Genomic DNA, 72,089 nt, shown 5'->3' on the forward strand with positions numbered 1-72,089 from the left:
CAGGCTGCCTTCTACCTCAGAGGGTGATTCTGCTTCCGATTTATAGAGACGTTGATGCTTTTAATATTAATTTCCTCAACTTTTTTTCCTGTTGGTGGTCATTAGTGCTGTTTACCAAATAGCTCCATTTTTTCTTCTCCTTTCAAACACATGGCAGGGTTATTCAGCACTTCCTGGCCCTTTTGTGGTGGGGTGGGTGATGTGACTAATTGTGGACAGTGAGTTGTAAGTAGAAACAATGTGTGTCACTTCCAGGTGAAAGCATTTAATTGCTGATGTGAGACTCTCCAGGGCTGGATTTCCCTTTGGCAGGGTGGAAACATTTGAGATGGTGGCATTTCTATCAGCCTGGGTTCCTGAGTGAATTCCTCTGAATTCTGTTGCAAGATGGAAATAGGATGAGCAATAAATAAACGTTTTTGTGTGTGTGTGTGTGTTAAAAGCCAATACAACTTTGGTTTTGCTTGTTAACGCAGCATAACTTCGCCTGCCTTGATTAATAGTCTGTCCCTTTTGCTCAACAATATCGCTGCATCCATACCGACCCTTTTTTTTTTTTTTTTTTTCGGTACGCAGGCCTCTCACTGTTGTGGCCTCTCCCGTTGCGGAGCACAGGCTCCGGACGCGCAGGCTCAGCGGCCGTGGCTCACGGGCCCAGCCGCTCCGCGGCATGTGGGATCCTCCCGGACCGGGGCACGAACCCGCGTCCCCTGCATCGGCAGGCGGACTCTCAACCACTGCGCCACCAGGGAAGCCCCGTACCCACCCTTTTTGCTTTTCAGCCTTTCTCAGAGGCTTTCTATCCTGAGAAAACCACCCCTGATTAAATTCCTCTGATGGCTTCCTATTGTTCCTTAAAAAAGAACAAAAACAAAATCCTTCAGCATGGTCTACAAGCCTCTGGTTCCTGGGTGCCTCTGTAGACTCATCCCACACCCCACTCTTCCTCATGCCTTCTGACTCTGCCACGTTCACATTCTTTCAGTTCCTCTTATAGGCTGTATTTCTTCTCACCACAGGGCCTTTGTACAGCTTTGAACATGTTTTTTCCTGCCAGAAATGCCCTCCCCACCTCTGGCTAACTTTTCTCAGAGCAAGCATTGAGTTCTTCCGAGAAGCCTTTATTGACCTCTCCAGTTAGGTCATATCTGCCTTTAGAAGTTGTAATACCATGTTTTTCTGCTTCATAACACTGACTTCAGTTGGAACATTACAATTTATTGGTGTGATGTTCTGATTAATATCCATCTTCCCCACCATGGTTCATATCACGTCATTTTTATTCACTACCACATCCCCAGTGATTAGCACAGCACACTTTGTAGTCACTCAGAGAAAGCTTGTTAAATGCATGAATGAGGATATATAGTCAACTGTCCAGTTTAGTAACCACTGGCCACATGTGCCTATTGAAATTTTAATTAATTAAAAAATTAAGAATTCAGATTCATAATTACATTAACTGCATTTCAAGTGCTAATTAACCATATGAGGCTAGTGGCTACCATATTAGACGGTAGAAAACAGAACATTTCCATCATCATAGAAAATTCTATAGGATAGTGCTGGCAGGATAAAGTCCAAGTTCCTTGTGCGTGGCATATGATACCCTCAAGGATCTGCTGCTGACAAACTCTCCAGTTTGTTTCTTTCCCACAGTAGCACAGCCTCAGCCACATCCCCCTCTAAACATGTTCCTTTCATAAACGTGCCACTCTTCCTAAGATATCTGTGGCTTTTTAACTTTAACCTCTCTCTACCTAAATTGCCATCCCTTCCAGAACCTCTCATCCTTTAAGACCTACCTCAAGCATTTCCACTTCTGGGAAACATTTCCTGAGGTCTAGACTGAGCTGGTCAGTGCTTCCTCTGACCCCCGTGCTGCCCCCTTCCCTTTCCTGTTTGCCTTGCTCAGACAGGATTGTGACCCTTTGTTCACACATCTCTCTCCAGTGCTACGTGAACCCCCCTCAAGGACAAGGCCTGGGTCTTCTCAGTCTCTCCAGTGCTGAACACAGAGCTGGTGATGTAGTAGACATCAGTGAATGTTAGTTAAATGATGAGTCAGCCAGTGAATGAAAATCACAGGGGATATTATTTCCTGAGTACAGCAGTGTGAAGAAAAAGGGAACTGTGTTACTAAGTAGGGCTAGTGAGGGTTCCGCCTGCATCCTTCCCCCTCCCATGGTCTTGTCCCAGGTCTTTATTTCATGTGATACTAGCTTTCTGGTCCAGGAATCACCCAGGAGCTTGGCAGAGTCAGGAAAGGGCACCTCTGAAATTCTGGGATCTGGAAGGCTCTGCTGAGTGGTGCTGCTTCTTGAGGAGAGTGGGTGGGTCTCATCAGCTGGAAGGAAAGATAGCTGGTACCATAATTGCATCCTCCAAATCAAGCCACATGTCAAGACGCTAGAACTGGGGGCCACCTGGAGTCTGAAAGAGGCAACTGCTATGAACTCTGCTTTGCGCAGCTAGCAACGTGCAGAGGCTGTTGCCGCTGTGGTCAGAGGCTGTCTGTCTGCACCTTACCCACCACACTGATGGCTCTCTGAGGGCAAGACTGTGTCTTACTTTCCTCAGGATCCCCTGCAGGCTGATCAGTGACTGGACTGTAGGGCTTACAGGCCATGGCTAAAACAACTTGTCAGATTAAACTAACCACCCTTGTTGGTGACATTGCCTAATAATAGACATGCTTTCTGCAATGACAGTGATATAATTTGGACAAAATATTCATGTGTTCGCATGTTTTTTGGTAGCAGACCTTGGCTTAATTATGTCCAGAGGGGCCTCCATCTCCTCTACAGGTGGAGTTAAGGCTTCTATTGTAGAAAATAGGACCTTCCAGGTCTCCTGTCTCACTCTCCTTTGGCGCTGTGAACCTGGAGGACACACGCCGACAAAGTTCTTTCAGTGAATGGAGATGCACCTAATCCCCATTAAGGCCGACCTGAAGTCAGGAAGGAGGAAGAGATGACATAGGGGAGAGAAAGGAAAATAGCCTCACTGTAAGCCTAGAAATGAAGAAGCGATAAAGAGGAGAGAGAGGAAGGGATGAGAGTGAAGGGCTCCGATGTGAGCCTTCAGTTAGACAAGTTGGAAAGGGCATGAAGCATCTTGTCTCTGTAACCAGTCAGTCAGCAATGACCATGTGCCAGACACTGCACTGATCTTCCTTTATGGGTGCAGACTGGGCCAGCTGAACCTGAATGGATCACAGACTGGTTAGGTCTTCCCAGTTGGTGTGACTCAGAGTCTCCAAGCATTTATTTAGAGTTGCTATGCAGGGGGAGGGGAGCGTCTTTAAGAAGGATATTTATGCATGTTCCCTGGAGACAGAGCTAGAAATGGAGGAGTCTGCAAGACGTCTGTCACTCAGGTTGGCCCTGGGGGAGAAGACCAAGGCCTGTATATATACTGGGGCTGTAGGCCAAAGCTGGAGGGATTGTTTTCTTTATCTGTGAAGCATAGGTAGAGTTGCTTCTGGGCTTAGCTGTGACTCAGTATGGGGAAGAAGCATCCTTGCTTCTTCATGAGGCATGCTTGGCTTCTGAAGGGACTGTGGCCTGTAAAGGCTTAGGGGGACTGAGGTGGGTAACAGAAATGTCTTAAGTAATGTGAACACTGTCTCTCAGCCAGTGCAAGAGACATTTATACCCACAGGCTGGGGAGGCCTGGGGCTATTTGAGGCACACATGCTTTATTCCATTTGATTCTTACAACAATTCAATACAGTAGGCATTATTAACCAAGCTTTATAGATGAAGGAAGTGAGACACAGAGAGGCTAAGTGACTTGCTTAAGTGACCCCATTAATAAGTGGTTGGACCGTGATTAACTTTTAAGGGTACCTTCTTAGCCACTTCTCCAACACTGCCTTCCAAACACAGTGGGAAGGCTGAGTCACCCTCTTAATTAAGGCAGAAGTCACGGAGAACAGCCATATCCTCACAAGGCCTTTTGGTCTTTGGGGGAGGAGTTTTAGGCTATAGGGATGATGTCCTTACCCAGGGGGACATTTCTAGCATTCTCTGGGAAGATAACAAAGGACAAGCTAGGGAATATCTCTGGGGATAAAAGGACCCGTCTAGTCCCAAGGAAGGGGGAGCATAGCATTACTGAATGACAGTGATGATGCTTTCCTATGGAGCTGTAGAGACCTTTTCAGTTTCCAAAGCATTTACCCTCATATCAGTTCATTTGAAAGTTCACAGAAACCCTCTGAAGCAAAAGCATATATGCCTATCTTTCAGAAGGGGAATGAGGCCCATAGAGCTTCAAAGACTTATCCAAGACCACGTGGTCATTAAATGTAAGAATCATGCTAGAAATCTCCTGACATCCCCTTCATCATTCCTTCCTCTTTACCAGATGGTCCCTTGTGCCATGGTGGGGTAATTGTCTTTATGTAACAGAGGCTGACATTATGGCTGAGGCAGCCAGAGGACCAGACATGAGGGTGATGCCCGAAGAGAGGCAAACATTCAAATGAAGGACATGAGCTTGGGTGCAGTACCAGCCACAGAGTGGCACCCATTTCACTCAGATCTATGCATTTCATAAATATAAAGGCTGATTCTGTATTAGAGTTTCCCAAATACTGTTACATGGAAAACTAGTTTTACCAGATGCTCCATGAGAAAGGGAGTTCTGTGGTCAAGTAATACACATTGTACCCTTCTTCTTTTAGAGTAGCAATGCATGATCAAGGTTCTATAATGTTTTTAAGCAAAGAAATCTTTTTGACTCTGCTTAACTCAAGGTCTCTAAATTTATTTGAACTCAAAAACTTTTTTTAAGGTCACCTATTAGCAGCTCATGGAACTACCAAGAACAACTAGTTTGTTTTAATCACTGAATTAATGGTTTCATTTGATATGTGGCAGAGACTGAGGAATTTTTTTATGGTTTTATATTCCAGCCTTATGACACATATATATGTCAGGTGTAAATAAGCCTTGGTGCTAGCTGTTTCATAATTAAAAGACCCAGGTTTAGATTGTGCCCATGCAAGCATTCTAAGGTTCATAAATTAAAAATGAAATCTCATTATAATATCAATAAGATTTTAAAATATTATGTATTTTCTCTGGTAATTCACGATAGAATAAATGTCAAGGAAAACTGTGAGTCTGCTCTCTATGATGGCATATGTGGTTTGAGAGAATTACCTATTGGAGAGTTTTGAAATGAGCAAGGCTGACATTTTATGCAGGTCATTTATCATCTTCCTACCTAGGGATTGCAGCAGACACTTGACATTCATGATGAGTGTTTCTTGAGACCTTTATGATTCTCCTAATTAGCAAATACCACTAGAGTAAATAATTTCCCTCACAAAACCTCTTTATTCTGGCCAAAACTGTCATGTTCATAGAGTGTTTTCACTTTTTCTTCTCATCCATCACCAGGGCTATTTTGTACTTGGTAGTTGACAATGAGAAGGAACATATAGGCTCTGAAGTGGTAGCCAGACTCTGGACTTGCTCAGTGATTTACCCTCAGTGACTGTGTTGCTCAGTTGGATTTATGTTTCAGAAAAATGGTGAATGCTTGCATTTTCATGGGCTGTTGGAATTGCTTGTGAATAGCCAAAACTGTGAACGTAAATCTGCAAATGCCAAACATCGTCTTTTCTTTGGGGTGTCAAATACATCTTCACCTTTCACCCTGTGTTGGGAAGCAGGAGAATACTGTGGCTTGGGGAAGGAAGGAAATGGTAGAAACTCAGGCTTGTTACCATTCATTACCAAGCAGTCTCTTCCGCAGGGTTTCTTTGAACCCCAAGATCATGGATATCTCAGCACCTTTAGGAAGGGATTGCTGTGCTTTGCTGAAGCGCCTCAGTGAGCCCTTGAGATAAGCTAAAAAGTGAGTTTCCCTACACTAAGTAAATAGGATTGTACATACTTGAAACTGCAGCCTGACTCCTCCCCTCCTGTAATTCTATGCTTCTGAAGATTAATCTAAGGCCACATTTCCCATGATTTATCAATTTTATCTTCAGGACTCAGAGTCTTTGAAAAAAGCTCTTTTTCCTAGAATTTTTGATTATTATTAAAAGTAAAAGGACAGGAAGATTTTTATCAAACTTGGAAGCTCTCTCTAGATGAATACCACAGATATACATGGTTTCTTGAAGGATGGTTCATCCTACACAAATTAAGATAATCAGACAAGAGGGGAAATGCCAAGAGGCCAATTTGGGGGCATTGGAAATCCCCCCCAGTAGTCACCCTGTAAAAGAGCTGGAAAAAAAAAACCAAGCCCTTGAAGACTGATCAGCCATCTTGCTTATGTGGAAAGCACATTGGTATTTAAGCATATGGCTCTTTGGAGCTCTGCAGTTTTCATCAGGATGAATGATGTCATCTAACATAAGAGCAGATTCTAAAGAATCCAGAGTATATCCAAAGTGGAACCCTAATTGAATTTTGCTCCTTAGGGACTCAGTCTGACCAGCCACTGTGGGTGTGAGGGCTACTGGGTGCTGGTGGCCATTAAAGACACCTTGAGGTTGATTGAGGAGCTGGGACTTACTCTTTTGAAAGTCTAGTCATGCTTCCTATTAAAGCTTTTCATAAGCCTTGAGAGTGAAATTCCTCTGAGCCTCCCAGAACCGTGGATCCCACAAATCCTCTACACTAAGACATTTTCTACACAAGTCCCCAGGCACACAGGGAAAGCTCAATAAATGCTGTTCACAGAGCTGAGTGATATGTTTTTCATGAAAGCTTGGGAATCGGCCTGCTAGCTGATGGGAGCGTTCACTGTAATCTTGTCCTTGCTAGTGGCTTGGAGGTTGAGAATCTGCTCTTTTGTTCTCCAGGCTTGAAGCCTGTTCACGGAGTAACTGTCATGATTCATTTCTCTCTCCTGGTGGGCTGGGGGTGAAGGAAGGAGCTCTGAGCAGTCCTGCAAGTCTGGAAGTTCTGGAAGTTCCCTGTCTAGAGGCAAGTCGGGTACTCAGCGTTGTTACCATCCCCTTGTGGGAACAGAAAACAAGCATGAACACAAAGGTAGGCCAGCAGCCCTGGAGCTGGGAAGGCCGGGGGCGGTGGGGAAGCTTACCTTCTTGACTTCGTATTTAATGGCGAGTTTGATCCGGCTCAGACTTGGACGGTGGTGGTCGGACCAGACTTGGAAGTTCACATCACCATTTAAAATCGCTTCCACCTCTTCTGTGTCTCGGCACAGGTCCAGCACGCCCACCACAAAATCCTTGCATTGCATAGATAACTTCCTGTAATCGTTCTAACAGAATAAAGAGAAATCAGGGGTGTGTCACACTGAGCCCCACAGGTGGGCTTGCCTAGCATAGCAGTGTCGCTCAGCAAAGCTGTGCGCCAAGCGCGAGCTTAGAGTGCGTTGGAACCAGAGGGTGTGCTGGATCCAGAAGGCAGGGCACAACAATCTAGAGGGCATCTTCTCTAAGCCAAGAGTCGTCAAGGTGTGCTCCTCAGCCACCTCTATCAGAGTTACCTTGGGTGCATGCTATAACTATGATTTCCAGGCCCTGTTGCAGACTCACTGACTTAGAATTCCTGGAGATGAGGCCCAGGAATCTTTTAACCTCGTTCTCTAAGTAATTCTGAAGCCTGCCAAAGCCCACCCTGAGCTCTTTGAAAGCAGCAGTTCTCCTTGCCTAATTCTGAGCCAAATCTGAGGGAGGAGTGATAAGGAAATGCACTTTTAAGGCTGATGGAAATATCACTTAAATCATTTACTACCGATCTGTAATGGCAGCTGCTCTACGCAGGAAGTTTACTGGAAAGATACGGCTGATAGGCTAAATTTGGGGGGAAAATGTACACAGGTGTGCTTTCTTTTAACGTGCTGGAAAATCTGCTTGTAAATTATAAATTTAAAAATCAAATGTAATTTAAATCTAACAGAATCCTTTCCTACCACAGATCCTTTTGTACAGCAAATCATGACACCTTAAATTACTTGCCTGTTGAATAATCATTTTCAGACCTTGACCTCCTTTTTGTTTTGTTTTGTTTTTTTTAATGAGTTGCCTCTGGGTTTCTCTCATCTCCTCCCTAGGCATACGTTTCTAAATTATCTTTCAGAGGCTGACTGCCTTTCCTAGTGACATGCCAACTTCTCTCTCCCCTAAAACACACTGCTTCAATTCTAGATAATGATCCGAAATGTTGGACAAAAGAATGTTTCATGTCACCTTCAAACCACTACGCCCCCAAAATATTTTCCCCTAAAGGCTTCCTGATTGGTTTCTTAGTTGAAACAAGTCTATTCAGAAGCAACACAAGAACCAAATGTCACTTTCAGAGTTAATCAATGTCGTAAGCCCTGAGAGTGGTAAATAGTAGTTGGTAGATAGGAGTTCAGTTTTGCTTTTCCAGAACCTGGATTCCTCAGCACATAGATGGGAGACTGAAAAACTGCAGAAGCTCAACAATTTTTCTAAATTAATGATTCGTTTCTCCTTGCAGCACTGCTGCTTCAAAATGTCCCTTTACGTTAGAGAAAGAAGTAAGTGTTGATAAATGTTTGTTTGCTAAAAGGAAAAGGGTCAAGAAAATGTTTTCAGACAAGAGTGGCTACCCTTCATTTCTATATATCATTTAGGGATAAGCAGGGTGTTTTGGAAATGCTGGGTAGAAAAATGACGCTCAGCTCAGGCAGACTGTCATGGGCAAGTCAGACTGTGCCGTCCCAGAGCTTCTGCGCATTTCTGGGTTCAGTGCAGTTCAGAACAGAAGGTACCACTTCGTTAGAGACTTTCACTTCCCTGGGCTCTTTCAGCTAGCCGGGCCATAAAAAAGGGAGACACACCAGAGCAACCCAAACGGCTGGTTTGGTTTTGCCTTCTGTATCAGTCTGCAAGGCAACATGCCTGGTGTCTGCAGATGGCTGGAGGAGGCAGGCCTGGGCCTGCCAGGAAGACAGGGGTGACATGGACATGGGTAGATAGGACATGGAATAGATGCAGACGGGAGGGTCATGCCAGGCCCAGGCCTCCCAGAGAGAGCCATGGGCGCACATCTCTGCAGAGTTGTGATGATTAGGAGAAATGGGTCAACCCTGAGCTCAGCGAGCCTTTGAGCCACACTCCTCAACTTGAGTTGGAAAGATGAGACATATACCTAAGACTTCACAGGTGCCCTTTTACAAATAATTCCATATTCCTGCACACTGAAGTCTGCCAGGCCCAGTGGGCGACAGCTGTTCTACCTCCATCATCTTACTTAATCCTTATAAAAACCTCATGTTAGAAGGACTGTCAGCATTTCCAGCTCACAAGCAAGAAAACTGAGACTCAGAGAGAGAAACTAACAGGCTGAATCCACTTTTCCTTATATTGGTCACTTACTCATCTCTGGTTACTCTGTCACCTTCCTTGAAGATTTTAGCTTCTGTCTTACTGTCGCTCTCCCAACATTAACTGCTGTTGTTATTGGTGGTTTCAGTACCCAAGAAGATGTCCCTTCCATTACCCTGCCCTCTCATTTCCTTGACACCATCTTTTCCAGTGACCTTATCCTCAACTCCACCTCAACCATTCATTCTCTTAGTTATTCCCAGTAACTGCAGCTCCTCCACGACCCTAACTTTAGGTCTCCCTCTCTCTGACCACTACCTCCTATATGTCCAGCTTTCTTCATCTGGGATCCTAATTCTAGCAGTCCTTTGATTCCATGAAACCTACAAGCCATTGACCACACCACCTTTTCACTGGTTTTCATCCCCCTCAGGTCCCTGTCTCCCTCCTTGCAGAGCTTCTCTTTTATGGGTAGTCTTTATCATCATCCTTGCACACAGCAACTCTCTTACCCTCCTATTTTGTCCTCCTCATTGGATGAAAGCCTGACCTTGGTTGCGTCTAGCTCTCCACTACTCTGCTCCCGCCTCTGCACAGTTAACGCGGCTGGAGAGCACACACCTGCACCGAGCAGGCGTGCTGTAAACTCACTACCTCCAACCTCAAGCAGTCCACGGCGCTCCTGGGCAACTTACCCTCCCCCCTGTCCCAAACAAGCGTTTCATACCTCTCTAGTCTCAGTTTTCTAACACTTCATCCCCCTCCTAGTTTCCTATTTTACTTGGAAAATAGAGCTCATTGGAAGAGAAGCTTCACATGTTCGCACCATCCACATAGTCTACTTTCATCTGTGCTCATGGACTCTCTTCCCTCTTCTTACTCTTGCTGCTCCTATCTAAGGCCAGCTCCTCCACTTGTGTGTTGGATATCAGTCCCCTACGCCACTCAAGGACATGGCTCCTGCGCTCTTCCTTTCTCTCCCCTGCACTGTTAATTTCTCCCTTTCTCTGTTGGCTTAGTATACGACCGTGTTGCTATTGTCTTGTCTTAAGAAGGAACTCCTCTTGACTCCACTTACCTCTCCAATTACTACTCTAGTTTTCTGTTCCACTTTATAGAAAAACTCCTCATTAGACTCGTTTACACTCATAGTTGACAGTTGTCCTCCTTACACTCTTTCTTATTCCATTCAGTAAGGCTTTCACCCTCTACCCATTGCCTCCACTGAGACTGTCCTTCCAAGGTCACAAGTGACTTTCATATGCTAAATCCAGTGGTTGGTTCTCAGTCCTCATCTTACATGACCTGTTAGGTGCTTTGACATAGCTGATCACTTCCTCCTCCTTGACACACATTCTTCACTTGGCTTCTAGCATAACATACTTTTCTGTGGTTTTTCTTCCTGAATGAGTACTTTTGCATCTTTGTTGATTAATTCTCATGTCCCTGATGTCTTAGTTTTAGAATGCCCCAAAGATGTGCCCAGTCCTTTGAATTCTCCTGTCTGTTTACACTCATTGCCTTAGTGATCCTGTCTAAGATCATTAGATACCATCCATATGCTGAGGACTTCAAATTTTATGTCTTTAGCTCGGCCTTCTCTCCTGAACTTGAGTCAAATATATCCAATTACCATCTTGGTATTTCCACTTGGATGCCAAATAGGCATTTCAAACTTAATGAAACTAACTCTGGACCTGGTCTTCTCCACCTTGTTAGTATTCCCCAACTTCTCAGTTGTCCAGGACAAAAAATCTTGGATTTATCCTTGATTCCTCTCTTCTTCTCAAAACAGACATATAATTTAGTAGCAGATCCTACCAGCTCTACCTTCTAAAAAAATATATCTATATCTATCTATCTATATATATATATATATAAAAGATCTGACCTCTTTTCACCAATTCTACTATTTCTACCTTGGTCTAAGCCATCATCATTTCTTGCTTGGACTAACCAAGAGACTCTTAACTGGCCTCCCTGATTCTATGATTCTGTCCTGGTCTTCTATAGTCTATTCTCCATACATCAGTCAGACATTTAGGAAAAGTAGTCAGGTCATGGCACTGGTCTGCTCAAACCCTCCAGTGGCTCCCCATCCACTCAGAGTAAAAGTGGATTCATTATACTGTCCTATAAGGACATACATTATCTAGCCTCTCCATTCTCTCACTGATTTCATTTCCTGCGGTTTTCTCCCTCCCTCAGTCCACTCCAGCCACTCTGACCCCCCTGCTATTCTTCAAACACACTTGGCATGGACTAGACCTTTGTACTAGTTAATCTCTTTACTTGGAATGCTCTTTCGCCAGGTATCTACATGAACAACTTTTTTAACTCCTTCAAGTCTTTGCTCAAATGTCACTTTCTCAGAAGACTTCCTTGACTGTCTTTAAAAAATTGTAACCCTTCTCCATTTGCAATCACCCTTTCCTGCTTTTTTTCTTCATAGTACTTATGACTATATGACGTCCATACATGTTATTTATTATAATTATTGTCCATATCTTTCACTAGAATGTAAGCTTCTCGAGGGCAGGAATCATTGCTGTTTTGTTCCCAAATATATCATTAGAGCCTAGAATATTTCCTGGAACATGATAGGCACTCAGTAAATGCTTGTTGAATCTGTTGGAGCAGTGTACTTGTCTAAGATGACATAGCGACTGAGTGGTAGAGCCAAGATTCAAGACAGGTCGGTGTGACCCAAATCCTGTGCTCTTCCCTCTCACCATGTTTCCTCCTCTTGGTGAGCAGCGTGTTCCCTTCTACTCAGCACACTTAAAACTAGAGACTTAATTGGGGCTGACTCTCAACTAACTTGGAGAAATAAAGAGTGGGCTGGGATATGGGTATTTGAATACCCAGCAGATTCCGTAGTGTAGTAGATGAGTGCACAGGTTTTGAAGTCAGAAAGACCTGGAGTTTGAACTTCTTTTTTACTACTTGTCAGTTGTGGGAAATAGAACAAGCCATGTAACTCTTCTGCATCTCAGTTTTTAATCTGTAATACTGTACAAACCATATAATGATTGGGAGAATCAATACCAAAACAATGTAAAATGCTTAGTGTAGTTAACAGGAAATAACACAAATAAATAAAAACCTAAATAAATATGGATAATAAAAATAAAGCCTGTAAATGGTAATTTTAATTAGTTACCACCTTATTTTGACCACTGATTTCAAACTCTAGACCTCTTGCTTTCTGTGGTTTTTAGTTACTAGACTGGGAGCAAGACTGGCCCTTGGAGAGGAGAACACAAAATGCTGGAGAAACCCTTGATTCTTCTCTCTCTCTCACTCATGTCTAATCCATATATTAAAAATATACTCTGAATTTGTTCACTTCTCTTCATCTCTGGTGATCACATCAGTCCTTCCCAGGGTAGCACCTCCAGTTACCACACGCAGGTTATCAGTATTGAACTTGACTAAATATGTAATCTTGCCTGTCCCCAAATCAGTCTGAATGATGTTCACCTTGATGAGATCAGAGTAGTGGGTAGTGTCAGCATCACGGCTTACCAAATGAGAGATCTCTTTTTGTACCCACAAAGATCTTTCTCATTTTGCACAACTTACACTTGGCCTCTTTAGGAGTAATACAGTGAACAACAAAGTGACCCTTGGTGTGATAGTCAGATGGAAATTTTCTCTAGTCTTGTCAATACTGATGATATCCAACAAACCAGCAGAGTAGGTTATATCAGTGTGGACCTTGCCATCCATCTCAGTGAACTGCTCTATGCACATCTTCTTTACTTAATCTCCTGTTAGGGCATACTCAAGTCTCCTCTTAAAGAAAGTGACAAGGGACCACCATTCTTAGCTTGTGGGGACTGCTGGATGGACACAGAGTTAGCAGACAAGTTAGTTTGTCCATATTAAGGGCTTTGAAGCTGCTACATGCTGCAGTGCTTCTTGGGACCGTGAGCTGTAGCTGTGCTGGGCATGGAACAAAGAGGCCCTAGAGTTTTGCCTTTTCCAGAATGCCATATAAGGGGAGTCATATAGTATATAGTCTTTTGAGACTCGCTTCTTTCACTCAGTATAATTCCTTTGAGATTCATCCACATTGTTGTGTGTGTTAATAGTTCATTTCTTTTTATTTCACATCTACTGCATGCACGTATCAGTTTGTTTATACGTTCACTCATTGAAGGATTTGGTTATTCCCAGTTTTTGACAATTATGACTAAAGTTTCTATAAACATTCATGTACAGGTTCTTGTGTGAAGATAAGTTTTTGGTTCTCCAGGGTAAATATCTAAGTGTGGGATTGCTGAGTATATAGCAAGTGTATGTTTAATTTTAGAAGAGCTGCCAATTACCACCAACCAGTTATGAGAGTTCTGGCTGCTCCATGTTCTCTCCACGGTCAATTTATTTTCTGTGTTGTGGTATCTCATTGTGGTTTTGATTTGCATCCCCTAATGGCTAATGATATTGAGCATCTTTTTATGTGCTTATTTGCCATCTTTGTATCTTTTTGATGAAGTGTCTGTTCAAATCCTTTGTTAGTTTTTTTTAAAAAACTCAGTTTCTTATTATTGAGTTTTGAGAGTTCTTATATATATTCTGGATATAATTCCTTTGTAAGAGATAGGGTTTGTAAATATTTTCTCTCAGTCTGTGGCTTATCTTTTCATTCTCTTAACAGTATCATTCAAAAAACAGAAGTTTTAAATTTTGGTGATGTCCAGATTTATCACTTTTTATTTTATGATTATGCTTTTGGTGTCATAAGCTAAGAAATCTTTTTTAACACAGGGTCTCAGATGTGTCCTCCTGTGTTTTTGTTTTCTGTTTTTGACATTTAGGCTGAGTTTTTAAGAAATGATTACAATAAAAGTTTTCTAAGCATTGTAGTATTTCATTAAATGGTTACAGTTACCTTATAAAGCTGATAGTATAATATTATTCCCAAATAAGAGGAGGACAGAGAATTGATCATTGGATATAGCAACTTGGAGGTCATTGGTCACCTTGATGGGAGCAGTTTTGAGTGGAGGGTGTGACTGGTGAGGATTAAAGAATGGGAAGAGAGAGAAGAATTGAAGCCAGTAATACAGACAGAGAGGAGTTTTGAGGAGTTTTATTAAACAGGAAGGCAGAGAAATGGATAAGTAGCTGGTGTGAGAAGTGGAGTCAAGAGAAGCTTTCTCTTTTCTTCTCTCTCACTCTTCCTCCCTTCCTTCTTTCCCTCCTTCTCCTTATGGGAGAAACCATAATATTTTTTATGTTGATGGGAATTTTCCAGTAGATAATTATGCTGGTCATTGTATATGATATCAGTATATCATTGTATGAATCCAGTAATTCAACAGTGTATATGACAGAAGATTAGGTATAGTGTATAAATAGAGGAATGAATTTGGATAGAATCACATACGGTTTATCTGTGGTGGGAGGGAAGGTCAAGTATGTGAGTGAGGATGCTAGTAGATGGATGCATTGGTGGTAGGAATCTGTAGACATTTTCTTTCTATTGTTTCAATATTTTTTCTAGTGAAATAGGAAGAAAAATTATCAGCTGAGAGTAAGAATTGGGGAGAAAGTGATGGAAGTTTGAAGAGAGGAGGTCTGAAATAGATTTTAGGGAGATTTAAGAGTGAATTGATTAAGGAGACAGGACATTATTGCTGAAGAACAGTAAGAGCCCATTTGAAATTCATGGTTAGAAATTTAAAATGAGACCAGCTAATGTGGTTGATTCTCTGTAACCACATTCACCTCCCTGGGTGCCAGCAGACAATTAGATTTTACCAGGATTGTATTTTTTTTGCCAAAAGATAGAAGAAATCAAGAGAGAGGCAGTGGAACTGAGCTGTATGTGGGGAAGATTGTAATGATAGTCCATGGAATTGAGGCTGGTATGGAGGGAGACAGGACTTCCAGGGGAGAAGGAATGTAGAAAGACCCAACTCTATGTTGTCTACAAGAAACCCACTTTAAACATAAAGTTGGTGGTTTCCTACAAAATGAAATATACTTTTGCCATATGATCCAACAGTCGTGCTCCTTGGTATTTACCCAAAGGAGCTGAAAACTATGTCTACACAAAAACTTGCATACGGATGTTTACAGCAGCTTTATTTGTAATTGCCAAAATTTGGAAGCAAGCAAGATGTCCTTCAGTAGGTGAATGGATAAATAAACTGTGGTACATCCAGACAGTGGAATATTACTCAGTGCTGAAAAGAAGTGAACTATCAAGCCATTAAAAGACATGGGGGAGGCTTAAATGCATATAACTAAGTGAAAGAAGCCAATTTAAAAGGCTAAAAAATGCTGTGTGATTCCAACTATATGACATTCTGGAAAAGGCCAAACTATGGAGATAGTAAAAAGATCACAGTGGCCAGGGGTTGGGGAGTGAGAAGGATGAATAGGTGGAACATAGAGGGTTTTTAGGGCAGTGAAACTACTCTGCATGATACCACAATGGTACATATATGTCATTATACATTTGCCCACATTCACAGAATGTATAAAACCTGGAATGAACCTTAATATAAAGTATGGACTTTGGCTGCTAATGATGTGTCAGTATAGGTTCATCAGTTGTAACAAGTGTTCCACTCTGATGGGGGATGCTGATGATGGGGGAGGCTATGCGTGTGTGAGGGCAGGGAGTATATAGTAACACTCTGTACCTTCTGCTCGATATTGCTGTGAACCTAAAACGGCTCTAAAATATAAGGTCTATCGAAAAAAAGATGGTTAGATTAGTGAGTTGGAAGTCTTGGGGGTAGGCAAAAGATTGACAGAGTTGGGATATTAGAGGGAGATATAAAAATTTGAGCTAGTAGTCAGAGATCATGGAGAGTTTGCATTGATTGATCATGACAGGTATAGGCTCAGGTAGGCTCATCGTGACTAAAGTAAGACCACTGGAGGAGATGAGCTCATAAAACTGAGTCAGGGCGTTAAAAGGTTGGTCTACGTATATATTAGAGTATCAAGAATTTAAGTAGCAGTAACTAAAACCATGGAGAAATGACAGGGATTGACCCATTGTTGCAGATTCCAATGATATGGAATTATGGGTGACATAGTCTGATGAAATATGGTTCAGAACTCAGTGTTCTTAGGGAGGAGAGAAGGAGAAAGGTCTGGAAGTCATAAGGAACAGCAAGAGAGATATGTGCTCCCTCCCCCGCTTCTCTAGGCCCAGTGGTATGAGGACTGTGAGAGGAAAGCCAGCCCCCCGCCTGGGAGGACTGCAGGGGAAGTGTGTCCTTAGGGGAGCCTGTCTGCAGAAAGAGCAAGAAGGTGACGCATCTCAAAGAGCAGGGGGCAATGACACGGGGGGTTTTGCTGAGGGGAGACTATGCTTTTTGGAGGGTGAAGTAGGAGCGTGTCTGGAGATGAAGAAGCGGGGTGTGAGGACAGAGCAGGGCATACGAGGAGCCTTGTGGAGAATCAGGTGCAGGTTCTGAGGGGTTACCTGGGAGGCAGCAATGACATAAGAGAGTTTAAAACAATTACTGAAATTATATTGTGAGGATTTAGTGAGGTAAAGCAGGTGAAGTGCATGGCATGTGTTGGGCACATAGGTCTGGATCAGTACAGTTTAGCCAAGAAAGGACTTCAGAGCCTCATCCTGCCCTCCAGCCCTCCCTTCTGCACATCTCCCACTCAGCTGATGGATGAGAAAACTGAATGTTAAGATTTAACACACATGGCTGAATCCTTATTAATTGTAACTGGAGTCACTGAAATAATTAATGGATGTGAAATGCAGGGTAAGAACCTGAGCCTAGTGCTCATTATTGCAGATGAAAATTGAAGAGTTTCAATCCGTGTTTTAGCTTTCATGCATACACTTGATTGTTTCATTAACCTTCACCATATAAATAAGCCCGGGCTCCGGAGGATCATAAAAGGCAAATATCCTTCAGCATTTAATTCCATTTAGGAGCTCAGATCCAAGAAAGGTGGTTCAAGTCCAGCACATGAATCAGCTAGCCAGCATTTCCTGCCTTGGCTTTCCCAGGGGGATTTACACAGCCCCTAGGTCCTCAGAATACAGGGTTCTGACCCCAGGGTGGGGTGGGTAGGGCTGGCTCCCTGCTCCAGTGACCCTCTCAAAGGCGTGACTCTCAAACTCTGACACTGGTTACTGCCTCCCTCCTTGACTTTATTATCTGTTCTCTGCAGGAGCCCTCCCCTTATTCTTCCTAGACTTACTCCCTGCATTTCCTAATGGGTTCTCTGTGTCCTAAGTGTTTCGGAATTTGGGAAGGGTGATTGTGTATGAGCCATTGGTGATCTTAGACTTTCTCGGGACGGGGCTGATCAGTCTTTGCATGAGGGAGATGACTGGGTGATTAGTGTTTGGTTGGGCTCTAGAATCAGAGTGTCCAAGTTCAAATCCCAGCTCTGCTGCATACTGTCTTTGTGTTTGCGTGTATAACTTAAGCTTCCTCTGTGTTCTAGCTTAATCTGTATAATGGGGATTATACTGTTTTCTGCCTCATGGAGTTGTCGTAAACTAAATAAGATAATCCATATAAGTTGCTTAACACAATATGTGACAAGTATCAGGCAATATTAAGATGCATGTGGCTTGTAGGTTAGCAGAGAGTGTAAACATGGAAAATTTGTCTTTCAGGGTGTTGGTCTTCAAGTGCCTTTTCTAACAAAGCAGACACACCCATTGTTGGATTTAATTTCGCAGCTTCACCTGTGTCAGTCCTCAGGTGGAAGGTGCAGGTAGCAGGACGGAAGCTCGGAGCAGGGCACTGGAGCAGAGTCCTTGATAATTCACAGTGAAGGTGCAGGCCCCTGGGTGCTGAGCTGAATCTGCAGGTGACTGCACCACCTTTCTTAGCCAGGCAGTGTTGACAGTGTCTCTGTTGACACTTTGGCTTCCATCCTGATTTTTGGTTTACTTAACTGGCAGCTACTGACACCGTTAAGGGGCTCCTTAAGCCATCACCATGACGCTGTGAAGTCCCAGAAGTCATGGATTGCTCTGCTTGTTGGTTTTATAACAAGTCCCCTCTGATGGATTCAGAGGCTTGCCTAAGGAGAATAGAGGCTGTCTTTCAAGGAAACAGAGGAGCAACTCGAGTATTTTATTCTAATTCAGCAGGTATATTTGAGCACCCACTGTGTGCCAGGCACTGGGGATAGAGACCTAAATAAAATACAATCCTTGCCTCTGAGGAACTCAGGGTCTTGCTAGAGAGAATGACAAGTGACTAGGTAAGGACCACAGGGTGACGTAAGTGTCTTGGGATATGCCACCCAACTACAAATATGGGGGACTTCTAAGAGGAGGCAGAGTGTGGGCCCTGAGGATGGGTAGAAGCTAACAGGGGTGAGGCAGGTGTGGGGAGGAGAGTGACAGGGAATGGACGTTCCAGGAAGAGGGGCTGGCAAGTGCAAAGGCCCCGAGGCCAGAGAACGTTCACCAACGGGTGGACTGTGATGGGTATCAGCTACTTTACCCACAGATGGTTACGCATAGGTTATGCACCTTATTCAGCGTTTTACATAACTTCTCATAATTAAATAAACACGAACACGCTCATGTATCCAGAGAGGAATTCACATACACTCTGCACATCCTTATCCAGATTAAAGATGCTGCTTGGTTCTCATTTGCTGAGCTCCCAGAAGAGCCCTTCCTCAGCTTTCTGCTTTTTCAGCTGGAACCACAGGGAACAGACACAGGAAGGCAGGTCTGCCTGTGTGAACCTTGCCCCACCCCAGCGCTTCACAGCTCCAGGCCTCCCTGGAGGCTCCAGGGCTCTCTTCCCTCGCTCTGCACACTCTCTGTCTTTGTCTTCTATCTCCTTCTCCTTTCCCTTTCTCTCTCTTTCTCACACATCACTCTGTCAACCACAGGTCAGTGCTCCATGGTAGAGGGATTGCTCAAAGCTGTGACTCAGGAAATTAGCCAGGAGGTGTGAGTTGAAAGAGAAGGAGGGACCCTCAGGAAGCTCCATGGTTCGCTTACATAGAAGCAGCCCCACCTTTCCCCTGCCTTCCTGTCCTACCCCCGCATGGGGTCGACCTAAGCATGATCGGTTGGTCTCTGTGCCCATTAGAATGGGAGGCAGTATTAAAGCATATGACTCTTAGAGTTTTTGCTCCTGCGGTGTTACTTATTGAATGTTTACTATGTGCCAGACCCTGGGCCGAATGCTTTACATACTTAGCTCATTGCATTCTCATGACAAACTAGGAAGTAGATACAGTTATCATTCCTCTTTATAGAAAGGGGAACTGAGGCCCAGAGACTTCAGTGCAGCTGGGATTTGAACTTGAGTGTGGCTGACTCCAAATTCCATAATACTAACACTGGGAAGTGCTCATCTGATAAAAATACCAGCTGCTCTGGCACGTGCTCTAAAACCCTGAGCACGACCCTGAAGGGGCAGGTTCAGGGTCCTTCCTGGTGAAGAGGAAGAGAGAGATGAGGGCCTGTTGCTAAGAGTCAAAGGTGCTGAAACCGTGTGAGGCAATACCCTGTGTATCCACACCCAGGGGCAGGCCGGGAGTAAGACTGGCTGAGCCCAGAGAGCTGAGTTTGCCCCGCGCTCTAAGTTACCAGCAGGTGCGTTGGCATCAGAATGTTGGGGGAAGCCATCCCTAATGGGATGTGCCATTCCTGTTGCTCCCAAGGCCCTAAGCCTCTTATTTAAGTGCCAGTCTGTCCACTCCCCCCACATCCTTTTCAGTTTTAATGACTTTCACCAAGGGGCCATCCACCTCTATTCTGTAACAGGTCCCCCTCCCCCATGCAGGACCACTGTCTTCATGGTGAGAAGTTATGGGAATGGGTGGGAAGCAGAGGGTCTGCAGAATTTCCCCCTGCGGTGGCTGGGACACCTTGCAGCTCACTCCTCAGATACACAGAGAAACTGAGAGTGGCGGGATGAGGCTGCATTGCTTTTGCCATCTGAATTCCAAAGTGGGCAGCACGGTGACTGCTGTCCATGGTGCACTGGCTTTTAGCAAGCATGATGTTCGGGTCTGTTTGCTGTGTTGGAGCTGAGGCATACTGTATAGCTGCAGAGTGATGCTGAGTTAACAACTCTCTGTTCCTCGATCCTTCCAAAGCTTTCGTCCACAAGCACACCTAAGCCACTTTGGTCCGTGGATTGGTTCATAAAAGAACTCATGTATTCATTTATTTATTCATTTAATCAACAGAAATGAATAGCGCATTTACCCCATGCCGAGCACTGTGCTAGCACCCTGGAGATAAATGAGGAGCAAGGCAGGCATGGTCTCTGCCCATTAGACCTGCGTTTCTTTACATTCAGCCTCATAGTAATTCCTGGAAAAACATTACCTTCCAAATAAACCCCGTTGGCAAGCAGTAGAAACAGTAAGAGTCTGTTAGATGGAAAGCTTGAGTGCTTTCCAGTAATCCATCCTTACAAAATGTTCCAGCCAGTTCAGCCTGTGCTTACTGTGCTTTCTGTGTCCTAGAAGCTGTGCCCAGCTCTGGAGATGCAAGGAGAAGTGAGATGTGGTCACTGCCTACCCATGGTGAGACTAGACGTAACTCAGTTGTTCTAATATTATATGGCAGTGCTGGCCGCTCATTCAACAAATAGTCATTGAGTTCCCACCCTGTTCCAGGCACTGTTCTCAGTCTTTGAATACAGCCATAAGCAAAACAGACTCCCTGCCCTCGTGGAGCTTATGTTTTACTGGGGGCCTGGGGACTTCAGGTTTCTGTTTTACATTGGTGGTTAGGCAGGAACTCCCTGAAGAGGTGATTTTGTACAGAGGGTTGGTGAAGGAGGGAGCTATCTATGTAGATATATATGAGGAAGGAGCAGTCCAGACAGAGGGTCACCGGTACAAAGAGGGAGAAGAGTGCAAAGCAGAAGAGGGAGAGCATCTGGTGTTTCTGAGGACCAGCGAGGAGGCCAACTACTGGGGCAGAGTGGGTGAAGAGGAGAACGAGGGAAGAGGTGAGGCCAGAGCAACTGCAGGAGACAGATGGCCAAAGCCCCAAGAGGCACTTGTAGCACTGTGGCTTTTTCTCTGGTGAGATAGGGAGTCACTGGAGGGTTTCAAGAAGTGGCGTTAGCAGGATCTTCTGGTGTATGCTTGAAGGGAATCACCCTGGCTGTTGGGATGGGATGAATTGTAAGGGGCAAGAGCAGAAGCCTGAAGACCCAGTAAGAGGTTGTTGCAATTATCCAAGGGAGAGATGAAGGTGGCCTGGACCAGAAAAGTAAGTGCTCAAGGGGGAGAGAAGTATACAATTCTAGATGTCTTCGAAGGATAGAGCCGAGAGGATTTATTGATGGATTGGACATCAAGAAAAAGGAAGAGAAGAGTTAAGGATGAATGAGGTTTTTGGACCAAGCAGCTGGAAAGATAGTTACCATTTATGACATGAGCACTGTGTTAGATGAGCTCTTTGTTTAGCAGATGTTTCCTTCCTCCTTCCCCATCTCATTGAGACGAGCACACTTCCTTCCCCATTGGTAGGGAACTTGGTCATGGACTTGCTTTAGTTCATGAAATTACAGTGTGTGACCCTTAAACTTAGGGCTTAAGAGGCATCATGTATTTTCCGTTGTCTCTGTGGGAGTTCTGACCTCTGCCCTTGGAGTGCCCTTGGTTTCCACTGTCCATGCAGCCTGGATCCCAGAATAAGATCCTCCTCTGACCCAAAGACTTGTGAACCTGACAATAAATGTTGACATGTAGACTGCTGCGTTTTGGGGTGGTTTGTTACACAACATCATTGTGGCAATAACTGACTGATAAAGGGACAGAAGTAGGCTGAGTGCTTCGGGACATCATCATCAAAGATGGGCTCTTAGCCCTGCCTGGGTATTCAGGGAAGTTGCCCTGGAGAAAATAAGTTGTGACTGGATCTTGAAGGATAAATCAGAGTTACTGAGTTCAAGAAGTGGAGGAAGTATATTCCAAGTTGAGGACATAGCATAAACAAAAGCACAAAAAACATGCTATATGAATATACAGGAAACTATGCAAGTAGAGGCACAGGGCAGCAGAAGATGAGTCTGGGGAAGTAGACAGGACCATGGAGGGCCATGGAAGGTTTTGTCCTCCATGATAATAAGCTTGAACTTCATTCCACAGGCAGTGGGGAGGCACCAAAGCTTTTTAAGTGGGAGAAAGACACGGTCTGATTTGCACTTCAGTGGGATCCTTCTGGCCCTATGTGGAGGACAGCTTCACCTATGTGGTGGAAGCTCTTGTGATCATCTGATCAAGAAGAGTGGTGGTAAGGATGTAGGGATGAAAATGGATTGGGGATATATTTTAAGTTTTAGTACCAGCAGGATTTAAGGTACAGAAGGAAAGCAAGAACTCAGTATGTGGTGTGCTTTGGATGTCAAACGCTGGAAGGAAATTAGTATCTGATGGGATTATAACATGGTAGTATCTGATGGGATTATAGGTGAATTTTCTTTTTTTTATAAACAGTTTCATTTTCTACATTAATTGCACATTTACCAACGTAAGCAAAAAAATTTGAGTGAGTTATAATGTTTAAACCTGCCTGTTTTCCTTTGGGTGAATTTGCTAAACCCTTAAATCTCAGTGCTGGAGAGGAGTATTCACCTTTGGTGCTGTCTTGGCCAGGACTGCAGTCTTGTCTATTTGATATCTAATAACTTTGTTGTTTTTAAATATCAAATTAAAAGGAGATCCAAAATGAGATTCAGAGCAAATATGACCTATGCATCTTATTTGTACTTACCGTATATTGTGAAAACATTTCAGAGAAACACTAATTTAGAATTGGCATTAGCAGATAACATACCCTTCCAGAGGATTATGTCATGATTCACCTGATTATAGATTCAGAATAGTAAATGTTCAGGAAACTTTTTTTAAAGAGTAATTATAGCACAGCATATGTATAGAAGTAATTTTTTAAAAATTTACTTGTGATTGCTGAAAAATGCTATTGATTAAGAGGGTCTAATGACTAGATGGCAAGGTAGGAATTAAAAAAACGTAGAGACCTGCTAATTATAAAACAAAACCCCAAAACCAAATTAGGCACATCAGTACTTATGATTTCTCTGATCAAAAGAGCATACACCGTTCTTTTCACCTCAGTGCCTTTGTCCGTTGTGTTCCCAAGTCTGGACTGATGCTCCTCTTTACTTCCTCTAAGAACCCTACTCTTCTTAAGACCAGGCGGAAGGTAACTCCAGGATGGCTTTCCTGATATCCCTGGGGAAATCCACTGTTTCATGCTTGGGCACCCACTGCATTTTATTCTTGGGGTCCAGTAGACCTGTCAAAGTGCTCTCTTTGACAGGTATGACATGTTCATAGTTGACTAATTAACTTCATTCATTTGTATATCTCAGCCCAGGGCATGCCACATTATAGGACTTGATAAATGTTGCATAAAATGACCATACATATACTCTGATTCAAGAATTTTATTTATGGGAAGCTGAGGCACAAGTAAGTGCTGGTGTGTGGCTACCAGGGAACAGATCTAGGAGGTGCGAATGGGGGTCTATTCTTGGCTCTCAGAGATGGTCTTGGAGCCAGACTTGCCTGTTCAAGGCTCATTATCTTGTGCATAGCAAACTGCACTGACTTTCTAAAAGTCCCAGAAGACACGGGTAAAAGATGAGTAAGTGATTGCATTTAAATAAGTTCAAATCTAATCAGGAAAATAAGATTCTAGTTTTTTGACTGATTTCTCCAAAGAATGACTTAATAACACTTGGAAGTAGGACTTAAAGCTGTTTTGTAAAAATATAAAAAGAGAGAGACCAAGGCTTTGATATGCTTTCATTTCTCTCTACAGCTTCCATTGTTACCTATGTGCTGATGAGTCCCAGGTTTTTACCTCCAACCCCAACCTGTATTCTAAGGAGCAGATTTCAATATCCAACTGCCAAGTGGTCGTCTACACTGGTAAGTCCCGCACACACTTCAAACTCCGCATGCCCCAAGCTGAACACATGGGTCTTCCAAACATCCAGACCCGATGTTCTGCTTTCTGCTTCAGGAAATAGAGTCCCCATCCACTCAGCCTCCTGAGGTAGAAGTCCTGGGTTCATCTTTGTCTTTGCCAATTAGTTACCAAGATCTGTGGATTCTGATCTAAACAATCTCTACTGTCTGAGCCCTACTGCCCACACTCACAGTCGTGATCTTAATTCAAGTCCTTAGAATTTGGTCTCTAGGCTTTTGAATTAGCCTCCTGATTGGACTGTTTACCGACAACAGTTCCTTCTACCCTGATGCCAAACCACTATCCCCTTGGTTAAAAAGCTACAGGATAAAAATCCATGCATCTTTATTACCATATTTCAATATACTTCCCTAAGATTAGCCCCCTTCCCTTAAACCCATCCAGCTGCACCTGTCCACCAAGAACACTGGGCCGTTCATGCCTCTGCACATGGTATTTGTCTGCCTTTATGTCTTTCTTTCTCTTCTCCATTTGCCAAACTCATCCTTCAAGAAGCACTTCAGAATATCATCTTTTCCAGGAATCCTTATCTCACATCACCAGGCAGTTTGCTGCGCTCTTCTTCGTGTTCTCATAGCATATTGCTCCTACTCTACTATGTTCTGTTTATCCCTCAACACTCCAGTCTCTCCCATTGCTTTGAGGACAGAGTTCAGGTCTCTTCCACACTTGTAGACCTAGTACCTAGTACAGTATCTGGCACACAGAAAGAAGACCACCATTTGCTGAAAACCATTTAACCATTCTCAGTCCGTTTCCTCAACTGTAAAATGGGAATAATCATCTCTTCTTAAATCTCAACTTAGATGTTGTTTATGAAAATGCCCTGTAGAAATGAGAAGCAGAAAGGCCTAGAGAAGTGGGGACTCAACAAGGGATTGTTAGTAAAAGTACCTGGTCTTATGCATGAGGAAGATGAGCTGCAGAGAAGTAAAGTGACTGAGCCAAGGTCACAAGTCAGTTCCTGGTGGAGCCCTGGGTCTCCTCACTCAGCAGCCCCCATGCTAGCATTGCCCCCGAGGATCGTCTTTTATGGTGGCAAATCACCTGTGTGACATACGCTGTGCCCTGGGCAGAGTATGACCACAAGGCTCCAAGCTATTTAGTTCCCTCAAGTAATCTCTGAAATCTGACTACCGTGAGCACATGCCTCACATATTTGCTTTAGGTAAAGAAAAGATCCAACCCTGTGTTTAAAATCTGCTTTCTACTTTTGTAATCTTAGAGGGAATACCATTTGGGGAAATAAACTCTTGCTCCTAGTTTTTTTAAGCCAAATTAAAACATATTTTCCACATTTCCTGGCTCTCATCTCCATGCTTACATTAAAAATATCAGGTTTAAGCACATAAAAAATCAAGTTTCTGATGTGCTGCAGGAAGGTATTAGGTGAATTCTTTGGAGAATAAACTTTAAGCAAAATTAATAATCACCAGAAAAGAGAACTTGTCATCAGAAAGATTCTTGAGCTACTGCTTTCAAAGTATATGTAGGAGTAGCTGGAGAGAGCTATTAACTCAACAGGTAAAGCCCTGGTCTTCAACATGTATCAGTAAAAGGTGTGCTATCCTTCCCCAAAATGCAAACATGAATTCTGATGCCCCAGGTCCAAGCACCTGTATTACTGTAAATGGAAGTGTATTGTATTTCCAGGATGTGTGTGGGGGGGGTGAAGAGAGGAAGAGAGAGAGAAGCTTAGCATCTCAGCATGGCCCTTCTTAATGTTCAAAGCATTTATCCATCAGTAATTAGTAAACCTGGTCTGCAGCCCAGAGAAACAGGTCATTATTATTAATTTCACACTGTAGGTATGGGAGATGGAAAGAACATCATAATGTGAAAGATAATCATGCTACCAAGCATTTGGGGAGTGCTCTTCTGTTTGAGAATTGATGGTATTTAGAAAATTTTAGCCTCAGTCATTCTTACATCACTGTAATTTTAGGACTAGGTATGCAAGATTAGTTTCCTTATTTTTCCTGGGCCTTATACCATTCTGCATCTGCGATGACCAGAGCCTGTACTCCAACTCCTCCAGGCTCCTGGGGTTGGCAAGAATGCAGACGGTACCATACCACCTGATCTGTCTTACTGAGAGCTGATGGAAAAGTCCATGGCCTCCTAGTGCTAAGGTAATACACGTTTTGAAAGGAAGCCTGTGCCAGGATATTAAAAGAGTGTTTATTATCCCTACACTGTGTTTGAGTGTATAACACTTACAGTAGGTACTGATCACATAGTTTATAAATGAGAAAGAGAGAGAGAGAGAGAGAGAGACACTAGTTCATCAATGCCTAGCGAGATTTCTGAATGATGGAAACTTTTTTCCCTTTGCAATCAAATGCAGTTCTCTCAGTTTTCCTAATTGGTACTAAATGGAACTCTACCTGGAATCCAAGAGCTGCTATGGTATTTTCCAGCTTCTTACAATTCATGGGCTTGAAGGGTAGCAGAATCTGCCACCCTAAAATGGGCCACTTTGTCATAAGGATTCTTCTGAGCTAAAGGCAATTAAGAAGAAGCAGATACAAGAAAAGCTCTCTGCCCTCTCCTACTTGGCTAAAAGCAGAGCATAAATTTGTAAAGGGTGTCCCTTCTCCGCTCTCTACCAAGGAAAACAGATGTTAATCACCAGAGACTAGACCCTTACCAGCCCAGAGACAGCACCAGAGGTATCTACGCAACAACCTTGTTAAAACTAGCTCTCATCTACCATTAGTTTCCCCATATATTTACCTTCCCACAATTTGAAGCCCCTAGAAGCTCAGAGTTCTTTTCTGTTGTCTTGTCATGTGTCTAAAAATTTATCCTTTTGTTACGATGTTATATAAGCCCAAGTTCTAACTACCCCTTTGAGTTACTCATCTCTGAGTTCTCTCATCTGTTTGCATGATACACTTGAAAAAACAGCAGATGCAGAGAGAGGCTTTCTCTGAATGCCCCTTTTCTGCCTCAAGACAGATCCTCCAGAAGGAACTTGATGGCCATAAATCCCTTCCCTGGGAGCTTCTTGAACCAGGGAAGATGGGCTCTTGTCACAGGAGAGGAGGTACTATACCCAGACAGACTTGGTCACAAACTATCATACCTCCCATCTATTCTTCTATGCGCCCATTCGTGTTTCCTAAAATTCATTTACTCTCCCCTAAAAGGCCTGCACCCCTGCCCCCATCCTCCATACCTTTCCCTATTAGATGGTATTTAATCCTGAATTCTAAGCCGCTTCAGAGAGTTACTCATTTTTCCCTGGGTATTTCTCATGTATACACAAGGTATATGTGCTTCTCTGTACTTGTGTTTGTTTTTCTTTTGTTAGTCTTTATCACAGGGGTCTCAGCTCTGCACTCAGAAAGGTGGAGGGAAAATTCCTTCCCTACACAGGCAAATCTGTCTCTCCCTGGGCACGACTCAGAAACCCTTCTTCACATGGCCCTTCCTTAGTCCCTGGGGCCCAGCTTCACCTCATACTGGTCCACAGGAGTTCTGTGATGGGGCTCAGAGGTTTAGTTTTCATGAGTACGTGTAGGCACTCTCAAAATCATCAAAATGACATGAAGATTATTTTAAGTTAAAAACATCTGAACAAACAGTAACTAAACTTCTTTTGCTAACTTGAGGAGAGCCTCCCAAAAATACAGTTGCCATAAATTCCCTCTGTGGAGGGGCTGGGGGCGTGGTTTACAGCCAGAAAGGAGACTGACCACCTGGATGAGAACAAACTTCACGAACTCTCAAGCCTTCCCTTTGTATCCCTAAAAGCCCATGTGTTTCCTAAACATCCTGTTTTTCCTTAAACCCTTTTCTCCTCTTCCTTACCCTGCTAGGTTGGTATATAGACCCCTGTCTTTAGCTGTTTAGGGAGCCACTTCTTTTATGCACTTCTGTGTGCCTGTGAGTAAACTCGGTCTTTTCTCCTGTTAATCTGTCTTTTGTTAGTCAATTCACAGGCCCCCAACCATGGCAACCTAAGATGGTAGTGGAAAAGTTTTCCTCAGGACACATGACACTAAAATTTTCTAGGAACTGTTATTTGTAATGTGTTGATATCACATGGGGGAATGCCACAATATTTGGTGTAAATACATTAAATACATTGAAGTGGGTGCTTTTCTTGGGGCTGAGGGAGAATAGGGGGTAAAGTATGAAGGGAAACAAAAATATGATAGTAATGATCCATCAAGTAGTTGTAGTATTAATTCAATTTTTGTACCTGGGGGTAGAGGGAGCACTAGGAGCAAACGCGGGCATCTCGCTGCTGCGGCCTCTCCCGTTGCGAAGCACAGGCTCCGGACGCGCAGGCTCAGCGGCCATGGCTCATGGGCCCAGCCGCTCCGCAGCATATGGGATCTTCCCGGACCGGGGCATGAACCTGTGTCCCCTGCATCGGCAGGCGGACTCTCAACCACTGCGCCACCAGGGAAGCCCAATGCTGACGTTTTTGTTCCCTCTACTTTTCTATATTCTCTAAAAGTTTTCTAATCCGTGTGTTTTATTTTCATTATCCCCAAACCCAACACTTGAAAATGTTTTTCTCCTACTGGATAGGGGTCGTGGCCCATTACTGTCTCCCCTATTGCTTCTGTCAGCTACCTCCCACTTCTTAGCCACCCTGCCTCTCCTAGACACACACACGCACACACACACACACGTACACACAACCTACACACACGCACAAACGCGCGCACACATACACACACACGTACACGCACACGTACACAGACGCACACACACGTACACACACGGAGACACATACACACATGTACACGCTCACACACGTGCACACGTACAAGCACACATGTACATGCACACGTAAAGATGCACACACACGCACACACGTACGTGCACACGTACACAGACACACACACGTGCACACACACGGAGACACGCGCGCGCACACACACACACACACACACACACACACACACAGTCTTTTACAGAATTAGCCTGTCTCAGCTTGTGCCTTGGTCAGTAGAACGCATCAGTAGTCTCTGTCCTTTCTTCCAGAACGACCTCCTAGTTTTAGGACTGTTTTTGGTTCCCAGAATAACTGACCTTTGCACTTTTATCCTGCCCTGCTCTGTGGGTCTGCCTAGATTCCTGGTGTCAGCCTTCCTCAGTTTCTCAACCTGCTGCTACCTATTGTATAGGGTTGAGTAGTGTCCCCGCCGAATTCACATCCTTCCTAGAACTCCAGAATGGTACCTTATTTGGAAATAGGTTTTGCAGGCATAATTAGTTAAAACAAAGTCCTACTGGGATAGAGTGAGCCCTTAATCCAAAATGACTTGTCCTTTTAAGAATGTCCTTACAAGAAGACGGCAAGAGACAAACACACAGGGAGATCACTATGTGGCAACAAAGGCAGAGATTGGAGTGACGTATCTATAGGCAAAGGATTGCCAAGGAAGCACGTATCCTACCCTGGAGCCTTCAGAGCCAGCATGGCCCTGGTAACACCTTGATTTTGGACTTCTGGCCTCCAGCACTATGAGAAAATAAATTTCTGTTGTTTTAAGTCACCACATTTGTGGTACTTTGTTTCAGCAGCCCTAGGAAATTAATATATCCACCTAGACTCAACTGGGATTTCACCAAGGAGGATTCTGGGTACCCAGAAGAGCCTCATCTGCCTGCAGTATCCTCCTGGTCTGGTATTCTCAACATCCAGAGTCTTGGAGGAAGACGAGGGAGCGGTCTCCTTTGTGCCTTTATTTGTGATAAAATGAGCTCCAGTTGAACACAAATCAGAGATGAGATTAGATATTTTCCTCTACTTTAATGTAAACTTTACTTGGGCCATGCAGCAAGCACAGGGAGAAAGATGTCTTGAGAATCTGCAAAAGCGCAGTGGAAAGATTGAAATCTAGTGGAAAACTTTTTATACTGGGGTTATCACTTCTGAACCCACTTTCTGATACCTTTGTGCTGGCGGTGCTATGCCGTGAATAGTTTGGCCAAGCCTGGGGCACACCCTTCTGTACCTCCAAAGTTCAAGGTAGAAAATCAGAATCCTCATCACTGTCCTGCCCTCCTGCTACTCCACTGGGCTTCCACCTTGGAGAAGAAATAAAGAACTGGCTCTGTGCTCCCTCCCCTCCCTGTGTCTCTCTGGAGAGCACTGAGAGGCCCTAGGGACAGAAGAAGTTCCTGGGAACTCCTAGATAAGACAGCTGTCCTGGAAACAGCCAGGAGCCGTCTCCTTCTCTGACTGTGCTGTCACTCCAACTGCAGTGAGTCACCTGCTGGTTGAGATGTGCTGGTCCTTCTGCCACTCCCCCCGCCCCCTTCCTGGGAGGACTGCCCCTTCCTACAGCAGTTGTCCAACTCCTGCCAGTCTTGTCCCCTCCCAGCCACTTAGTACCCTAGGCAGAGTGGATCTTCCCAAGCTGAGTCACTCACTCACCTGCTGAAACCTTCAGATAGCTCCCCATTCACCCTACAGTGAATTCCAACTTCTTACCGAGGCTGCCAAGGGGTAAGGCCACGGCTGAGTGGTTCTTTAGCACCTCTGTCACCTGTCACCTCTTCTGTTTACTCCCTATGATAGGGAGCTAGTCACAGTTCTCTACACAGGCCTCTCTTTTCCGTCTCTTCACTAGGCTTTTTCACGTGCAGTTGCTGTGCCTGGAACCATCTTTCCCATTCCCTGCTGTCTAGCTGTCTCATACCCTCCATTTTCATTTCAATGTTGTCATCTCTGAGAAATCGTTCAACACATGCACACACTCACACAGAGTCAGCTGTCCCACTAAGTCAGTGCGTTTAAAATTGCTCTTCTACTGCTTAGCACTCAGCATGATTTGTAAAGCTATTTGTGTGATTATATGAAGAACGCCTGTCTCCCCCACTAGACTGTAAGGTCCTGAGGGCAGGAACTTATCTTTTCATCATTTCATCCCAGCACCCAGCCCAGAGCCTGGCTCATACTAGAGGCTTAATTAAGTATTTTTTGCATGAATGCTGAATTTTCAGATAGCTCTGTAACTAGGGTCCATCCAGTTCTGATATTCTACAGGTCTACAGACCATATTTCCATCCACCCTCGTGACATATATTTTCCACATTTAATCTACATGTGAATTTGCTGCTAGTAAAACACATGCCTCCCTGTTGTTGGTATATTATGATTAATTTATATATAGAACTGTAACTTTTTTTCAGGGAAAAACTCTACATTTTCATCATTTCCTTTTGATATAATTTGTGCTACTACTCATTGCCTGATATCCTGTAAGAACTGCCTCCATTTTCTCCATATCTCTGATATTTCAGACTGATAGTTGCACTTGTATAGGAAATGATTTTTTCTCAGTTTTTTTGTGTGTAGTGATGAATCTTTAACACAGAGATATTTTTCAAAAAATAATCTCCGTCTGTACTTGGCAGGAGCTCAGCTTGCCCATTTTCTCCCTCCCCCTCTTTGCAGCCTCTGTCTTTCCTGCCCATGTTGCTTCTTTTCACAGCAATATTTTAGCAGCACGCCAGCCTTCTTCAGTTTCAGTGGTCTGCATTTTTCCAATTGGAGAATACTCCCTTGACCTATTGTTAATCATGGAGCTCATACGTACAGCCTGTACTTTTTCTTATTCTGGAAATATCTTTGGGATTGGGGAGGGATTAGCAGAAATCAGGAAGACCCTCTGAACAGAGGAGGTGTTGAAATTTAAGTTGTGTTTATTGGGAAGAAAAGTTGTGGTGCTGAAAATCCAGTGGGCTTTGGGGAACAAAAAGGGATCCCCACTGCGATCTCTGGGGAAAATTATGTACTTACTATGGGTCAGGTCCTCTTCAAAGAGTTTTATATTCTTCATCTCATTTAATCCTCACCAACACCCTCGGAGGTCATTATTCATTAATTCACTCACTGACTCATTTTTTACTGAACTAATATTTACTGAGTACCTAATATGTGCCAGGACATTCTGGAGGTTGAATAGGATGAGGCATTGAAAGCTCATAACAATGGGGTGAATCGAGATGTCATTTACAGAGATTAGGGGTAAGGGCAAGTGTTTGGGTGGGGAAAACAAACATTCCATTTCCCACACGTTGCAGTTCTTTCCTAACACTTGTTCCCTCCCCCATCTCCATTTTTCAAATAAGAAAACAAACTTCCAACAGATGCCCAAGATTGTATGGTTGCTAGGAGAAGACTCTGAACTGGAACCCAGGTCATTCTGATTCTGGAGCCAAGCTCTGTGCTTTCGACTCCATAGCCTTGAGAAAATGAAGCATGGCTGCACTGGGTGCTCACCCAAAGCCTGTCCCCTGTCCTTGTCCTCGTCTAGCATAGTGGCCTCCTTTTTCCCATCTGAATACCTGTCACCCAACTTACACTGTCTCCCTGTATTTTAGAGGCTAATACTCTTGGCATAAAGAGTAGAAGAGGAAAAATCATTTAAGGCATTAGTTGTGACCCAATGAAAAACTGTCATTAAAGGACACATTAATTAGCTCATTTTCCTGTGATGACTCATTAATGAATGCTCTGGTGAAAGTGCTCTTCCAGACACTTAGGTAGAAAAATAGAAAAAGAGAAAGCTAACGTGGGCAGAATCACCTGTCTCTTCTCCTGGGATAAGCCAGTCCCTGGATCTTTCTCTCAGGTATGGAGACCAGCGCACATGCTCTGGCCGCATTTTACCTGTGCGTGCTTAGTGGGGGGGCTGTCCCATTATAGCTCATCACCTGACATCTGTGATCTATCTCTTCTGTGCTTACATTCTGCATCCTCAGATGCTCAAGCAGAGGGATTGGATGACACAGTCAGATCCCTGAGGGTCTTTTGGATGGTATATAAACGAGTGCTTTGAGGAGGTTTCTGCCTGATTCTCTTAAACAACAGCAAAAACAACTTGCTTTTAAGACCTGTAGCCTTCACAGCTTAAAAATATTTTCCCAAAGGAAAAGGAAACAATTTTCAAGTCATTTCCTGCATATTAAGCAGGCATTTGTTTATACTACCAGCCAAGCTTTCAGACTTCAAGGAAGTGTATTTTCCCAGGATGTTGGTCTATAAAATTTAAAAATCCTAAAAATATTCAAAGCATATGAGAAACAGGTGCAAACACAGATTCCTCCGGAGGCTGGGGGCAATGGGCTTGTTCAGCTTTCAGTACTGCCCGAGGCCCAGAGAGGGCTTTGCTCAAGCTTCATGGCTCCAGACTCCAGGGTTCAGATGTGTTCCACAATACAAAGTCACTCCTTCACCTTCTCCCCTTCTCTTCCCTTTTCCATTTTGGTAAGTTTGCAAGCAAATTGCAAACTGTCATCTCAACATCTTTACCTTCACAATGGGATCTCACTAGAGATCGTAGCAGGTGGCAAATTGGTCCGATTTATCATTATTTGCATTTTTAATTTGTGGTATTTTAGGCCCAGAGAGTTTTTTCTGGGTCTTAAAATGGCAACAGAAACCTTGATACATAATTCATTATCTGTTTTTCGTAATGCGTGTAGTTAACAACCCATCGACAAACAGAAAAATCATCAGCACTTCAAGCAAGATGAAGTTATAGCTTTAGCTTTCTTTCCCCCCTACTCTTCCCCTCTGTGGTCTCTAAGAATAAATTGCTTGTATCTGAAGCACAGTCTGCAGCCGCCATGCTGATGTGTTGTCAACAGGAAAAGCCTTCTTAGTTGCAGCTTATTATTCAGAATGACCAAATCTTAAATAACTAAGGTAAAGTGTTTGTTGGGCTTCCACAGTTTCTTGACTTGGGAACACTGGGTACTTTTTCAATTTAAGCAAAAGGTGAGAAAGCAAGAGGAATACCTCCAATCCTGATCCTGCTTTCTCTTTCCTTCCAAACCCCTAAACCTCCCTCTACAGTATTCCTTTGTCATACTTTCCTTCCCCATCCCCTCCCCACTCCCACCAGACATTGCTGTTGGCATAACTCTAAGTTGGAAGAAAGAGAAATCCTTTTGAAACACATCTGTAATCCTTTTGAAATAACAGCTCCACAGATAAACGATACACCTAGACAGGATGCCCAGGAATTTGACTGAGAAGATACCAGCAAAATAAAGGGGACCTTGAGCAATTTTATCAGAAGGATGATCAGTGAAGAAAACCATGCAGGCTAATTCAAGAGAAATGTAAAGACCTTATTGTGTTCATGGTGGCAGAGCTGTAACTCAACTGAGATAGGCAGATTCCTTATTTTTCCAGGCTACTCCAGGCACCTCTACACAGAAAGCCCGTTCCATCAGGATGAAACACCTCTGAAAAGTCTATCCGATAGAGTTTCCCTTCCTTTGTCTCCTACTGTGTAGACAAATCAGTTAACCAAAATGCCATTTGTGGGCAGTGCTCCAAGATGACACGTGTTCTGTTCTGTGTGGGCAAGACCAGGAAAACACTCTCTGCCCTCCAGGAGTTGAGTGGTCATTGACACCAGACGGTGCAGCATATGATTGGTCTTCAGTTATTTAACGTGTGTTAGTTTTCAACCACCTTGTAATCTTTAGAGCTTCCTCATTTCACCAGGTCCATCACATACCTCTGTTAAATGCATAGTTGTTGGAAGAGTTTAAATCATAGATAAAAGTAATCACTTGCTTCATCAGTGATACGAGTATCCTTCCAGGATTTCCTTTATTCAAGGATTTATGGAGTGCTTACTAGATTACCGGGCACCATTCATGGCATTAGGGAGGCCTCACTGCCACGTCAAGTTTTAATATCTTTGTAGACCCAAGAAGATTAGAGAGACGTAAGAAAATATGTGCATAATTTCCACACTACAAATAATGGCTTGCTAGCAGGCACCTGACTCCAGCCAGGATTTACTGGAGACCTTGACATTGGCTCTACTTATTGCTAATGACTAAACTTTCTTCTGGTGGTAAATTAAAAAGACTCTAAAAACAATAGCTTGGGGCTTCCCTGGTGGCGCAGTGGTTGAGAATCTGCTAATGCAGGGGACACGGGTTCGAGCCCTGGTCTGGGAGGATCCCACATGCCGCGGAGCAACTAGGCCCGTGAGCCACAAGTACTGAGCCTGCACGTTTGGAGCCTGTGCTCCGCAACAAGAGAGCCCACTGTAGTGAGAGGCCCGCGCACTGCGATGAGGAGTGGCCCCCGCTCACCGCAACTAGAGAAAGCCCTCGCACAGAAACGAAGACCCAACACAGCAAAGATAAAGAAATAAATTAATAAACTCCTACCCCCAACATCATCTTTAAAAAACACACAAACAAAAAAACCCGATAGCTTGGGCAACTGAATCCAGGTTTTCCTGCATGATATTTTCTAGTCAGGAAGAGTCACTCCCAGAATGAGTGTTTTAGAGGATCTGGAGGACGACTTATGACATCTCCAGTGAGAACCTGATAGCTTTTTTATACAGTTGATGGCACTGGGTCATCTCCATACCACATGGCTGCACTCATCAGTGTGTAGTCCCTCTAAAGCAGAACAGACTCCTGGAGAGTCCATTTTAGAACACCTCACTTGCTCTTTATTCTTTTATCGCAGTTCGACTTCCCTCTTGCTAATAAGCTGCTCTTTTCTCTGGGAAGATTTATAATGCCAGGAATGCACATGTAAGGACAGTTTAATAAATAATAAAGTTCTAAAGGAAGGCTTATGTTAATTTATAATGCACCATTTGTCGACAATCTGAAAGACATTATTTCAAACAAAGGTAACTAGGGGGATGTTAATAGCCAGCAAATGTATTTATGCTAACTCTTATTCATTGCATTGTAGAAAAGATTTGTCATTATGTTAGTCATGTTCTTAATTGTACATAATTTTCATAATTTACTTTTTTTTTTTTTTGCGGTATGCAGGCCTCTCACTGTTGTGGCCTCTCCCGTTGCGGAGCACAGGCTCTGCACGCGCAGGCTCAGCGGCCATGGCTCATGGGCCCAGCTGCTCCGTGGCATGTGGGATCTTCCCGGACCGGGGCACGAACCCGTGTCCCCTGCATCAGCAGGCGGACTCTCAACCACTGCGCCACCAGGGAAGCCCCATAATTTACTTTTTAAATCAAAATATCATAGTAGATGCTTTCAACAAACTTCCAGTTTTAGATTATTATATATACTAAAATATGCCAGACTTTGGGTTTTAGTAAAGAAAACAAATGGCTCAGATGTACTTCCAAATGTTAGTCTAGCATCATTTTATTTAGTAAGGCTGGCATGCTCCCAGATTCCAGATAAATAGAGAATTGGGCAATTATCCAGATAATCTGATCCAAAAAACATTTTTTTGCTTGAATTGTTTTTTTCTTGGGCAGAAATATCTAAGTTAATTGGCTTAGCCATTTCTTTTATATGCTTGTGCATATTCAGTCTGAAGCCTACGGAACAAGCAAAATTCCACTAAGCTTCCTTGGGACGTCACTGGACTTATTGCTGGTAGGTGGAGTTTATTGTACAGAAACAAGGAAGTGAGAGGCAATAGCCACATTCCTTGGGAGCTTCTTTGGTTAATCTCTACATCTACATCCACCAATTTTTCTAGATGAGGCTATGAATGTTACAGGGTTTATGGAAGTGGCTCCAGTTCAGTAGATGGATCCAAGGTAAGGGGACAGATGGAGTGAAATTAGTTTAATTACAGGATTTTTCATCTCTTCATCATTTGCAGTGCCCTGCAGCTTCCTGTAAGCCTGGTTCTTCAGTGCCTGGCTCTGGGTGATCCCATTCCTACAGAGAGGCTTCAGTGGCCTCATGCATGCACAACTAAATTGTCCCCCTCTTCAGTCTCAGTGTCTTACACTCCAAATCCTCTAATTCATGTTACCTACCAGTCAAGTAAATTTCCAAAACCCTAGCTTTCATTTTAGTCTCCAAATCACAAACTTTCAGGGGCTCTCCATTTCTAAGAGGATAATATCCAAACTGCTCAGCTTGACATGCAGGGCCCTCTGAGGTCTGCCCACTCATCTCTTCAGCTTTCCTTCTGGTGCCCCTACAGGAAGTCTTTATTGTAGTCACATGGAGTATCTCATCAGTCCGCTGCCTGCTGTGGGCCATTCTGGACCTCACCTTCACTTGCCTCCTCTGAATGCCTACATCTCTCTGCCCACTGATTCAGTTCCTTCTGCTCATTAAAGCCTAGCCCAATTCTGTTTCCTCCTTTGAGATCTTCCTGAACAGGATGGTCCATGAGGCCTCCTTTGCTGTGAGTTGGTACCAATCCTTCGCCACCTAATTGTGTCCCATGCAGGGGCAACTCTTGCCCTGACATCTTATTTGGACAATGAACTCCTTTCCTGACGGTGACATCTTGTGTCAGCCCAACATGTGAAACCTTTTTGCATGCTTCATGGCATCATAGGCTCTGACTGAATGGCAGGATGAGAAATTATGAGCCCAGTTGTATTTTCTAATCTTTCAGCCACACCGTCTGCAGTGGAAGGTATCTTTCAGATAGAGACAAGTGAAACTCTGAGAAGCCCAATGTATGAACAAGGCCTCTGGCTCACAACTTCCCAGAATGGCTAAGAGCTGGCTCTGGGGTCTGAGTGCCTAGATTAAAACAATGGTTTTACTACTTATTGGCTACATGATACCTCTCCACCTCTGTGCCTTCATATAAAATGGGCACAATAATGGTACCCATACCAATGGTTGTTGAGGGGATTAAACATCATATAGGTAAGGAACTTAGTGCTTGGTACACAGTAAGTGCCCACTAAATATTTGATTTTAATTTATTATTAAACTGTCAAAAGAATTAGGTCCCAGTTTTCTCTTTCAGGGGGAGTGACAGTTGACAGTAAAAGCACAGGACCACTATTGAATAATGGACTTTGGAGGTGGGTCTCCATCTCCTGGACTAACCTGGCAGTTCCAAGCATTCTTAGGGGGTGTCGCCTTGGGCCCATCTACTGGGATGACAAGCCCAACTCTACAGAGAGTTTTATTTTTATTTTGGTGTACCTCCTCCTCAGCCCTTTGACATAACTGCAAGCCTTTCTCAATTCAGCAAGCTATTGCTATTGAATCTAGGATCAACACAGTAGTCTAGGATGGGTTAGAGCTATGAACAAAACAAATGTGAAAACTGTACAGGTGAGACAATCAAGAAGTCCAAGACCTGGACTAGGAAACAACCAGAAGTATCCTAGACATTCCTGAGCTGCCTGGGGCAGAGCTGAGACATTTACACTAGAACCACAGTATAATCTTGCCTGTGTGCTGCATGTCTTCTACTGTATGGATTTGCATTTACGTCACCTCTTTACCACATTTATGTGGTTTCAAATATTTCACCTAATGGGCTGCTTTTCCTTCAGGCCTACATCTGCCACACCTTGAGGAAGTTGCCTTCCTCCCTGTGAGCCTGAATAGGCAAGACCCAGTGTTAGACCAGAAGACAACCCATTTGGCTCCTGGACACACCTGGAAGAGCCCACAGGGCAATCTGCCTGCAGGGTGGTAAGTGGGAGAGTTACCTTGAATTCAGTCTCAATGTTGGCTAGTCTGGCTAGCTCATTGCTTAGCTCCAGCGCGGTGAGGACAGGGTCTTCGCTGGACAGGGACAAGTAGGCAGCACTTGCCAGTCCCTTGTAGGCATTCATGCGGGAGCGCGAGTGGCTGAAGGAGTCCTTCCGCTGCTTCTCAGTGCACTCATTGCACTTGCAGAAGTAGTCGTGGGGCCGCTCGATGCGCGCGCCCTTTAGAAGGAGAATATGCACGATCTCATACTCCTGGCAGTGGGCCGCCAGGATGATGGGCGTGATGTCGTGGGAGAAGCGCGTGCCGTCCTCGTCGTAGGCGTAGAAATCGTCGTCCCGCAGCTCCTGCTCCAGCGGGCTGAGCGTCAGGCGCTGGCCCTGCGCGAAGGCCGGGTGGCTGAGGATGGCCTCCACGATGCGCACGTAGCCCTTGCTGATGGCCAGCAGCAGCGCGTCCCCCACCCGCGCCAGGTTCTCCTTCTTGAGCAGCAGCTCCGTGACCTCCAGGTGCTCGTTGCCCACTGCCAGCTGCAGCGCGTTCTGCCCCATGTAGTCCACGCAGTTGAAGTTGAGGGTCTTGGACTCCTCCAGCATTTTCCTGACCACCGGGATGTTGCCATACTCAGCCGAGTCCAGAAAGCGCTCCTCTTCGGGCGTCAGGCTAGTGCCCTTCTCGTTGAACATGTAGGCGGGACCGCGGATGGCCTGACGGCGGCCCTTTTCCCTCAGTGTCGTGTGCCGGCGCTGCATGTTTCTGAAGGTGCTGCTTCCCAACCTGTGGGGTGATAAGGCAAAGATGCTAGTTACTCTCCCAGGATCCTGCAGGTTCCCCAGGGGCAGAGCAAACAAAAACTGTTGAGATGAAAAAGAATATCGTGATTGGAATATTTTGAGAAGTTATGAAATCTTGCTAGAAATTATTGTCCTATCACTGAGATTAAGACAAATTTCATAACCCAAACTATTCTGATACTAATGGAAGAATATTGGTTAAGTTACACAGCAGTCTATCCGCCTTGGGTGGAGGAGTGTCCGAAAAGCTGAAATGTGGGTTTAGGCCAAGCTAATGGTGGACGTGGAGAGTGTGAGGTCATGATGTGGCGGAAACAGGCCGAGGGCTGTATGTTTTATTTCCATTTGTGCAAAGTTGAGAATGTCACTTAACTTCTCTGTGCTTTAGTACAATGCTTTTCTGTGCTTTTACCTGTACAATGTGGATAACTTTTGTGGGCCATAGGGTCCGTAGGAGGATTAAATGAGGTAACGTGCATGTAGAAAGTACTCAGTCCACGTGAGTTTTATTGTCCCTTCCTGCCCGTTGATGTGCCTAGTTCTTCAGGGGTTCTGCCACAGAAATGGCCACCATGGATACTGCTGCCTTTGCTTCAGGTGTATTACCCCACTGAGCTCCCACACTATGACAAAACTGCAGCAACATGCAGGCATGGCCACACACCTCTGTTTCAGTGCTATACTATAGCGGGACTGTGCTTTCGTGCTCGGCCCCATGCAGACTGAGCACCTACTAAAGGGCAAGTATTGCACGGAGCAGGCCTAGACTCATTGCTGCTTACTGATGGCCGCTGAAGCAGCCTTCCTGAGGAAATTCAGCCACAGTTTCTTAGGATCAAACCTAGATTTTTATGTGGATAGAAAAACAGGTTAATTTATATGCTGGGTTCATTTCTTTCTTTTTTTTTAAATTAAATTTAAGTTTTTTATACAGCAGGTTCTTATTAGTTATCAGTTTTATACATATTGGTGTGTATATGTCAATCCCAATCTCCCAGTTCATCCTACCACCACCATCGCCCCCCCGTAACACCCCACTTCCCCCCTTGGTGTCCATACGTTTGTTCTCTACATCTGTGTCTCTATTTCTGCCCTGCAAACCGGTTCATCTGTACCATTTTTCTAGATTCCACATATATACTGTATGTTTTGGAAGCACATTTCAGGAAACAGTAATGGAGTTGGCCATGACCACCATGCTTGTTCACAACAGATCTTGCACTATTTGTCATTTATTTTTGATCTAAAAAAACAGTGAAACTTTTGACATGTCCACCAGAAACAACACATTTAAATAACGTGGAAAAAAATGTCCATGAATGTCTTTTTTCTGTTTAATCATCTTACACACTTAGTTTATCTAACTGGCAATTTCGTAAACATATACTTTACTGTCAAGATTCAGGTTGAAACATAATTATCTTAAAAAGATTGTGAATGAAAATGTCATAATTGGACTTGCAAGGTGCGACGCCAGCCCTCCTCCTAGCCTTTCCTGCCTGTTTCTTTTTTTTTTCTTTTTAACATCTTTATTGGAGTATAATTGCTTTACAATGGTGTGTTACTTTCTGCTTTATAACAAAGTGAATCAGTTATACATATACATATGTTCCCATATCTCTTCCCTCTTGCGTCTCCCTCCCTCCCACCCTCCCTATCCCACCCCTCTAGGTGGTCACAAAGCACCAAGCTGATCTCCCTGTGCCATGTGGCTGCTTCCCACTAGCTATCTGTTTTACGTTTGGTAGTGTATATATGTCCATGCCACTCTCTCACTTTGTCCCAGCTTACCCTTCCCCCTCTCCATATCCTCAAGTCCATTCACCAGTAGGTCTGTGTCTTTATTCCTCTCTTATCCCCAGGTTCTTAATGACCCTTTCTTTTTTTTTCCCTTAGATTCCATATATATGTGTTAGCATACGGTATTTGTTTTTCTCTTTCTGACTTCACTCTGTATGACAGACTCTAGGTCCATCCACCTCACTACAAATAACTCAATTTTATTTCTTTTTTTTTTTTCCTTCAATGTATCTTTTTTTTTAACATATTTATCGGGGTATAATTGCTTTACAATGGTGTGTTAGTTTCTGCTTTATAACAAAGTGAATCAGTTATACATATACATATGTTCCCATATGTCTTCCCTCTTGCGTCTCCCTCCCTCCCACCCCTCCAGGCTGTCACAAAGCACCGAGCCAATATCCCTGTGCCATGCGGCTGCTTCCCACTAGCTATCTACCTTACTACGTTTGTTAGTGTGTATATGTCCATGACTCTCTCTCGCCCTGTCACAGCTCACCCTTCCCCCTCCCCATATCCTCAAGTCTGTTCTCCAGTAGGTCTGCGTCTTTATTCCTGTCTTACCCCTAGGTTCTTCATGACATTTTTTCCCCTTAAATTCCATATATATGTGTTAGCATACGGTAATTGTCTTTTTCTTTCTGACTTACTTCACTCTGTATGACAGACTCTAGGTCTATCCATCTCATTACAAATAGCTCAATTTCGTTTCTTTTTATGGCTGAGTCATATTCCATTGTATATATGTGCCACATCTTCTTTATCCATTCATCCGATGATGGACACTTAGGTTGTTTCCATCTCCTGGCTATTATAAATAGAGCTGCAATGAACATGTTGGTACATGACTCTTTCTGAATTATAGTTTTCTCAGTGTATATGCCCAGTAGTGGGATTGCTGGGTCGTATGGTAGTTCTATTTGTAGTTTTTTAAGGAACCTCCATACTGTTTTCCATAGTGGCTGTATCAATTTACATTCCCACCAGCAGTGCAAGAGTGTTCCCTTTTCTCCACACCCTCTCCAGCATTTACTGTTTCTAGAATTTTTTTTTTTTTTTTTTTTTGCAGTACGTGGGCCTCTCACTGTGGTGGCCTCTCCCATTGCAGAGCACAGGCTCTGGACACGCAGGCTTAGCGGCCATGGCTCACGGGCCTAGCCACTCCGCCGCACGTGGGATTGTCCCAGACCGGGGCACGAACACATGTCGCCTGCATCGGCAGGTGGACTCTCAACCACTGCGCCACCAGGGAAGCCCTGTTTCTAGATTTTTTGGTGATGGCCATTCTGACAGGTGTGGGATGATATCTCATTGCAGTTTTTATTTGCATTTCTCTAATGATTAATGATGTTGAGCATTCTTTCATGTATTAGTTGACAATGTGTATATCTTCTTTGGAGAAATGTCTATTTAGGTCTTCTGCCCATTTTTGGAATGGGTTTGTTATTGAGCTGCATGAGCTGCTTGTAAATTTTGGAGATTAATCCTTTGTCAGTTGCATCATTTGCAAATATTTTCTCCCATTCTGAGGGTTGTCTTTTGGTCTTGTTTATGGTTTCCTTTGCTGGGCAAAAGCTTTGAAGTTTCATTAGGTCCCATTTGTTTATTTTTGTTTTTATTTCCATTTCTCTAGGAGGTGGGTCAAAAAGGATCTTGCTGTGATTTATGTCATAGAGTGTTCTGCCTATGTTTTCCTCTAAGAGATTGATAGTTTCTGGCCTTACATTTAGATCTTTTATCCATTTTGAGCTTATTTTTGTGTATGGTGTTAGGAAGTGTTCTAATCTTATACTTTTACATGTACCTGTCCAGTTTTCCCAGCACCACTTATTGAAGAGGCTGTCTTTTCTCCACTGTATATTCTTGCCTCCTTTATCAAAGATAAGGTGACCATATGTGCGTGGGTTTATCACTGGGCATTCTGTCCTCTTCCATTGATCTATATTTCTGTTTTTGTGCCAGTACCATACTGTCTTGATTACTGTAGCTTTGTAGTATAGTCTGAAGTCAGGGAGCCTGATACCTCCAGCTCCATTTTTTGTTCTCAAGATTGCTTTGGCTATTCCGGGTATTTTGTGTTTCCATACAAATTGTGAAATTTTTTGTTCTAGTTCTGTGAAAAGTGCCAGTGGTAGTTTGACAGGGATTGCATTGAATCTGTAGTTGCTTTGGGTAGTAGAGTCATTTTCACAATGTTGATTTTTCCAATCCAAGAACATGGTATATCTCTCCATCTATTTGTGTCATCTTTAATTTCTTTCATCAGTGTCTTATAATTTTCTGCATGCTGGTCTTTTGTCTCCTTAGGTAGGTTTATTCCTAGATATTTTATTCTTTTTGTTGCAATGGTAAATGGGAGTGTTTTCTTAATTTCATTTTCAGATTTTTCAAATTAGTGTATAGGAATGCAAGAGATTTCTGTACATTAATTTTGTATCCTGCTACTTTACCTAATTCATTGTTTAGCTCTAGTAGTTTTCTGGTAGCATCTTTAGGATTCTCTATGTATAGTATCATGTCATCTGCAAACAGTGACAGCTTTACTTCTTCTTTTCCGATTTGCATTCCTTTTATTTCTTTTTCTTCTCTGATTGCTGTGGCTAAAACTTCCAAAACTATGTTGAATAAGAATGGTGAGAGTGGGCAACCTTCTCTTGTTCCTGATCGTAGTGGAAATGGTTTCAGTTTTTCACCATAGAGGACGATGTTGGCTGTGGGTTTGTCATATATGGCCATTATTATGTTGAGGAAAGTTCCCTCTGTGCCTACTTTCTGGAGGGTTTTTATCATAAATGGGTGTTGAATTTTGTCAAAAGTTTTCTCTGCATCTATTGAGATGATCATATGGTTTTTCTCCTTCAATTTGTTAATATGGTGTATCATGAGGATTGATTTGTGTATACTGAAGAACCTTGCATTCCTGGAATAAACCCCACTTGATCATGGTGTGTGATCCTTTTAATGTGCTGTTGGATTCTGTTTGCTAGTATTTTGTTGAGAATTTTTGCATCTATGTTCATCATTGATATTGGCCAGTAGTTTTCTTTCTTTGTGACAACCTTGTCTGGTTTTGGTATCAGGGCGATGGTGGCCTCGTAGAATGAGTTTGGGAGTGTTCCTCCCTCTGCTATATTTTGGAAGAGTTTGAGAAGGATAGGTGTTAGCTCTTCTCTAAATGTTTAATAGAATTAGCCTGTGAAGCCATCTGGTTCTGGGCTTTTGTTTGTTGGAAAATTTTTAATCACAGTTTCAATTTCAGTGCTTGTGATTGGTCTGTTCATATTTTCTATTTCTTCCTGATTCAGTCTCGGCAGGTTGTGCATTTCTAAGAATTTATCCATTTCTTCCAGGTTGTCCATTTTATTGGCATAGAGATGCTTGTAGTAATCTCTCATGATGTTTTGTATTTCTGCAGTGTCAGTTGTTACTTCTCCTTTTTCATTTCTAATTCTACTGATTTGAGTCTTCTTCCTTTTTTTCTTGATGAGTCTGGCTAATGGTTTATCAACTTTGTTTATCTTGTCAAAGAACCAGCTTTTAGTTTTATTGATCTTTGCTATTGTTTCCTTCATTTCTTTTTCATTTATTTCTGATCTGATCTTTTTTTTGTGTGTGTGTGTGTGTTACGCGGGCCTCTCACCGTTGTGGCCTCTCCTGTTGCGGAGCACAGGCTCTGGACGTGCAGGCTCAGCAGCCATGGCTCACGGGCCCAGCTGCTCTGCAGCATGTGGAATCTTCCTGGACCGGGGCATGAACCAGTGCCCCTTGCATCGGCAGGCGGACTCTCAACCACTGCGACACCAGGGAAGCCCTGATCTGATCTTTATGATTTCTTTCCTTCTGCTAACTTTGGGGTTTTTTTGTTCTTCTTTTTCTAATTGCTTTAGGTGCAAGGTTAGGTTGTTTATTTGAGATGTTTCCTGTTTCTTAAGGTAGGATTGCATTGCTATAAACTTCCCTCTTAGAACTGCTTTTGCTGCATCCCATAGGTTTTGGGTCGTCCTGTCTCCATTGTCATTTGTTTCTAGGTATTTTCTGATTTCCTCTTTGATTTCTTCAGTGATCACTTCGTTATTAAGTAGTGTATTGTTTAGCCTCCATGTGTTTCTGTTTTTTTGTTTTTTTTTGTTTTTTTTTTGGCGGTACACGGGCCTCTCACTGCTGTGTTCTCTCTTGTTGGGGAGCACAGGCTCCAGACGCACAGGCTCAGAGGCCATGGCTCACAGGCCCAGCCGCTCCGCGGCATGTGGGATCTTCCCAGACCGGGGCATGAACCCACGTCCTCTGCATCGGCATGCAGACTCTCAACCACTGCGCCACCAGGGAAGCCGTCTCCATGTGTTTGTATTTTTTACAGATTGTTTCCTGTAATTGATATCTAGTCTCATAGAGTTGTGGTTAGAAAAGATACTTGATACAATTTCAATTTTCTTAAATTTACCAAGGCTTGATTTGTGACCCAAGATATGATCTATCCTGGAGAATGTTCCATGAGCACTTGACAAAGATGTGTATTCTGTTGTTTGTGGATGGATGTCCTATAAATATCAATTAAGTCCATCTTGTTTAATGTATCATTTAATGCTTGTGTTTCCTCATTTATTTTCATTTTGGATCACCTCGCCATTGGTGAAAGTGGGGTGTTAAAGTCCCCTACTATGAATGTGTTACTGTCGATTTCCCCTTTTATGGCTGTTAGTGTTTGCCTTATGTATTGAGGTGCTCCTATGTTGGGTGCATAAATATTTACAATTGTTATATCTTCTTCTTGGATCAATCCCTTGATCATTATGTAGTGTCCTTCTTTGTCTCTTCTAATAGTCTTTATTTTAAAGTCTATTTTGTCTGATATGGGAATTGCTGCTCTACTTTCCTTTTGATTTCCATTTGCATGAAATATCTTTTTCCATCCCCTCACTTTCAGTGTGTATGTGTCCCTAGGTCTGAAGTGGGTCTCTTGTAGACAGCATGTATATGGGTCTTGTTTTTTGTATCCATTCAGTCAGTCTGTGTCTTTTGGTGGGAGCATTTAATCCATTTATATTTAAGGTAATTATCGATATGTATGTTCCTATTCCCATTGTCTTAATTGTGTTGGGTTTGTTATTGTAGCTCTTCTCCTTCTCTTGTGTTTCTTTCCTAGAGAAGTTCCTTTAGCATTTGTTGTAAAGCTGGTTTGGTGGTGCTGAACTCTTTCAGCTTTTGCTTGTCTGTAAAGGTGTTTTCCATCCAATCTGAATGAGTTCCTTGCTGGGTAGAGTAATCTTGGTTGTAGGTTTTTCTCCTTCATCACTTTAAATATGTCCTGCCACTCCCTTCTGGCTTGCAGAGTTCTGCTGAAAGATCAGCTGTTAACCTTATGGGGATTCCCTTGTGTGTTATTTGTTGTTTTTCCCTTGCTGCTTTTAATATGTTTTTTTTGTATTTAATTTTTGACAGTTTGATTAATATGTGTCTTGGCGTGTTTCTCCTTGGATTTATCCTGTATGGGACTCTCTGTGCTTCCTGGACTTGATTAACTATTTCCTTTCCCATATTAGGGAAGTTTTCAACTATAATCTCTTCAAGTATTTTCTCAGTCCCTTTCTTTTTCTCTTCTTCTTCTGGAACCCCTATAATTCAAATGTTGGTGCATTTATTGTTGTCTCAGAGGTCTCTGAGACTGTCCTCAGTTCTTTTCATTCTTTTTTCTTTATTCTGCTCTGCAGTAATTATTTCCACTATTTTATCTTCCAGGTCACTTATCAGTTCTTCTGCGTCAGTTATTCTGCTACTGATCCCTTTTAGAGTATTTTTAATTTCCTTTATTGTGTTGTTCATCGTTGCTTGTTTCCTCTTTAGTTCTTCTAGGTCCTTGTTAAATGTTTCTTGCATTTTCTCTATGCTATTTCCAAGATTTTGGATCATCTTTACTATCATTATTCTGAATACTTTTTCAGGTAGACTCCCTATTTCCTCTTCATTTGTTAGGTCTGGTGGAGTTTTACCTTGGTTTTTCATCTGCTGTGTGTTCTTCTGTCTTCTCATTTTGCTTATCTTACCGTGTTTGGGGTCTACTTTTTGCAGGCTGCTGGTTCGTGGTTCCCGTATTTTTTGGTGTCTGTTCCCAGTGGCTAAAGTTGGTTCAGTGGGTTGTGTAGGCTTCCTGGTGGAGGGGACTAGTGCCTGTGTTGTGGTGGATGAGGCTGGATCTTGTCTTTCTGGTGGGCAGGTCCACGTCTGGTGGTGTGTTTTGGGGTGTCTGTGGCCTTATTATGGTTTTAGGCAGCCTCTCTTCTAATGGGTGGGGCTGTGTTCCTGTCTTGCTATTTGTTTGGTATAGGGTGTCCAGCACTGTTGCTTGCTGGTCGTTGAGTGAAGCTGGGTGTTGGTGTTGAGATGGAGATCTCTGGGAGATTTTTGCCGTTTGATATTATGTGGAGTTGGGATGTCTCTTGTGGACCAGTGTCCTGAAGTTGGCTATCCCACCTCAGAGGCACAGCACTGACTCCTGGCTGCAGCACCAAGTGCCTCTCATCCACACGGCTCAGAATAAAAGGGAGAAAAAGTGGAAAGAAAGAAAGAGGATAAAATAAAGTAAGATAAAATAAAATATAGTCATTAAAATAAAAAATACAAAATAATTATTAAGAAAAAAAAATTTTTTTAAGTAAAAAAAACAAACAAGAAAAAAAAACTGGACGGACAGAACCCTAGGACAAATGGTGAAAGCAAAGCTATAGAGACAAAATCTCACACAGAAGCATACACATACACACTCACAAATAGAGGAAAAGGGGAAAAAATAATATATCGTTATTCCCAAAGTCCACCTCTTCAATTTGGGATGATTTGTTGTCTATTCAGGTATTCTGCAGAGGCAGGGTACATCAAGTTGACTGTGGAGATTTAATCCGGTACTCCTGGGGCTGCTGGGAGAGATTTCCCTTTCTCTTCTTTGTTCGCACAGCTCCGGGGGTTCAGCTTTGGATTTGGCCCTGCCTCTGCGTGTAGGTCGCCTGTGGGTGTCTGTTCTTTGCTCAGACAGGATGGGGTTAAAGGAGCAGCTGCTTCGGGGACTCTGGCTCACTCAGGCTGGGGAGGACGGAGGGGCACGGATTGAGGGGGGAGCCTGCGGCGGCAGAGGTCAGCGTGATGTTGCACCAGCCTGAGGCGCGCCGTGTGTTCTCCCGGGGAAGTTTTCCCTGGATCACAGGACCCTGGCAGTGGCGGGCTGCACAGGCTCCCGGGAGGGGAGGTGTGGAGAGTGACTTGTGCTCGCACACAGGCTTCTTGGTGGCTCCAGCAGCAGCCATGGCGTCTCATGCCCGTCTCTGGGGTCCGCGCTCTTAGCCGCGGCTTGCGCCCGTCTCTGGAGCTCCTTTAAGCGGCGCTCTTAATCCCCTCTCCTCGTGCACCAGGAAACAAAGAGGGAAGAAAAAGTCTCTTGCCTCTTCGGCAGGTCCAGATCTTTTCCCGGACTCTCTCCCGGCTAGCCGTGGCGCACTAACCCCTTCAGGCTGTGTTCATGCCGCCAACCGCAGTCCTCTCCCTGGGATCTGACCTCTGACCTCCGAAGCCCGAGCCTCAGCTCCCAGCCCCTGCCCGCCCCATCGGGGGAGCAGACAAGCCTCTCGGGCTGGTGAGTGCTGGTTGGCACCGGTCCTCTGTGCAGGACTCTCTCTGCTTTGCCCTGTGCACCCCTGTTGCTGTGCTCTCCTCTGTGGCTCCGAAGCTTCCCCACTCCACCACCCGCAGTCTCCACCCGCGAAGGGGCTTCCAAGTATGTGGAAACCTTTCCTCCTTCACAGCTCCCTCCCACTGGTGCAGGTCCCGTCCCTATTCTTTTGTCTCTGTTTATTCTTTTTTCTTTTGCCCTACCCAGGTACGTGGGGGAGTTTCTTGCCTTTTGGGAGGTCTGAGGTCTTCTGCCAGCGTTCAGTAGGTGTTCTGTAGGAGTTGTTCCACGTGTAGGTGTATTTCTGATGTATATGTGGGGAGTAAGGTGATCTCCGCGTCTTACTCTTCCGCCATCTTCCCCCTCTTCCTGCCTGTTTCTTACATCAAAGGAGTTACATCTGTCCCACAAAATAAAAATTAAAGTAGCCTTGGCTTACCAGCAATTACACTTTCACTTTTCTCACCCAGCTAATTAAAACTAAGTAGCTAATATGGCTGTTGGTGCAAACTTATTCATAATAGATGTGAACAAAAGGGCCAGTAGGTTTCATTCCTACTCAGCCCATCACAGAGCAGATGTACTAGCTACAGGGAGATGGATTCTGCAACCTGTGGCCCCGGATCCCTTCTTCCCAGAGTCTCCACCTCACATGCTCTGACCCAGTCCACATGCACTGAGGGAAACATGGCTCCCCTGCCCAGTGGGTACTCTCTGTACTGAGAGGGAGCCTTCTGCCCACAGCAATGTCCACGGCCCGAGCCAACCTGCTGCAGCGCCTGCACACTCAGTAGTGAGCACGGGGCAGGTGAGGGCACAACTGCGACCTGATGGCATCTTTCCTTCCTTCCCTCTGCTGCTCACTATGGTGCGTCTTGACCATTGGCACTATTGCCATTGGCAGGAGGTAGGAAGAAACGTGCAGTACATCTTGCTCTTAGCAAAGCAAGGGATCACTCTAGATACGGCTATGGAGTCAGGTTTGCAAACAGCAAGGTAGTTAAAAAAAAAAAAATCAATCCCACAAAGTGCATATTTATCTGAAGTCGAGAATCCCTTGCATATCCAGTGTAAATTTATTTTTTGACAGCATCCAGTAAATCCCAGTAAAGTCGCTAAATTAAGATTCTTTAACATGGCAAGTGGTGTCAGAGCTCTTTAAGCAATGCTGATATGCGCTTGATTTTATGCCATGGTGGTCTGCAGGAAGCTGTATTTGCAAAGCAGCATTAGCAAACAGAAGCAGTTGCACCATACCTGAGTAACCTCTAAATTATCAGTAATTCTATTTAATGAAATGTCCCTCAGAGTCCCTTTGTTACCTTCCAGTGACACTGTAAGGAACCTGCCCATCTCGCTAAGCAGATTTCTCAGCAGCCTCAGTCTCCTGCTCTGAGAGCTTCTCTTCGGACAGAACTGACATCCACGGCGACACCGAGTGGGTGATGCTCTGCTTGGCCAGGTTGTGGTGGTTGATGACGGTGTAAAATTTCTCCCGGACGTTGGAGTCTTGCTCCGCATGGTAGCTCTCCAAGTCTCCTGGGATGCACTGGGTGTTCTTGAGGGTGAAGCCATCGGGACAGGCATGATCATAGTTGTACATCTTGTAGATGACCAGGAAGATGACACAGGTGAGAAAGACCAGGGCAAAGAAGACCAGCACAGACACCTTGAACCTCTTGGTAACACCCTCAGTGATGCTGACAGTGAACTTGGCTATCTTGGGAGGACGTGCTTTGCCTTTATTTCAGTCAGGTTCATTTTCAGTCTTAGTTTTCACGACCACCTTATCCAGGGGCGGGAACTGCAGCTGATTGACATCAAGGGGCATCATCAGGGGGGTGGTGTCGAAGCCATCCTCCAGCAGCGGCTGCTTGGTGCCCTTCTCCGTGAAATTGTTTCCCACCTTCACCATGGTTCCGGGAGACCCGAGGCTGCCACCCCACGCCTGGCTCCGGCAGGTCTGGGCTCCGACCGTGCTCTGAGCCTCCGTGTTGCCCGCTCCCGCTCACAGCAATCTCAGACGAAGATCTTGAGACAAGTGGGGCTGAGAGACAGGCTTTCAAGTTGAAAGTTCTAGAGTTGGAATCCTGGCTCCACCTTTTGCCAGCCTTGTGACTCTGGACAAATTACTGAACCTTTTAGTTTGTCAGGCTTTTAAAATGGCAGACTGGAGATAATAATAGCTGTCGTGTAATTTGAGCTTGAGCTGGATATCCCATCTCTAGCTCACTTGGACTCCTTGAGCAGGTTCCCAGTTCAAGATGCTTTAACTGTAAAGTAGAGAGTCTGGACCAGGTCCCTAAGTCTCTACAAACTTGAACCTCTCAAACTTTTTTGTTCTCCAGTTGGCCCTACCCACATTTTCTAGCCTCTTTTTCTAGTCTACCCACACTCATATTATTCAAATAATATTAAAATGGCATACATTTCAATAAGAAAGTATCTGTTCTAAAGAGTAAGCACTTGGGGGTTGGTTTTGAACTATTTTCCATCTTCCCAGTTGTCTTTTTGTTATTGGTCATGTCTCCATGCATTGAGTACTTCACTGAAGTCATTTGTAAAAGATAAACAAAAGTAATCACAGAAGAAGGCTTTTAAAATATACCTAGTATTTTGAGGTTAAAAAAGAAAGTATTGTCATTCAGTCTTGTGATTTTTAAAAATTTGGGCTCTATTTAGTTTTCTGCTCATTTTACCTTCTGATGTGCTCAAACCCTTCTGGTGTTAGCTCCTTTTGGGGCCCCAATCTGGTAAAAAGCAGAGACTTGGAGGTCAGATTTGTACTCTGATCCTGCTTAGGCCTGAGTCGCACTTCTTGGGAGAAGCTGCTAAACTATTCAGTGGAGCAGCTTCTTCATCTGCAAAAAAGTAAAAGGAATAATGGTGGGCAACTCCTTCAAAAGGCAACTGTGGGGGCTTCCCTGGTGGTGCAGTGGTTGAGAGTCTGCCTGCCGATGCAGGGGACACGGGTTCGTGCCCTGGTCCAGGAAGATCCCACATGCCGCGGAGCGGCTGGGCCCGTGAGTCATGGCTGCTGAGCCTGCGTGTCCGGAGCCTGTGCTCTGCAATGGGAGAGGCCACAACAGTGAGAGGCCCCCGTACCGCAAAAAAAAAAAAAAAAAAAAAAAAAGGCAACTGTGGGTGATAAATCCTGATAGAGTGCTCCTCTCTTCTTTAGGAAGAGCTTCTGAACTGCCATCCACTTTTCTAGATTGTACGTTGATAAAAAATTGCTAGGGAGGATTCCCAGAATTCAAGTCTATGAGCCCCTCCTGAGCCCATTTCTCTCAACAATGCCATCATTCCAGGGAGGGAGGGTGCTCGTTGATGCCAATGCAGACCGTAGATTGAGATTCCGAAGGAGATCTTTACAGGAGAGGGAAAGACTCACAAATTGGGCACAGTGTTTATTATTATAAGTTCTTTTAGAAGGAGAGGAGGTAACTGAGTTGAAAGCTAAGCAGTCACCTCTTTTGTGTCCCCAAAGGGCTTTGTTTCAGAAGAGGATGTGAACTCAGTTTCAAGGTCTGTTATCTGGGGACACACACTCAGGTGGGAATTAAGCCCACAAAAGACTAAAACTCTTTGTCATGGAATTTCTCAGCCTGTCCTGTGATGATGCTTCTCCCTTCTCAGGAGCACCTCTCTGGACTTGCCGTCACAGCTCAACCTGAGAAAAGACTCAAGAGCACCTGAGCAGTGTTTCAGAGACGTAACAGTAACTGTCCTAGCAGGAGCCGGAGCTGGAGCTTCATTCCACATCACTTTTCCACTGGAGGTCTGCTCAGGAGGGAGAATAGGTCAGGTGCCAAGGTCAAAAGTACACAACTGTTACACAGCAGTGAGCCGTGGAGAGATTAATTCAGAGGAAATATAATAACTACTGAACCAAGTCAGAGCAGAGAAAAATTTCTCAAGGAACACATAAGTACCCAATCTAAATTCAGAGTCCATATGGATGTCATAGACGCTGTAGCCTACAAACTTAAAGGACGTTAAAGCATCGTTTGTTAATTCCCTTCATTAACAAACATAAAAAACAAGGTGTTAACGTTCTCATTTTTAGGTGGAGAAACTGAGGTAGATGAAGCAAAATGACTAAACCTCAGGGCAGATAATTTCTGTGCAAGAGTTGCACATCATATAAATCTTGATGTTTCTGTAATAATCATGTTTTATCAAAGAAAAAAAAAATGTGTGTGGCTAGTATTTGTCAGAAGTTAAAATGTCTTTATTACTTCCCATGCGTTTTCCTGAATGACCTTGAAAGCAGACACTCAGATATAGCAAGAAATAAACAAGCCTTTCTTTCCCATCCTTAAATACCTCAGCTTTGACTTACATTTGGATGCTCACAGAATTGTCAGTTCAGCTCCTTTCCTTACAGAATCTGGTGTTGATGAAACATTATGGGCCTTCAAATCATGTATGCATACAAGAGTATACTGGGACATTCCTACTCCATGGGATTACTCTTAACATAAGGGGTTTCACAGCAAACCCTGGAGCTACGTGAATTGATTCAGATATTGATGGAGGCCTTTTAACCTCACTGGGAGTCTTATTAGCTCCGATTTCTATTCTAATGATACTTTCAAAACGTCTGTTTTATTTTTTCAGCTTTGTTAAGGTGTAATTGACAAAATTATAAAATATTTAAAGTCCACATTATGATGATTTGATATATATTTATATGTTTTGGTTAGAACATTTAAGTCCTCTCTTAGCAGATTTCAATTATATAATACAGTGTTATCAACTATAGTTACGATGTTTTACATTAGATCTTCAGACCTTATTCATCTTATAGCTGAAAGTTTGTACCCTTTTACCAACCTCTCCCTATTTCCCCCATTTAAACATTTATATACCTATGAAAATATTTAGCCACTGTATCCTTGCCATTTAATCTTGACACAATAGATAATCAGGCTTTAGCCATACTTTTCATATGGGTTGGAAAGACTCCACAAAAGATATGTCAGAAAGATAGTCATTTGGTCCACAATAGCTGGAGGACAAAGCTCACACTCATGAATCAGATGTGTTGCTCTGTTGGACTCTGGGGATCCTGTCAGTTTTACTGCCAATAATGAGCAAAATGATTCTCCCTAAAATGCAGTTAGCATTTAATTGCCCCTTCTTTAATTTTTTTCTTAAAAATGAACTTTGAATGCACATGCCTTTTTATTTGCATATATTATTGAGATAAGTGATCAAACTCATCAAACACCTCAATTAAGATACTGTGTATCTTTTCCATTTTCCATAAATGCATACATTGACATTTGATGTCATTGAGAAGGGTTTCAGTGGAAACAAAACCATATTTGAGAGGAGGACTGATTATTAAACTCCCTCTTGATCCCTTGGTTGCTATTTTTATCAAGCTGCTCTTACAGATGCATCAGCCAGTCTGAAGGAAGCCAGATGTCAGTGATCCATAAAAAGTATGAATTCTACACCCTAAGTCCCGCTGCAAAAGAGCATGACCACAGCGCCTTTTGGAGACAGGGACTGTGGTTAATTACTGATGAAGCAAAGGCCACACTTAATCACAATGTCTTTTTAGCGATATTTGTTGTAGTTTTTATAAAATTGCTACATGCACCGTAGGTCTTTGTAGAAATTATCCAAGCCTGAAACGAATTTAGTCTGTAACATTCCACAACTTAGAACCAGACAAAATCCAGGAGTCAGGTCAGCCATCCAGGAAAACCTAGTTCTGGTCTGTATATCCTCTTTCAAGTGTACATATTGTGAGTTTTAGTTCAGAGCAACAGTGATGAAATAGTCAAGTGATTTCGAGTTTTCTCCTAAACCTCAGTTCCCTTGCCAGTAGAAAGGAAGTGTTAAAATCCACCCTCCATGGGCCTCAAGACTACAGTCAAGATGAAATAATGTGTATCAAATGCCCTGGATACTGTAAAGCCTTATACAAATGTCCATGACAATAATGATGAACACCTTACATATCAGTACATTTAAGTAAATGATTATAAATTGGCTTACAGTTTACTCTACACTGATATATAAAGCTTAGCTATTTTTCTAAATAATAGCTAGAGGTAACATATATTACACATTTGCCATGTGCCAGATACTGTGCTAACTGCTTTATATGAGTTGTTTTAAATTCACACAAATCGTATGATAAGCTTGGCTATTGTCCTTAATGACTAATCCTAATGATTAACACTTATTACACATTAACCACATTGCAGGTACCATGCTGAGTACTTTACATGCATTATCACTTTAAATCCTCATAAACTGTATGATATATTTGCTATTGTCATTCCCATTTAACAGGTGATAAAGTGAAGCTCAGGTAAATTAACTTTTGCCTATACAACTTGTGAGGCTGAATGATTTGTGAGTGGTAGACCTACTGTTAGGAGTCTAATCTGTCTGATTTCAAAGCCTGTGCTTTTAGCTGGTATGCCACTGCCATCCATCTTCCTCATGCATTTTTTCTAAATTTCCTTAGACTGTAAATTTTCCCTCTAGAGTGCAGGATCCTTGAGGGCAGGGGAATTACTTGTTTATATGGTATATGTACCTGGCACCCGATGCTTGGCATATGGTGCATGGTCAAATAACGTAATTCTTAAATACTTGACTTTGGGTTGGTTATTAAAGAAGGCCAATAAAACAGAGGTATTAATGTTTACTAGCGTCCTCTTTCTTACAAATACAGGAGCCATGTAATCCTATAAATACTGTTTCCTATTTGTAACTGACAACTTTTAAAATAAGGTATGAGTTGCAAAGGAAAAATTAGTTTCCAATTAGCTGCACTATAAATAATGGCCCATAAGTTGCTAGGTGAGACTGCTCATATCAGAGGGTATATTAAGTCTTTTTGTTTGTTTGTTTGTTTTTTTTTGTATTAAGTCTTGTGGGTGACTTGGGCAGATGACTGAAGCAGGCGTTCCCACTGCTTCAGAATACTCCTAAATGTTTTTTAATGTATTTCTAAAGGCATCCAACTTATTTCTAAAGTATCATCTTCCTTATTTTGTCAAAGCTGAGGTGAGATAGTACGTATAAATTACAGTTTTGTAAGTGCTCTAGTAATAATTGAATAATATTAACTATTTTAGTTTAATACATTTATAATAACTGTGGATTCAAAGCATTCAAGTTCCCACCTAAGCTAGTGAAAATAATTTGCTTGTGCAACACATATATTTTGAGTAAAAAAGATATTCACTTATTTACTCCATGAATATACGTGAGTTCATATTCCTTGCCAGTCAGGTCCTACAGGAAAGAAGCAAAGTATCCTTCTGCTACTCATTACAATACATGATATTGAGACATACTTTCCAAACACTTCTGCTAATCTGGCATTTTTTTTTGCCATTGCATCTTGGATTGAAAAACATTATCCAGTGTTCCTGAATGTTAATAAATGATTTTATCATCCATTTATCTTTCACCAAATACCATCATTTAGAGAAGAGGTTATTCTCAGTATTTTCAAACTACCCTATGTATTAGCCGTGCAAGTATAACTAGTGCTTTGTGTGTGCTTCTTTTATTTCATTTTTCTTTTTAAATCCTCGGTGGTCTATTTGGAACTAGGGAGTTGTGAAACTGAATATCTATATCTCATTGTGTATAGCTCCAGGTAGAGCTGAAACAGTAAGTTCTAATAGTTACATATTTTTTTTCCTCCGAAGATTTGTCTTGGAATACAATAGATATGTGTAACCTTTTGATTGTTTATTGACCTCTGTGACAAGAGTCTGAAATAAACATCTAGTACCAAAAAAGTAAGAGAGGCTCTTAAATCATGAAATGCAATACTGAGAAAAGTAACATGCTGAACATTTATCTGGGGGTGGGGGGCAGTGTTGATTGCGTTTCCTAAGCAAGAGATCCTCTCATCCAGGCTACCACATGCATGTGTAATTAGCCTCAATGAGGCTTCACATAGTTTTGAATTTTTTCTGGGTTAATTACTGCCTAAAGGAGTTAGCTCAAGTGTTTTTAGAAATAATTGTTTTGAACTTATAATTGTGACATAGAACCTTAGTAAATTGTTAAATAATTGAACCAATGTCATTGTTTAAAAGATCTTAGAGAGTGAGTTTGAATCATATCCATAATGAATATTCTGGATTTAATGTGAATTCATTCATAAATCTGATGTGTGCCCAGTGCTTCAGAAATAGGACCCACCAGCAGGTGGCATTCTGAGGCAAAAATTCACTGAATGCCACCAGACAGGGTCATTCATTATTGCCTCTTTCAAATCTACCCTAAATCCATTAAGCCTTTAAGTCGCAATTAATGGCAGTAGCATCCTGGTTATGTCTACCCAATTATACTTAAGTGAATTTACAACTTCAAAGTTAAAGAGGGAGGTTCTGTGTTCCAGAGTTTCAAAGCTTGTGCCAAAGCCCTGACAGATTACATCTCTTTTAAGAAAAGCATATTTGTTATGCTGAAATGGTTGTCTAAAGGACGTGCTTTCAACAACGAAAAGGAACGAAAGGTAATAGTCTCCTTCCCACCTGTAGTTCTTTAGTGGTGGCAACTTATTAGGATATAGCTTTTTCCTCCTCATACCCCTGTATTTATATTAAGATAAATACAACCACAAAAAAATCAAAAAGCTCTCAGTAGTGAAGTAGGAGGAGAAGAGACAACATGCATACTCTCTTATAGGAATAAAACTACACTCTAGCACAAAACGGCTGGGCTACCAGCATGAGTTGCCTATTTCTAAAAGGCTTTGTAAACTTAGACTTTCAATGAAAAAGTAAACAAAAAAATTCTCTACCAACCCAGCAAATAAGAGACTTTAGATCCAGATTTACATCTAAAAATCTAAGCAATGCACAAGAGGGAGAGGGCTAATAAAAGTTTAATTCCATATTTCAGCGAGAAAACAAGCTGTACTGGAAAAATCATTATGAAAGAATCATCATAGCTGCTTACATTGAGGGTGAAATACGCAGGCTTGTCCTTCTCTAGATGACCGGAATCCGGTGTTGAGTCGTGGGAATCTGGCTCCCCATGGGTGGTTTGCCGAATAGATGCCACTCTCCGTGGTGCTGAAGTATGAAGCTGGTCCAGTGAGTGGAGTTGAGAGGATGTGAAAGCGCACTCCAGTGTCCTTTGTGTTGTAATAGTAAAAACTCGCCTTCCGTGGCAGACCCGCTTTACTGTTCTTTTCCTAATCTGGGGGAGATTTCCCAGGGAACATGACGGAGAGGGATCCGTGTGTGAGACTGGCACGCGGTGTGGTGATGGGTTCTTATAGTCCCCACCCCCTCTCCAGTAGCTTTGAAAGGGAGGTAGCAGCTCTGCCTTCCTACCACAGCTCCAAAGGATTTCTGCCGGCCCCCACTCAAGCCCCAGAACGGCACATAACACACACACACACACACACACGCACACACGCACGCATGCACACACACACACACACACACACACCTCAATTATATAAGGTAGCAGGTTCTGGCTCCCGAAGCAGAATATTCATCTGTTAAATGAAAAATGAGGAATGAACTGGTTTTCTACCTGTTGTATCTGTGTGTGTTTACAGAGGGAAGGAGTTGAGAAGAAAACTAGAACCAGAGGAACCTTAAGAATAACAGAAGTGGTTTACTTTAATAAGCTTTAAGGTCACACCCCACTTTGTCTTATGTGAGTGATGCATTTTCTAAATGTAACCTTTTGTTTCTTGATCTTTTAGCCATTGTCTAGGGTCAGGAAGAGGTCAGTGATGTAGAGCAAGTCTGATACTAGTAAAAAGACTTTAAAAGGGTTAGCTTTCATTTGTAACTTTGCACTTTTTGAAAGGAAATTCCTAATGCAAAAACCCATTTCCCCACATTCCACCCTCTCACCAGTTGCTTTGTTAACAAATGATCTATGATTTTTAAACACCAAGGTATTTTGATGGCCTCAATGGAGAGAAACCTCCTTAATTGAAATATTACCTGTGTGAGAGAAACCAGGATTACTCCCAGGATCTATCTGGGTCACTGAACAATGAATCAGAAGGCTTATTGTTTGAAACCAACTCATGGTTAACAACTGACAGTCTGTATACTTAGGATTAAAGAGTTGGCTTCAATATATTTTGCACAATGTCATTCTAGGTTTATATGCAAATCAGATTACATTGGTTCATTAACATGCTACTAGCATTTTCTCTGCATATAACATGGTATGTGGGAAAAGACCCCGGAATTTTGATTTACTTATTAACTGTGTCACCTTGAGCATAATAACCTTACTGAATCTCAGTCTTCTTGTATGTAAATGGTGGGTGAAAATGGGTAACAATGCTTTTTTCCAAATGCATGCATTTAAGAGATGCGTAATAAGTTTGACTGTTCTTCCTCCCCTCCTTGTTCAAGAGAAGTTAATTATCTAGTTAAAACTCTAAAAAGCTTGACAACAAACTAATTTGATTCCTATAAGCCTCTACACAAGCTCTCCAATGTTAATGATTGTGGTTTATTGGATAAAATACTATTTTAAAAAGAAATTTCCTTAACATGAAGACTTTTTCTTTAAAAATTTTGCAGTCTTGAGGGCAAGGGAATGTTATTTTTAATTAGAATCAGCAACAAATACATTTAACTCATTTTGAATAAAATGTTAATAAATTAAGAGCTATTTAGTATTACATTTTTTTGTAGAAAAAAAATGTGAAGCCAACAAAAGTGTCTTACACAATCCCAGAGTTAGAAGATTAGCTATGACACTGATAATACTCCTTTGATTGGGATCCTCTTCATCATGATCAGTGAAGCAATACAGAATAAGATACTCTTAATTATAAAATACTTTATGAAGACTACTAGGTTGTGGCTTTTAGTTGATAATGATGGAGATGAATTCTTATTATATTTGTTTTGAATACATAACCAAGATAAATTGTGACATGAACTATGTACTTGTTTCCACTTATGATGAGCTCATAAAAAACCCCGCATATTTTAAAAAATGTGCTAATGACAGTACAACAGTCATATATATGGAGGAAATGAGCTAATTATTTTATAGATATATAATTGAAGATAGGTCAGAATCAGCTCTTCAGAAATGATGGGATAAGATGATGTTTTATGAAGAATCTAACTTGCAGTGTACACATTATTAGAGAGCTTTATCACTTCTGGAGGATATTATACACAACATTTGGTTCAATGGGTAAATACTTGTAATCTGAAAAAACTTCTGTACATATCAAAATATTTTCAATATGTAAAATGCAGAAGTAATTAGGTTCTTACTATCAACAGTGAAAGTTCAGAAGATGATAGATGTCTAAGGTTCCTGTGTAAGGTCTCGAGCTTTGTTTTTTCCTAGGCTCATAGCAGAGTACATAGCACTTCTTGTCAAACTTCTTGTGTTTTAATTCCAAATATTCCATTCCCCAATGTGTCCCTTAGTTTTATCACCTATAAAATGAAGGTAATAAGAGTCCCTCACTTGTAGAGTTACAATGAAGATAAAATGAGAGAACTCACATAAAATGCTTATAGCAATGCCTGGTACAAAGTCAGAGCTCAGCATGTGTCAGCTTCCATTCTTTTTTTAAAACAAAAAATTTTTTGAGTTATAATTAACATACAATATTAGAGTAGTTTCACCTGTACAACATAGTGATTCGATATTTTTATATAAATGCTCACCACAGTAAGTCTGGTGACCATTCATTGCCATACAAAGTTGATACACTGTTCTTGACTATTTTCCCTATGCTGTACATCCCTGTGACTTATTTTTTAATAACTCTTAGTTCTCTTCATCTATTTCACCCATTCCTCTATCCCATCCTCTCTGACAACCACCAGTTCTCTGCATCTATGAGTCTGTTTCTGTTTTGTTTATTTTGTTTTTTAGATTCCACATAAGTGAAATCATATGGTATTTCTCTTTCTCTTTCTGACTTATTTCACCTACGTAATACACTGTAGGTTTCTCCATGTTGTTGCAAATGGCAAGTTTTCATTCTTTTTTATGACTGAGTAATATTCAATTGTGTGTGTGTGCGTGTGTGTGTATATGCACACCACATCTTCTTTATCCATTCATTTATCGATGGACACTTAGATTACTTCCATATCTTAGATATTGTATACAGTGCTGCAGTGAACATAGGGGTACATATATCTTTTCAAAGTAGTGTTTTTCTTTTCTTTGGATAAATACCCAGAAATGGACTCACTGCACCATATGGTAGTTTATTTTTAGGAAACTCTGTTTTTTATGGGAAACTCTGTACTGTTTTCCATAGTGGCTGCACCAGTTTACATTCTGACCAACAGTGTATGACATCCTCACTAAAACTTGCTGTTTCTTGTCTTTTTGATAATAGCCATTCTAGCAGGTATGAGGTGGTTTTGATTTGCATTTCTCTGGTGATAAGTGATGTTGAGCACCTTATCATGTGCCTGTTGTCTATTTGTATGTCTCCTTTGGAAAAATGTCTGTTCAGGTTCTCTGCCCATTTTTTAATCAGGTTGTTTACTTTTATGATAGTTGAGTTTTATGAGTTCTTTATATATTTTGGAATTTAGCCCCTTAGCAGATATGTAATTTTCAAATATCTTTCTCAGTTCAGTAGGTTGCCTTTTCATTTTTGTTGGTGGTTTCTTTCGCTGTGTAAATGCTTTTTAGTTTGATGTACTTCTATTTGTTTATTTTTACTTTTGTTGCCCTTGTCTGAGGAGACATATCCAAAAAATATTGTTAGGACAGATGTCAAAGAGGTTACTGCCTATGTTTTGTTCTAGTAGTTTTATGGCTTCAGGTCTTATTTTTAAGCTTTTAATCCATTTTGAGTTCACTTTTGTATATGGTGTAAGAAAGTGGGCCAGTTTCATTCATTTGGAAGTTGCTGTCCAGTTTTCCACCACCATTTATTGAAGATACTGTCTTTTCCCCATTGTATATTCTTGACTCCATTGTTGTAGATTAATTGACCATATGAGCATGGGTTTATTTCTGGGGTCTTTATTCCATTGATCTTTGTTTTTGTGAGTACCATACTGTTTTGGTTACTGTAGCTTTGTAGTATAATTTCAAGTCTGGGGACATGATACTTCCACCCTTGTTCTTCTTTCTGAAGATTGCTTTGGCTATTTGGGGTCTCTTGTGGTTCCATACACATTTTAGGATTATTTGTTCTAGTTCTGTAAAAAATGCCATTGGTGTCTTGATAGAGGTTGTATTGTATCTGTAGATTGCTTTGGGTCATATGGGCATTTTAATGATATTGATTCTTCCAATCCATGAATATGGCATATTTTTCAATTTAATTGTGTCATCTTCAATTTCCTTCCTTAGTGTCTTATAGTTTTCAGAGTAAAGGTCTTTAACCTCCTTGGTTGAATTTATTCCTAGGTATTTTATTCTTTCTGATGCAGTTGTAAATGGGATTGTTTTCTTCATTTCTCTTTCTAATATTTCATTATTAGTATATAGAAATGCAACAGACTTCTGTGTATTAATTTTGTATCCTGCAACTTTACTGAATTCATTTATTAGTTCTAATAGTTTTTTGGTGGAGTCTTTGGAGTTTTCTATATACAGTATCACGTTATCTGCAAATGACAGTTTTACTTCTTCCTTTCCAATTTGGATGCCTATTTCTTTCTCTTTTTTTTTTTTTGCCTAACTGCGGTGGCTAGGACTTCCAATAATTTGTTGAATAAAAGTAGTGATAGTGGACATCCTTGTCTTGTTCCTGATCTTGGGGAAAAAACGTGCAGCTTTTCACCATTGAGTATGATGTTAGCTATGGGTTTGCCGTTTATTGCCTTTATTATGTTAAGGTATTTCCCTCTATACCCACATTGTTGAGAGTCTTTATCAAACAGAAATGTTGAATTTTGTCAAGTGCTTTTTCTGCATCTATTGAGATGCTCATATGATTTTTATCCTTTGTTAATGTGGTATGTTACACTGATTGATTTATGGGTGTTAAACCATCCTTGTAACCCTGGAATGAATTCCACTTGATCATGGTTTATGATTATTTTAATGTACTGTTGAGTTTGGTTTGCTAATACTTTTTTGACAATTTTTGCATTTATTTTCATCAGGGAATTGGCCTGTAATTTTCTTTTTTTATTGTGTCTTTGTCTGGTTTTGTTATCAGGGTAATGCTGGCCTTGGAGGTCTTCCTCCCTCTTCAGTTGTTTTTGGGAATAATTTGAGGGGAGGTATAAACTCCTCTATAAACGTTTGGTATATTCACCCGTGAAGCCATCTGGACCTGGATTTTTTGGGAGTTTTTGATTACTGATTTCATTTTGTTGATAGTAATTCATCTATTCAAATTTCTATTTCTTCATGATTCAGTCTTAGAAAATTATATATTTCTAGGAATTTATATATTTCTTCTAGTTTGTATAATTTGTTGGCATATAATTGTTCATAGTATTCTCTTGTGATTTTTTTTGTATTTTTGTGGTGTCAGTTGTAATTCCTCTTTCATTTCTGATATCATTTATTTAGGCTCTCTCTTAATTCTCGATAAGCCTGGCTAATGGTTTGTCAATTTTGTTTATCTTTTTAAAGAATCAACTTTTACTTTCATTGATCTTTGCTATAGGTTTTTAGTCTCTATGTCATTTTTTTCTGCTCTGATCTTTATTATTTCTTTCTTTCTACTAGTTTTTATGTTTGCTTGTTCTTTTTCTAGTTTCTTTAAATGTACAGTTAGGTTGTTTATTTGAGTTTTTTCTTATTTCTTGAGGTAGACCTTTAGTACTGTGAACTTCCCTCCTAGAACTGCTTTTCCTGCATCCCATAGATTTTGGAAAGTTGTGTTTTCATTTTCATTTGTCTCAAGGTATTTTTTGATTTCCTCTTTGATTTCTTCCTTGATCCATTGATTGTTTAATAGCATGTTGTTTAGTCTCCACATGTCTGTGTTTTTTCCAGTTTTCTTCTTATATTTGATTTCTAGTTTCATACTGCTGTGGTCAGAAAATATGCTTCATGTGATCTCAGTCTTCTTAAATTTATCAAGACTCATTTTCTGGCTTAACATGTGAAAAATCCTGGTGGAACTTCCATGTGCAATTGAAAAAAATGTATACCCTGCTGCTTTAGGATGGAATGTTCTATATATATATCTGTTAAGTCCATCTGATCTAATGTGTCGTTTAAAGCGAATGTTTCCTTGTTGATTTTCTGTCTGAATGATCTGTTCAATGATGTAAGAGGGGTATTAAAGTTCCCTACAACTATTGTATTGCTTTCTCTTTCTCCCTGTATTTCTGTTAATATTTGCTTTATATTTTTAGATGTTTCTCCTCTGGGCTCATAAATGTTTACAAATGTTATATCCTCTTGTTGGATTGATCTCTTTATCATTATATAATGCCCTTCTTTGTCTTTTGTTACAGTCTTTGTTTTAGAGTCTGTTTTGTCTGATATGAGTATTGCTAGCTTTCTTTTCTTTTCCATTTTTATAGAGCGTCTTTTTCATTCCTTCACTTTTAGTCTGTGTTTTTAGAGCTGAGGTGTCTCTTGTAGGTAGCATATAGATGGGTCTTATTTTTTTTGTTCCTTCAGCTACTCTCTGTCTTTCAATTGGAGGAGTTAGTCCATTTACATTTATAGTTAATATTGACAGGTATCTACTTATTGCCATTTTGTTAACTGTTTTCTGGTTGTCTTTGTCATTCTTCTTTGTTCCTGTCTTCTTGGTTTCCTACTTTGTTGTCTGATGGATTCCTTTAATGTTGTGTTTGGATGCCTTTCTCTTTATTTTTTTCTGTACCCATTATAGGTTTTTGGCTTGGTTCATATGTATAGACCTGTAAAGGTAGCTATCTATTTTAAGCTGGTAGTCACTTCTTTGAAGGCATTCTAAAAGCACTACATTTTTACTCCCTTCCCTTTGTTGTTGTTTTTTTTTTTTTTTTTGCGGTACGTGGGCCTCTCACTGTCGTGGCCTCTCCTGTTGCGGAGCACAGGCTCTGGACATGCAGGCTCAGCGGCCATGGCTCACGGGCCCAGCCGCTCCATGGCATGTGGGATCTTCCTGGACCAGGGCATGAGCCTGTGTCCCCGGCATCAGCAGGCGGACTCTCAACCACTGCGCCACCAGGGAAGCCCCTTCCCTTTGTTTTTGATGTAATATTGTATACCTTTTTATTTTGTCAATCCTTTACTTATTGTAGTTAGAGTTGATTGTTCTATTTTTGCCTTTTTACCTTCAATCTAGCTTTTTAAGTGGTGGATCCACTGCCTTTACTATATATTTGCCTTTACCAGTGAGATTTTTTTCTTGTATATATTCTGATTTCTAGCTGTGGCCTTTTCCACTCCAAGAAGACCCTTTAACATTTCTTGTAATGCTGGTTTAGTGGTGATAAACTCCTTTAGTTTTTGCTTGTCTGGGAAACTCCTTATCTCTCCTTCAATTCTGAATGATAATCTTACTGGATAGAGTTTTTTAGGGGCTGGGGCCAGGGGCAGTTGCTGGGGAGTACTGCACCTAAGGCCACCTTGATGGGATGGATGGAGCTGGAGTGGGCACAGGCTGGGGGGAGTCGTAGGGGCACTCAAACAGTGGTGCTTACTGGTGCCTCTGGCCCTGGAGAGGGTTTTAGAAGTTCCCTGCCTGTTGGCAGAAGCTCTGGGGTTAGTGAATGGATTACCTTCCAGGAAGTCTAGGTGCCTTTTAAACCCCTATTTTTTTTTCCTGTGTTCCAGGGTGAGTGATTCTGCGCTCAGGCCCCTCAGCAATATTCCTCCCTACTGCAGATTGTCTCCTTTAGGGATGGGGTTCCTTTGGATACCATGCCTCCACCTTTCCTACCCATTTCTATGTGGTTCTTCTGTGTGCAGTAGCTGTTCAGTCAGCCCTCAGTTCTTCTTCAGGAAGAATTGCTCTATATGTAGGTGTAGATTTGGTGTGTCTGTGGGAGGAGGTGAACTCAGGGTCTTCCTACAGCTCCATCTTGGACCCCTCCTGTCAGCTTTCATTGTTGCTTAACAGCTCAGTCTATAACTGAGCAGTGAATGAACTATTGATCTGTGGTTGTCAGACTTTGTATGCTCCAGCCTGTTAAAAATATAAATATACAAATGTCTGGTGCTCCTTCCCCAGAGAATTTGCATTTTTCCCCAAGATCCTCTGGTGATTCTGATGCAGGTGATTCATAAATCATACTTTGAGGAAACACTGCTCTTGTCTGTTGGAAGACTAAGCTGTTTCAGAAACCACAGCCATGAATATGAAAGTCTATTTCAAATGATTGAATTCTTTGAGACACACATTGTCTCTTTTTTCCCCCTTTCAGAATGTTCCTTAATAGTGCATGCTACTTTGGTTGTTGGACAGACCTGGCTATTTATCCTTGATAGGAACAGCAATATACTGTTATATAATATAAGCATACTTCTTATACTTTTGATTTAAGAAAGTGATGCAGATCAGTCTCATAGAAAAAAAATCCTGGTTGAAATTGCCAGAAGTCACTATGTTAAGCTCATATTCAAAAAGAACAGGGGATCTCTTTCTTGTTTTGGTTGATGGCAGTATCACTACAAAACTTCTGCAGAGTGAGCACAAGATGTAGTCAAAATCCTATGCTCTAGACTGTGCTCAAGCCATGAAAATCGTGTCTTTATTTGCAAGCAGGTGGGAAGTGACTAGAAATGGCACAATATCTCAAAGTGATGATGAGAATAATGCTGATCTAATCCTATTCATTTATGCATTTTATGGCAAATTACTGACCTTCCAGTTTGAGCTGTAACTTTTGGATTTCAATGGTTGTACCTTTACAGGATTTATATCAGCAATAATCGACCAGTAGCCTATGAAAGTTCTCTTTAAAAACCAAACAGAAGCTAGTATGAAATGATTATTAACACACAGGAATACTCTTTTAAGGAAGGACTTGCGTGGAGATAGCAGTCAGCTGATAGAGTCCAGCTGTCAGTTCCTTCAGGGTCTGCCTCAGCTGCAAAGAGCCATCTTATTTGAGGCCACATATTTTCTTCAGCAGCCTTTATCTGGTGACTGAACGAGTTGGGAGTATACAGGCCATTTTAGGGACACTCTTCTGAGCAATACTTATTCCATAACTCACTGGTATATTGGCCAAATTATCATAGTTTGATTTCTCCCTCTGCCAGTCATTCTTCCTCTCTCTTCCTTTCATAAATGTTGATCTCTAATAAGTATCTTTTACCTCAAACTCTGTCTCAGTGCCCAGAGAATACAACCTGCACTAATTGGTGACAACTGTGGTTTAAGAAAGTAGGTGATAAAATGGATTTTGAAGCTGTATCACCACTATCCAGATGTCAGTGTGGACCCCATCGTGGGTCACATGTGAAGCACATACAACTCCTGGAACAAGGTAATGGTCCTAAACTTCACCTGTGCTGAATTGGGAGGTTGTACTGGTAGAAGAGAATACACTAACAGGTGTGATGTGTAATGTATTTGAAACTTACAGGAGAAACTTACAGGAGAAACTTACAGGTATTGGATGGCTGTTAATAAATGCCACTGATGCCCAAGAAAAAGATAATGAGTGGATGAGGGTGTATAATAGGCAATTGAAATCCAGGTGTGAAAGCCAGAGGACCTCTTGGTTGCATACCAAAGAAGCTCTTATCGACTCTAGTGGGAGGGTAGAGAAAGTCAAGGTCTGAGCCTAGCATTAATACTTAGAGGACTAAGTTTCAGAGATGATTAAATGCCCAACGAAATTAGGTCTGTCATGCTGAGGTTAGCACCTTGGTTGGGAAAATCCAGGACTCTGATGGGATAAAGATGTCTGCATAGATTTCTCTGAAGATTGTGACTTCTCATACACCTCTGAACCCTCTGAGACTGCAGACGTGGCCCACTCATCCCTGTTAAGAGCAAGTACCCACCATCTCACACTGGAAGGCATATATAGGCCTCACCCCTGAGGGTACCATATGCCTGCCTCAGGACTCACACCACCTTCCCTATTGCCCACAAGGCCTATAACTAGGGTTAAGTTATACCCAGGATCTGAGTTGACATTAATTCTAGAGACCCATAATATAGCAGAGGATGTTCTGAGGTAGATAAAGCAGGAAAGGGATGATGCCCCAAAGGAGGTACAAGAACTAGCCAACATGTACTGGAAGGGGTCAGGGGAGTACGTGTGGGACTGCATTCTGAGGGTGCTTGATCAAGAGGGCCTGAAATAAAAATTGGATAGTAAAGAGTTTATTGACTCCTGAATTACAGGATTTAACATTCTGGCAAGGATCCCAGGAGATGTCATGAAGTTACTACTAGGCTGGTCCCTGGAAACATGAAAACAGCAATGACTCACAATACACAAAGTTGAAATGACAGAATTTCCATGTCAGAGGTTGGAGGAAGGGAATAAAAAGCTTGTAGATGTGGGGATGCCGTAACTGTTGTTTGGATAGAAAGCCCATGATATGATTATGTTCATGGGATCTAGAGGACACATCTTTTACTAAGGGCATAAGGAATGCATTTGTTAGAAAGGCACCAGTATCACTAAAATTTTCAGTGTGGTTCTTTTCTGTAGACCAAGGCTGGTAGTAGGGTAGTTGTTATAGAACTTGGCTCGCTGATAGCAGTGGGCTTAATAGAACCCTGAAACAATGGAGTCAGGTGTACTTAAACATCCCAAGCCAGGCTGTTGCAATATTGTAATGACCAGCAAGACTGGAGGGTCAGTCCAGAGTATAACCTATAGAGTTATAGAAATTGTTAATAGAAAACAGTACCTGTAAGGACAAAATAGATGGGTAGCTGACTAAGATGCTATTCAGTTTATGCCTGTAGAACAATCAAGAAGGGATAACTAGTAGGCTGAGTGTGTTACTTTAATAAAAAGTCATGATACTTTAATAAAAAGTCATGATCCTAAATGTATATTACTTAGTGAAAGGAGCCAGACTGAGAAGGCTACACACTATATGATTCTAGCAATATGATGTTCTTTAAAAGACGAAGCTATACAGACAGTAAAAGGATCGGTGATTTGCAGGGGTTAGCAGGGAGGGAGGGATGAATAGCCAAAGCACAGACGATTTTTAGGGCAGTAAAACTATTCTTCATGATACTGTAATGGTGGATACTTGTCATTACACAATTGTCAAAATGCATAGAATACATGACACCAAGAGTGAACGCTAACGTAAGCCGTAGACTTTGGGTGATAATGATGTGCCAGTGTAGGTTCGTCAGTGGTAACAAATATACCACTCTGGTGGGGCATGGTGATGGTTGGGGAGGCAGTACATGTGTGGGGGGCAGGGCATATATGGGAACACGGTACTTTCTGCTCAGTTTTGCTGTGAACCTAAAACTGCTTTAGAAAATATAATTTTTTTAAAAACAAGGTCAAGGGCTTCCCTGGTGGCACAGTGGTTGAGAGTCCGCCTGCCGATTCAGGGGACGCAGGTTCGTGCCCCGGTCCAGGAGGATCCCACGTGCCGCGGAGCGGCTGGGCCCGTGGGCCATGGCCGCTGAGCCTGTGCGTCCGGAGCCTGTGCTCTGCGACGGGAGAGGCCACAGCGGTGAGAGGCCCGCGTACCGCAAAAAAAAGAAAAAAAAAGAAAAAACAAGGTCAAGATTCCTTACCCAGTTTCTGGATCTGATCCAATTTTCAGGCCTGGAACCCACTGATTAAAGAGGTGGGAAAGAACACCTAGGATCTTTACATGGTAATGATTCCTCTAGTCCTTCCCGAAAGGGTCCTATGGTCATTTACCTGAACAGCTTTGCACTAGGGAAAAGAGAAATGGGAATGAATGCCCAGGCATTTTGAGATCTGCTGGATGCAGTGTCTGAGTTGACATTAACACCCAGGGACCCAAAGCCTCATCATGGCCCCCTTGTTAGAGAGGTAGTATATAATGACCAGGCGATAAATGGAGTACTGACCAACACTGAGCTTACAGGAGATCCACTGGGTCCATGAACCCACCTGATGGCATTTCCCTGGTCCCAGGATATTAAGTGAGTTTGGCATACTTGGCAGATGTAACCTCCACATTAGGCTGTAGTCATGTGGGGTAAGAACTATCACAGCAGGGAAAATCAAGTGGAAGGCTCTTGAAGCTATCCCCCATACCTCTTACACAGATAGTAAAGTAAAAAGCAATAGGGCATCCTGGAGAAGAAAAGTAGTGCGGATTAATAGCACTCCTTAGGATTTAAAAAACAGAGGTGTTAGCCCTCAAGGTACCTCCATTTAATTGATCAGTCTAGCACCTGAAGAAGCCCATGGTCCCAGGGTGACAACTGTAGGCTACTGCGAGTTCAAGCAAATAGCAGTCCCAATCACAGCCTCTGTACTAGATGTGGTATCTTTATTGGGGTAGATTAATAGGCCTCAGATATGTTGTCATTGTTTTGGAAGATACATTATTTTCTATCCCAAATCATGAAAGAGCATTAGATATTCACATTGAAGAGACAACAGTATATATTTATAGTTTTGCTTGAGGACTTATACTAACTTTACTGCTCTCTGTCATAACGTAGAACAAAGTAATCTGGACTCCCTAAGCATACTGCAGAACATCATATTGATTTATTGGATTGGAGATATTATGTTTACTGGGCCAGATGAGCCACAGGTGGTCAGTATGTTGGAGGTCCTGGTAAGACACATGTATTCCAGAAGGTAGAAGATGAAAACTGTGAAGATTTATGGGTTTCCATGTATATAACATATTTAGGGGTCCCAGAATCAGGAGCATACTGGTACATTCCTTCTCAAGTAAAAACAAATTACTGTGTCTTGCGGTCTTCTATCCAAAGAAAGAAGCACATTGATGGGTAGGCCACTTTGGATTCTGGAGGCAGCAAGTTCCACATCTGAGGATTCTGCTATAACGTATTTTTTTTTTAACATCTTTATTGGAGTATAATTGCTTTACAATGGTGTATTAGTTTCTGCTTTATAACAAAGTGAAGCAGTTATACATATACATATGTTCCCATATCTCTTGCCTCTTGCGTCTGCCTCCCTCCCTCCCTCCCACTCTCCCTATCCCACCCCTCTAGGTGGTCACAGAGCACCGAGCTGATCTCCCTGTGCCATGCGGCTGCTTCCCACTAGCTATCTATTTTACGTTTGGTAGAGTATATATGTCCATGCCACTCTCTCACTTTGTCCCAGCTTACCCTTCCCCCTCCCCATATCCTCAAGTCCATTCTCTAGTAGGTCTGTGTCTTTATTCCTATCTTGCCCCTAGGTTCTTCATGACCTTTTTTTTTTTTTCTTAGATTCCATATATATGTGTTAGCGTACGGTATTTGTTTTTCTCTTTCTGACTTACTTCACTCTGTATGACAGACTCTGGGTCCATCCACCTCACTACAAATAACTCAATTTTGTTTCTTTTTATGGCTGAGTAATATTCCACTGTATATATGTGCCACATCTTCTTTATCCATTCATCTGTTGATGGACACTTAGGTTGCTTCGATCTCCTGGCTATTGTAAATAGAGCTGCAATGAACATTTTTATACTTGACTCTTTTTGAATTATAGTTTTCTCAGGGTATATGCCCAGTAGTGGGATTGCTGGATCATATGGTAGTTCTACTTTTAGTTTTTTAAGGAACCTCCATACTGTTCTCCATAATGGCTGTATCAATTTACATTCCCATCAACAGTGTTCCCTTTTCTCCACACCCTCTCCAACATTTATTGTTTCTAGATTTTTTGATGATGGCCATTCTGACCGGTGTGAGATGATATCTCATTGTAGTTTTGATTTGCATTTCTCTAATGATTAATGAAGTTGAGCATTCTTTCATGTGTTTGTTGGCAATCTGTATATCTTCTTTGGAGAAATGTCTATTTAGGTCTTCTGCCCATTTTTGGATTGGATTGTTTGTTTTTTTGATATTGAGCTGCATGAGCTGCTTGTAAATTTTGGAGATTAATCCTTTGTCAGTTGCTCCATTTGCAAATATTTTCTCCCATTCTGAGGGTTGTCTTTTGGTCTTGTTTATGGTTTCCTTTGCTGGGCAAAAGCTTTGAAGTTTCATTAGGTCCCATTTGTTTATTTTTGTTTTTATTTCCATTTCTCTAGGAGGTGGGTCAAAAAGGATATTGCTGTGATTTATGTCATAGAGTGTTCTGCCTATGTTTTCCTCTAAGAGTTTGATAGTGTCTGGCCTTA

General features: G+C 42.3%; 2 protein-coding genes and 1 pseudogene across 2 annotated transcripts; all 3 read right to left on the reverse strand.

Annotated features, from left to right (window-relative positions):
* Window positions 1-12,634: 12,634 nt before the first annotated feature.
* On the reverse strand, window positions 12,635-13,175 carry LOC109548216 (small ribosomal subunit protein eS4-like; annotated as a pseudogene).
* Window positions 13,176-38,511: 25,336 nt separating this feature from the next.
* Window positions 38,512-39,433, reverse strand: TRPC7 (transient receptor potential cation channel subfamily C member 7). The gene is made up of 2 exons (XM_033855064.2): window positions 38,669-39,433; window positions 38,512-38,556 (listed from the first exon to the last, which is right to left on the reverse strand). The coding sequence occupies exons 1-2, from the start codon at window positions 39,419-39,421 to the stop codon at window positions 38,512-38,514; spliced, it is 798 nt and encodes a 265-aa protein (XP_033710955.1). The 5' UTR covers window positions 39,422-39,433.
* A 10,844-nt stretch (window positions 39,434-50,277) lies between these two features.
* Window positions 50,278-50,866, reverse strand: LOC101328643 (neuronal vesicle trafficking-associated protein 1-like). Its single transcript, XM_073801925.1, has 2 exons — window positions 50,707-50,866; window positions 50,278-50,589 (listed from the first exon to the last, which is right to left on the reverse strand). Exons 1-2 carry the CDS (start codon window positions 50,833-50,835, stop codon window positions 50,278-50,280), a joined length of 441 nt encoding a protein of 146 aa, XP_073658026.1. The 5' UTR covers window positions 50,836-50,866.
* Between the last annotated feature and the right edge of the window lie 21,223 nt (window positions 50,867-72,089).

Source organism: Tursiops truncatus, chromosome 3, assembly GCF_011762595.2.
Source record: "Tursiops truncatus isolate mTurTru1 chromosome 3, mTurTru1.mat.Y, whole genome shotgun sequence".
NCBI classification, from domain to species: domain Eukaryota; kingdom Metazoa; phylum Chordata; class Mammalia; order Artiodactyla; family Delphinidae; genus Tursiops; species Tursiops truncatus.

Excerpts from the sequence above, each read along its gene's own strand:
- TRPC7 (XM_033855064.2), bottom strand. The coding sequence starts at position 39,421 with ATGCAGCGCCGGCACACGACACTGAGGGAAAAGGGCCGCCGTCAGGCC. Across the intron at positions 38,557-38,668 it reads ACATTGAGACTGAATTCAAG|GCTCACAGGGAGGAAGGCAA; the intron begins GTAACTCTCCCA and ends TTGCCTATTCAG.
- LOC101328643 (XM_073801925.1), bottom strand. The coding sequence starts at position 50,835 with ATGGTGAAGGTGGGAAACAATTTCACGGAGAAGGGCACCAAGCAGCCG. Across the intron at positions 50,590-50,706 it reads AGTTCCCGCCCCTGGATAAG|GTGTCTGTGCTGGTCTTCTT; the intron begins GTGGTCGTGAAA and ends AAGAGGTTCAAG.